We start from the raw sequence: 72,089 nt of genomic DNA, 5'->3' as shown, positions 1-72,089 counted from the left end.
CCGTGCCCATTATGAGGGGTTCCCACCATCCCTGTGCCCATTATGAGGGGTTCCCACCATGCCTGTGCCCATTATGAGGGGTTCCCACCATCCCTGTGCCCATTATGAGGGGTTCCCACCATCCCTGTGCCCATTATGAGGGGTTCCCACCATCCCTGTGCTGAGTTCCTGGGTCTGTACACCCGCTGTGCCCATTATGAGGGGTTTCCACCATCCCTGTGCTGAGTTCCTGGGTCTGTACACCCGCTGTGCCCATTATGAGGGTTCCCACCATCCCTGTGCTGAGTTCCCGGGTCTGTACACCCCGTTGTGCCCATTATGAGGGGTTCCCACCATCCCTGTGCTGAGTTCCCGGGTCTGTACACCCCGTTGTGCCCATTATGAGGGGTTCCCACCATCCCTGTGCTGAGTTCCCGGGTCTGTACACCCCGTTGTGCCCATTATGAGTGGTTCCCACCATCCCTGTGCTTTGTACGATTATTATACTGGTCATTCCAGAGACAATTTCAGGTTTGACATGGGTGATTCTTGTGAAGAAGGTTCATCCACGGGGCCACCACTGGAAGCCTGAAATATTAAACAAATGATGCAGCAATATATAATACAGGGACCCCACAGGGACCCCACAGGGACCCCACAGTGTATAGGATCCCTTATGGGCCATGTATAGTGAATGATCAAACACAGGCAAGGGGGGAAACCCCTAAAAGCACACAGGGGTAGTAGTCACGTGACCCCTTCAGTCCCCAATATGGGACATAGATATATATTTAGTGACAGGAACTATAATGTGAAGAATCAACACATCAGAAACGTCCGGCGATCAACGTGACATTCCTTCTGGTCATACAAGTACGAGGAATGGTGATCCTCACACCCTGGAATGGGGTCCAATTGTGGCTGTAATGGCCTCTCACCTCCTCCCTGGGACCCTACAGGGCCACACAGCATTTGTTATACCACCGCTGGGTCTGGACAGCACTCCTCACGGTTGGATGACTTGAGAGTATTTCCCCAGCAGGCTACTTCCACCTCTCCAAGGATGTCCTTACGGGTCAGTAACCAAGATGGAGCCCAACTCAGATCCCCAGAAGAGAAGAGACCTCCATAGTGTAGACGTTCAATAATGACATTAAAGTAAGCAAAGTTCAAACTCACATGAGCCGTGAATCGTACAGCATGACTCCCATACGTTGGGTGTAGGCATAGAGACAAAGGGTGTTCCAAGATGGCGCTACGCCGGAAGTGTGTCACCACGCTGTGCCATCGACGCGTTGCGTCACGTGACCTCGTGACTTCATCAGGACTTCTGAAGAACACACACCATGGGATGGAGATCATAGAACAGATCGGAACTGACCTTTGTAGGACACTCACCATGGGATGGAGATCGTAGAATAGATTGGGACTGACCTTTGTAGGACACTCACCATGAGATGGAGATTGTAGAACAGATCTTTGTAGGACACTCACCATGAGATGGAGATTGTAGAACAGATCGGGACTGACCTTTGTGGGACACACACCATGAGATGGAGATCGTCGAAAAGATCGGGACTGACCTTTGTAGGACACACACCATGGGATGGAGATTGTAGAATAGATCGGGACTGACCTTTGTAGGACACTCACCATGAGATGGAGATTGTAGAACAGATCGGGACTGACCTTTGTAGGGCACTCACCATGAGATGGAGATTGTAGAACAGATCAGGACTGACCTTTGTAGGACACTCACCATGAGATGGAGATTGAAGAACAGATCGGGACTGACCTTTGTGGGACACTCACCATGGGATGGAGATCGTCGAAAAGATCAGGACTGACCTTTGTAGGACACTCACCATGGGATGGAGATCATAGAACAAATCGGGACTGACCTTTGTAGGACACACACCATGGGATGGAGATCGTCGAAAAGATCGGGACTGACCTTTGTAGGACACTCACCATGGGATGGAGATTGTAGAATAGATCGGGACTGACCTTTGTAGGACACTCACCATGAGATGGAGATTGTAGAACAGATCGGGTCTGACCTTTGTAGGACACACACCATGGGATGGAGATCATAGAACAGATCGGGACTGACCTTTGTAGGACACACAGCATGGGATGGAGATCATAGAACAGATCGGGACTGACCTTTGTAGGACACACACCATGGGATGGAGATCGTCAAAAATATCGGAACTGACCTTTGTAGGACACACACCATGGGATGGAGATCGTCGAAAAGATCGGGACTGACCTTTGTAGGACACTCATGGGATGGAGATTGTCGAAAAGATCGGGACTGACCTTTGTAGGACACTTACCATGAGATGGAGATCGTAGAACAGATCGGGACTGACCTTTTGTGGGACACACACCATGGGATGGAGATCATAGAACAGATCGGGACTGACCTTTGTAGGACACACACCATGGGATGGAGATCGTAGAACAGATCGGGACTGACCTTTGTAGGACACTCACCATGAGATGGAGATTGTAGAATAGATCGGGACTGACCTTTGTAGGACACTTACCATGAGATGGAGATTGTATTATAGATCGGGACTGACCTTTGTAGGACACTCACCATGAGATGGAGATCGTAGAATAGATCGGGACTGACCTTTGTAGGACACTCACCATGGGATGGAGATCGTCGAAAAGATCGGGACTGACCTTTGTAGGACACTCACCATGAGATGGAGATTAAAGAATAGATCGGGACTGACCTTTGTAGGACACTCACCATGGAATGGAGATCATAGAACAGATCGGAACTGACCTTTGTAGGACACACACCATGGGATGGAGATTGTAGAATAGATCGGGACTGACCTTTGTAGGACACTCACCATGGGATGGAGATTGTACAATAGATCGGGACTGACCTTTGTAGGACACTCACCATGAGATGGAGATTGTAGAATAGATCGGGGCTGACCTTTGTAGGACACACACCATGGGATGGAGATTGTAGAACAGATCTTTGTAGGACACATACCATGAGATGGAGATTGTAGAACAGATCAGGACTGACCTTTGTAGGACACACACCATGAGATGGAGATCACAGAATAGATTGGGACTGACCTTTGTAGGACACTCACCATGAGATGGAGATTGTAGAACAGATCGGGACTGACCTTTGTAGGACACTCACCATGGGATGGAGATTGTCGAAAAGATCAGGACTGACCTTTGTAGGACACACACCATGAGATGGAGATCGTCGAAAAGATCAGGACTGACCTTTGTGGGACACTCACCATGGGATGGAGATCGTCGAAAAGATCAGGACTGACCTTTGTAGGACACACACCATGGGATGGAGATTGTAGAATAGATCGGGACTGACCTTTGTAGGACACTCACCATGGGATGGAGATCATAGAACAGATCGGGACTGACCTTTGTAGGACACTCACCATGAGATGGAGATTGTACAATAGATCGGGACTGACCTTTGTAGGACACTCACCATGAGATGGAGATTGTACAATAGATCGGGACTGACCTTTGTAGGACACTCACCATGGGATGGAGATTGTAGAATAGATCGGGACTGACCTTTGTAGGACACTCACCATGAGATGGAGATTGTAGAATAGATCGGGACTGACCTTTGTAGGACACACACCATGAGATGGAGATTGTAGAACAGATCGGGACTGACCTTTGTAGGACACACACCATGAGATGGAGATCACAGAATAGATCGGGACTGACCTTTGTAGGACACTCACCATGGGATGGAGATCGTCGAAAAGATCAGGACTGACCTTTGTAGGACACACACCATGGGATGGAGATTGTAGAATAGATCGGGACTGACCTTTGTAGGACACTCACCATGGGATGGAGATCATAGAACAGATCGGGACTGACCTTTGTAGGACACTCACCATGAGATGGAGATTGTACAATAGATCGGGACTGACCTTTGTAGGACACTCACCATGAGATGGAGATTGTACAATAGATCGGGACTGACCTTTGTAGGACACTCACCATGAGATGGAGATTGTACAATAGATCGGGACTGACCTTTGTAGGACACTCACCATGAGATGGAGATTGTACAATAGATCGGGACTGACCTTTGTAGGACACTCACCATGAGATGGAGATTGTACAATAGATTGGGACTGACCTTTGTAGGACACTCACCATGGAATGGAGATCATAGAACAGATCGGGACTGACCTTTGTAGGACACTCACCATGAGATGGAGATTGTACAATAGATCGGGACTGACCTTTGTAGGACACTCACCATGGGATGGAGATTGTAGAATAGATCGGGACTGACCTTTGTAGGACACTCACCATGAGATGGAGATTGTAGAATAGATCGGGACTGACCTTTGTAGGACACTCACCATGGGATGGAGATTGTAGAATAGATCGGGGCTGACCTTTGTAGGACACTCACCATGAGATGGAGATCGTAGAACAGATCGGGACTGACCTTTGTAGGACACTCACCATGGGATGGAGATCGTCGAAAAGATCAGGACTGACCTTTGTAGGACACACACCATGGGATGGAGATCGTCGAAAAGATCAGGACTGACCTTTGTAGGACACACACCATGGGATGGAGATTGTAGAATAGATCGGGACTGACCTTTGTAGGACACTCACCATGGGATGGAGATCATAGAACAGATCGGGACTGACCTTTGTAGGACACTCACCATGAGATGGAGATTGTACAATAGATCGGGACTGACCTTTGTAGGACACTCACCATGAGATGGAGATTGTACAATAGATCGGGACTGACCTTTGTAGGACACTCATTATGAGATGGAGATTGTACAATAGATCGGGACTGACCTTTGTAGGACACTCACCATGGAATGGAGATCATAGAACAGTACGGGACTGACCTTTGTAGGACACTCACCATGGGATGGAGATCATAGAACAGATCGGGACTGACCTTTGTAGGACACTCACCATGAGATGGAGATTGTACAATAGATCGGGACTGACCTTTGTAGGACACTCACCATGGGATGGAGATTGTAGAATAGATCGGGACTGACCTTTGTAGGACACTCACCATGAGATGGAGATTGTAGAATAGATCGGGACTGACCTTTGTAGGACACTCACCATGGGATGGAGATTGTAGAATAGATCGGGACTGACCTTTGTAGGACACACACCATGAGATGGAGATTGTAGAACAGATCGGGACTGACCTTTGTAGGACACACACCATGAGATGGAGATCACAGAATAGATCGGGACTGACCTTTGTAGGACACTCACCATGGGATGGAGATCGTCGAAAAGATCGGGACTGACCTTTGTAGGACACTCACCATGGGATGGAGATCGTCGAAAAGATCAGGACTGACCTTTGTAGGACACTCACCATGGGATGGAGATCGTCGAAAAGATCAGGACTGACCTTTGTAGGACACACACCATGGGATGGAGATTGTAGAATAGATCGGGACTGACCTTTGTAGGACACTCACCGTGAGATGGAGATTGTAGAACAGATCGGGACTGACCTTTGTGGGACACTCACCATGGGATGGAGATCGTCGAAAAGATCAGGACTGACCTTTGTAGGACACTCACCATGGGATGGAGATCATAGAACAGATCGGGACTGACCTTTGTAGGGCACACACCATGGGATGGAGATCGTCGAAAAGATCGGGACTGACCTTTGTAGGACACTCACCATGGGATGGAGATTGTAGAATAGATCGGGACTGACCTTTGTAGGACACTCACCATGGGATGGAGATCATAGAACAGATCGGGACTGACCTTTGTAGGACACACACCATGGGATGGAGATCATAGAACAGATCAGGACTGACCTTGGTAGGACACACACCATGGGATGGAGATCGTCAAAAATATCGGGACTGACCTTTGTAGGACACACACCATGGGATGGAGATCGTCGAAAAGATCGGGACTGACCTTTGTAGGACATTCATGGGATGGAGATTGTCGAAAAGATCGGGACTGACCTTTGTAGGACACTCACCATGGGATGGAGATTGTAGAATAGATCGGGACTGACCTTTGTAGGACACTCACCATGAGATGGAGATCGTAGAACAGATCGGGACTGACCTTTGTGGGACACACACCATGGGATGGAGATCATAGAACAGATCGGGACTGACCTTTGTAGGACACACACCATGGGATGGAGATCGTAGAACAGATCGGGACTGACCTTTGTGGGACACAGACTATGGGATGGAGATCATAGAACAGATCGGGACTGACCTTTGTGGGACACAGACTATGGGATGGAGATCATAGAACAGATCGGGACTGACCTTTGTAGGACACACACCATGGGATGGAGATCGTCGAAAAGATCGGGACTGACCTTTGTAGGACACTCACCATGGGATGGAGATCATAGAACAGATCGGGACTGACCTTTGTAGGACACTCACCATGGGATGAAGATCATAGAATAGATCGGGACTGACCTTTGTAGGACACTCACCATAGGATGGAGATTGTACAATAGATCGGGACTGACCTTTATAGGACACACACCATGAGATGGAGATTGTAGAACAGATCTTTGTAGGACACATACCATGAGATGGAGATTGTAGAACAGATCGGGACTGACCTTTGTAGGACACTCACCATGAGATGGAGATGGTAGAATAGATTGGGACTGACCTTTGTAGGACACTCACCATGAGATGGAGATCATAGAACAGATCGGGACTGACCTTTGTGGGACACACACCATGGGATGGAGATTGTAGAACAGATCGGGACTGACCTTTGTAGGACACTCACCATGAGATGGAGATTGTACAATAGATCGGGACTGACCTTTGTAGGACACACACCATGGGATGGAGATTGTAGAATAGACCGGGACTGACCTTTGTAGGACACACACCATGGGATGGAGATCGTAGAACAGATCGGGACTGACCTTTGTAGGACACACACCATGGGATGGAGATCGTAGAACAGATCGGGACTGACCTTTGTGGGACACACACCATGGGATGGAGATCGTAGAACAGATCGGGACTGACCTTTGTAGGACACTCACCATGGGATGGAGATCGTAGAACAGATCGGGACTGACCTTTGTAGGACACACACCATGGGATGGAGATCGTAGAACAGATCGGGACTGACCTTTGTAGGACACTCACCATGAGATGGAGATTGTACAATAGATCGGGACTGACCTTTGTAGGACACACACCATGGGATGGAGATTGTAGAATAGACCGGGACTGACCTTTGTAGGACACACACCATGGGATGGAGATCGTAGAACAGATCGGGACTGACCTTTGTAGGACACACACCATGGGATGGAGATCGTAGAACAGATCGGGACTGACCTTTGTGGGACACGCACCATGGGATGGAGATCGTAGAACAGATCGGGACTGACCTTTGTAGGACACTCACCATGGGATGGAGATCGTAGAACAGATCGGGACTGACCTTTGTAGGACACACACCATGGGATGGAGATCGTAGAACAGATCGGGACTGACCTTTGTAGGACACTCACCATGAGATGGAGATCGTAGAACAGATCGGGATTGACCTTTGTAGGACACTCAACATGGGATGGAGATCGTAGAACAGATCAGGACTGACCTTTGTAGGACACTCACCATGGGATGGAGATCGTAGAACAGATCGGGACTGACCTTTGTAGGACACTCACCATGGGATGGAGATCGTAGAACAGATCGGGACTGACCTTTGTAGGACACAGACTATGGGATGGAGATCATAGAACAGATCGGGACTGACCTTTGTAGGACACTCACCATGGGATGGAGATCGTAGAACAGATCGGGACTGACCTTTGTAGGACACTCACCATGAGATGGAGATCGTAGAACAGATCGGGACTGACCTTTGTAGGACACTCACCATGGGATGGAGATCATAGAACAGATTAGGACTGACCTTTGTAGGACACTCACCATGGGATGGAGATCGTAGAACAGATCGGGACTGACCTTTGTAGGACACTCACCATGGGATGGAGATCGTAGAACAGATCGGGACTGACCTTTGTAGGACACAGACTATGGGATGGAGATCATAGAACAGATCGGGACTGACCTTTGTAGGACACTCACCATGGGATGGAGATCATAGAACAGATCGGGACTGACCTTTGTAGGACACTCACCATGGGATGGAGATCATAGAACAGATCGGGACTGACCTTTGTGGGGCACACACCATGGGATGGAGATCATAGAACAGATCGGGACTGACCTTTGTAGGACACAGACTATGGGATGGAGATCATAGAACAGATCGGGACTGACCTTTGTAGGACACAGACTATGGGATGGAGATCATAGAACAGATCGGGACTGACCTTTGTAGGACACAGACTATGGGATGGAGATCATAGAACAGATCGGGACTGACCTTTGTGGGACACACACCATGAGATGGAGATCATAGAACAGATCGGGACTGACCTTTGTAGGACACAGACTATGGGATGGAGATCATAGAACAGATCGGGACTGACCTTTGTAGGACACAGACTATGGGATGGAGATCATAGAACAGATCGGGACTGACCTTTGTGGGACACACACCATGAGATGGAGATCATAGAACAGATCGGGACTGACCTTTGTAGGACACACACCATGGGATGGAGATCGTAGAACAGATCGGGACTGACCTTTGTAGGACACTCACCATGGGATGGAGATCATAGAACAGATCGGGACTGACCTTTGTGGGACACAGACTATAGGATGGAGATCATAGAATAGATTGGATGGTCATACCAATCAGTGTGTTTGAAGGAAACAAACCAAAGCCAAAAGGTTGAATAAAAACGCACTTTTATTGAGAACTTCCCCTGAGGATTCGGCTTCCAGCTTAAGACGTCACAGAGAAAATAGTTGAGGGCTACGGGGGGCGGGTTGTCGAGCAGAAGGAGAATGGGGCAGCAGATAACAGCCCCCTTTCGTCCCACCGGACAGAATAAATTACAGTTTTGTATTTGATGGGTCAATTTACAAAATACGCAATATACAGCAGTGGGGCGCTGCACCGGGTGTCGGGGCGCACAGCCCGCAGGGTGAACCTTCAGACCATTTACTCCTGGTCCTTGTCCTCACCGTGGGTGATGACATAGCAGATGTTCTTGTAGTCTACGTTGCCGGCCACATCAGGGGGAAATGCTGTCCACATGTTTTTGATCTGGTGGAAGGAGAAAAGATGGATGAGAAGACTGATATCCCAGAAGCATGAATCCCATCCCCCAAAATGTCATGACTGTCCCATTCCGACCCCTGAAATGTCATGGCTGTCCCATTCCAACCCCTGAAATGTCATGGCTGTCCCATTCCAACCCCCAAAATGTCATGGCTGTCCCATTCCAACCCCTGAAATGTCATGGCTGTCCCATTCCAACCCCCAAAATGTCATGACTGTCCCATTCCAACCCCTGAAATGTCATGGCTGTCCCATTCCAACCCCCAAAATGTCAAGACTGTCCCATTCCAACCCCTGAAATGTCATGACTGTCTCACTGCAACCCCAGAATGTTCCAGTCCCATCTTTAACTTCCAAAACCGAGAAAACTCTAATTTCCTTAGTTATCCCAAACACTCTGAGCCCAAACCCCCACCACTAAGACGTGTCATCCAGGTGACCCCAGTGTGGTCTCAGCTCTCACCTCTTCTGGAGTGAACCTGTCACACTGTGTGGTCAGAAGTTCCTCAAGGCTGCAAGAGAATGGGAGACAATGTTGCTGAAAGCATAGCTGGACACACAAATACAACATATGATGGGACGGATGGGGGTACAGGGCAGGTAGGTACACACAACAGGTTGGTATTGGGATGGTGGAACATATAGGGATGAGGTGGGGGACATTGGTGGGTATTGGAGCCATAATGATACAGTATGGAGGGGGATGTTCATCAGGGAGATACAGGTAGACATGAAGTATTGGTATGGATGAGGAGACAAATGAGGGATGGATGGACAGATGGATGAGGTGGTTGGATGGATGAGTGGTACAGGAAGATAGGGGTAGGTATGAGGTATTGGGGAGATGAGTGAGGGATGGTTGGGTGAATAGATGGTTCAATGGATAGTTGGATGGATAGATGAGGGGGTTGGATGGATGGTTGCTACAGGGAGATACAGGCTGGTATGAAATATTGGTATACATGAGGAGAATGGATGGATGGATTCATGGATGAGGGGGTAGGATGGATGGGTGGTACAGGGAGACACAGGTAGGTATTGGACTATGGGTGAAGACATGGATGAGAGGATTGGACAGATGGATAGTACCTGGAGATACCTGTAGGTATTGGACAATGGATGAATGAATATGGATGGGTGGTACTGGGAGATACCCGCAGGTATGAAATATTGGTATAGATAAGGAAACGAATAAGTGAAGGGTGGATGCAGGGGACGGACTGACAACTCATGGGGCCCCTGGGCAATTGAGGATCATGGGGCTCCTGTGTCCTCGCCCACACTCAAAAAAGCCTATAAAAAGGTACCAAGGGCATCTCATGGGGCCCCCTACTGACCCCGAGCCCTCGGGCAGTTCCCGAGTGCTCGAATGGTCAGTCCGCCCCTGGGTGGATGGATGGTTGAGGGGGTTGGACAGATGGGTGGTAGTATAGGGAGATACAGGTAGGTATTGGACAATGGGTGAAGGGGCAGATGAGACAGTAGAATGGAAGGGTGTTAGAGGGTGATCCAGTCATTTATTGGATAAGAAGGGTTGGGTGGGATGGATGGATCCGGTGGTGGGAAATGTGGAATGAGCGGGATAATTGATCATTAAGCAGGAGGAAGAAAATGAAATTTTGTTGAAAATAAGGGGACGTCAGATGAGGAGGCTCTGAACATATGAGGGATAATACTCACAACTGCTTCTTGATGGACCCCTTGGCCTCAGGATCAAGCACCTTAAATGCCCCGGTGATAACATCCTCAGGATCAGCACCTGGAGGAAGACATATTGTCAGGGAAGGCAGAAGGAAAACACGACAGACATAGAGCCCACCTCTCTACACCTGTGATGGCCACCTAACCTACGGGCCAACTGCAGGCAACACTTTGGTCATCATGTTAGAGATGTAAAGTTATAAACTGTTACCCCCCCCCCCTTTCTTCATATCCACCCCTTAAAATGAACAGTATTCAGCTCCAGCTCACCCTTCAGCTTCTCTCCGAACATGGTGAGGAAAACGGTAAAGTTGATGGGTCCAGAAGCTTCCTTGATCATCTCATCCAGCTCCTCATTCTTTACATTCAGGCGGCCTGTGAGGAAGAGGAGAAGTGTCACACCAGCACACACACGATGCTCATTCCTCCCAAGACCAACACGATGCTTGTACTATGGGCCATACACTGTCATACCGGGGGCTACAGAGAACCTGGAGGGGCCATGCTGGAGGACAGTACATGATGGAGGTGGATTGTAGTACAATGGTGGAAGTGGAGGTTGATTGTAGTATATTGAAGGAGGTGGAGGGTAGGACAATGATGGAGGTAGAATGATAGCCATGGGGTTTAAATACAATATGGCGGAGCTCAGAGAGCTGAGGAAGGCCGGTGCTGAGGAGGAGATGGGAATTGAGCTTCCATCATACATTTGGGGTACATAATGGGTCCCGGGGGAAGGGCACTCACCCATAGCTGCGAATGTGTCTCTCAGATCCTCCTTGTCGATGATGCCATCTCTGTTCTGGTCAATCACTGTGAAAGCCTGAGGAGCAGAGAGGTGATATCAGTCTTGGATGGACAGACTTGTATCCTCACATAGGCGGCACAGACTGATCTCCATGTATAGGGACCAGAGGTGCTCCTCCACCCCTAGAGTTCTCTATGATCCCCGGGGTGACCAGGACCACAGCCAGGTGCATAGAGCCATGAAGACCACTTCCAGAGGGCTGTTCCTGGCTGATCTGGACACATCGGTGGAAAGTATTGAAGAACAACTGCTATGGGGCAGAGTCTGTAGTCACAAGTCCGAGGTAATGGAGAACATTGGAGCAGATTGTGCGCCTCCTCTGGTGTCCACCCAGAACTGCTGCTGATTCTAAATTTATCTTCCCCCCCCCTCCCCGCCCAGCACACCTGTCCCCCTCAGTCATCTCCTTCTATGTGACACCATCCTAGAATATCCCCCGACACCCCCTGCCCACCCCGGAGATATGTGACACCAGCAGCTGGTCTGGGAGGCCCCCCTTCCTCTCCAATAAGGCCAGGAGGATTGCGCTCCATCCACAGCAACCAATCAGCAAACTGCTCACAGAAAAGTGCTGAGTGGTTGGTTGCTGTGGCTGACTGCACTTCATACACCATATATAATGGGGGGGGGGTACATGTACACCATATATAATGGGGGGGTACATGTACATCATATATAATGGGGGGGGTACATGTACACCATATATAATGGGGGGGGTACATGTACACCATATATAGTGGGGGGGCGTACATGTACAACATATATACTGGGGGGGCGTACATGTACAACATGTATACTGGGGGGTGCGTACATATACAACATATATAGTGGGGGGGCGTACATGTACAACATATATACTGGGGGGGCGTACATGTACACCATGTATACTGGGGGGGCATACATGTACAACATATATAATGGGGGGGGCGTACATGTACACCATATATAATAGGAGGGGCATACATGAACACCATATATAATGGGGGGGGGCATACAACATATATACTGGGGGGCGTACATGTACAACATATATACTGGGGGGGCGTACATGTACACCATGTATACTGGGGGGGCGTACATGTACAACATGTATACTGGGGGGGCGTACATGTACAGCTGGACTTTATTTGGCGATCATGTAGTATGCAGAGTTGGCCAAACTCCCTCCATTTATAATGATGACCCAACTACATGGCAATGTCCACCCCCCCCCCATACTACACATCACTGAGCCCTTATTGGCTGGAAGAGTCACATGGCGTCTCTCCAGGTTGGAGACCTCCAGCCACCCTTAAAGCTGAACCCCCCCAGCCGGTAAAAGTTGACACCTCGCTCTACATCTTCCATCAATGATCGACACGATGGAAAGCATGCTTAGACGTTATAGAAGGTCATTCAGGATCCCATTGGACACAACAATGAGTGGATCCCAGAGAGGTGACCTACCCACCCCCCCTCATATCTGAGGGGCCACCCTGCTCCCCAGGGGCCCTGGCTCACTCACCTCCTTGAATTCCTGGATCTGGGTTTGGTCGAACATGGACAATACATTGGAGGATCCTCCTTCTGCTGCCTTTCTCTTGGCCTTCTTTGCTGGTGCCTGTGGAGGGAGGAGATGATGAGTGAGGGGTCAGCCTATGGGATAGGGGGGGGGGTGTAATACTTATAAGTGACCAGAGGTAAGTGTCCATAATGGGGAATAAAGTTCACAGGTAAGTACCTGCTAGAGGGGGAAGGAGGAAGCAGATATCTGGAAATAAGTGCATGCAATGAGGAATGTCAGGAATCTGTGGGTGAGGATGACAGTTTGGAGGTGTCAGAGGTAAGTACTCATGGCTACACAGAATAGGGGGTAAGTATCGTTAAGAGGTAACGTAGCTTTAGATGGGAAATTGGGGCATTGTGGTAGAACCATTAGAAGGAGTTGGAGGTAAGTACTATATTGTGGGGGCAATAAAGAGCATGTGGGAGATGGGTTGGGGGTCACACAGAGGGCTTGGGGGGCACATTATAAGAAGGGGCATTGGCAGAGAATGGGGGGGCTTAAAACAAATAGTGGGGTGTTAACAGACAAAAAACGGGGTGCTCGGGGGTGAAATAATGAGAAGGTCTGTACTTCGTGGTCAGTCTCACCCCAGAGAGGGGTGCAGGAAATGGGATTAGAGGGGTGATTGGGAAATGGGGCTTTTTCAGGGAGGGGGGGCAGTTTTTGACAATTACAGCAATAATCACACCCACCAAACATGAGCCACCAAGAATGTGCAGACTCTAGAGGTGTCCGAACACCCCACCCAGGACACAGACATGGGAACATTCCCAGCTCCTGGGGCTGCAAACCCTCCCTTCCCCCCCCAAGTGCCCCTCTTCCCCCCCAAGTGCCCCTCTTCCCTTCTACACTCCTCTTAGCTTATCCAATATGGAGGGGTTATAACCCGTAGCAACCAGAAAGACATAGGGCCAATGAGAGCAATGTGCAACGTGATTGGCTGCAGTGGGTGACATCCCAGTTCACATTGTCTTCTCTGTGTGGGTCCCCCAAATCTTCTCCTCAGGACCCCGACATCTCCCCCATCCTCCTCCAGCGGGACCCCGCTCCTCAACCACGTGACATAATCCAGGGTGGCTTCATGTTGGGTCTAGGCCGGACAGCCTGGCTTGGTTGGTCCTCCACTTGGGTAGACTTACCATCTCCTTGGTTGTGGTGGGTGCTTGTCCTGGTCAGAAGGAACGAGTGACATGGGAGAGAAGACCCCGGGGTGGGATTATATACCCCCGCCAGCCAAGACTCCGAGGCTAACTTTAGCCACATCCTCAACTTTGGCTGTAAGGAGGAGGAGGAGGATCTGAAGACAAAATTGTCCCGACCAAAATAGCCGGAGAGTCTCAAGACGCCTTCTGCTCCTTTCATGGAGAGACAAGGAGAAGGACAACAGCTGCAGGGGAGACAAGGCAGGGGAGGGGGCCCTCCGGGGTGCAGGTAGAGGGACGAGAATATCCGGGATTATACACCAATATACGGGACAAAGGGGCCCGGTATACAGGAACTATATACCCCAATGTACGGGACCCCATCTATAGTATATACCACACCCCAATATACAGGACCGGGGGACCCCATCTATAGTATATACCACACCCCAATGTATGGGACCAGAGGACCCCATCTACAGCATATACCACACCCCAATATACGGGACAAAGCAGCCCGGTATACAAGAACTATATACCCCAATATACAGGACCAGAGGACCCCATCTATATCATATACCACACCCCAATGTATGGGACCAGGGGAGACAAGGCAGGGGAGGGGGCCCTCCGGGGTGCAGGTAGAGGGACGAGAATATCCGGGATTATACACCAATATACGGGACAAAGGAGCCCGGTATACAGGAACTATATACCCCAATGTACGGGACCCCATCTATAGTATATACCACACCCCAATGTATGGGACCAGGGGACCCCATCTATAGTATATACCACACCCCAATATACAGGACCGGGGGACCCCATCTATAGTATATACCACACCCCAATATACGGGACCTGGAGACCCCATCTATAGTATATACCACACCCCAATATACGGGACCGGGGGACCCCATCTATAGTATATACAACACCCCAATATACGGGATCTGGAGACCCCATCTATAGTATATACCACACCCCAATGTATGGGACCGGGGGACCCCATCTATAGTATACACCACACCCCAATATACGGGACCAGGGGACCCCATCTATAGTATATACCACACCCCAATATACGGGACCAGGGGACCCCATCTATTGTATATACCACACCCCAATATACAGAACGGGGGACCCCATCTATAGCATATACCACACCCCAATATACAGAACGGGGGACCCCATCTATAGCATATACCACACCCCAATATACAGAATGGGGGACCCCATCTATAGCATATACCACACCCCAATATACGGGACCAGGGGACCCCATCTATAGCATATACCACACCCCAATATATGGGACCAGGAGACCCCATCTATAGTATACACCACACCCCAATATACGAGACCGGGGGACCCCATCTACAGCATATACCACACCCCAATATACGGGACCTGGAGACCCCATCTATAATATATACCACACCCCAAAATATGGGACCAGGGGACCCTATCTATAGTATATACCACACCCCAAAATACGGGACCAGGGGACCCCATCTATAGTATATACCACACCCCAATGTATGGGACCAGGGGACCCCATCTATAGTATATACCACACCCCAATATACGGGACCAGGGGACCCCATCTATAGTATATACCACACCCCAATGTATGGGACCAGGGGACCCCATCTATAGCATATACCACACCCCAATATACGGGACCAGGGGACCCCATCTATAGTATATACCACACCCCAATGTATGGGACCAGGGGACCCCATCTATAGCATATACCACACCCCAATATATGGGACCAGGAGACCCCATCTATAGTATATACCACACCCCAAAATACGGGACCAGGGGACCCCATCTATAGTATATACCACACCCCAATATACGGGACCAGGGGACCCCATCTATAGTATATACCACACCCCAATGTATGGGACCAGGGGACCCCATCTATAGCATATACCACACCCCAATATACGGGACCAGGGGACCCCATCTATAGTATATACCACACCCCAATGTATGGGACCAGGGGACCCCATCTATAGCATATACCACACCCCAATATATGGGACCAGGAGACCCCATCTATAGTATATACCACACCCCAAAATACGGGACCAGGGGACCCCATCTATAGCATATACCACACCCCAATATACGGGACCAGGGGACCCCATCTATAGTATATACCACACCCCAATGTATGGGACCAGGGGACCCCATCTATAGCATATACCACACCCCAATATATGGGACCAGGAGACCCCATCTATAGTATATACCACACCCCAAAATACGGGACCAGGAGACCCCATCTATAGTATATACCACACCCCAAAATACGGGACCAGGGGACCCCATCTATAGTATATACCACACCCCAATATACGGGACCGGGGGACCCCATCTATAGTATATACCACATCCCAATATACGGGACCGGGGGACCCCAACTATAGCATATACCACACCCCAATATACAGGACTGGGGGACCCCATCTATAGTATACACCACTCCCCAATGTATGGGACCGGGGGACCCTCTAACATATAGTATACACCACACCCCAATATACGGGACAGGGGACCCTCTAACATATAGTATATACCGCACCCCAATATACAGGACAGGGAACCCTCTAATATATAGTATATACCACACCCCAATATACAGGACAGGGGACCCTCTAACATATAGTATATACCGCACCCCAATATACAGGACAGGGGACCCTCTAATATATAGTATATACCACACCCCAATATACAGGACAGGGGACCCTCTAACATATAGTATATACCGCACCCCAATATACAGGACAGGGGACCCTCTAACATATAGTATATACCGCACCCCAATATACAGGACAGGGGACCCTCTAACATATAGTATATACCGCACCCCAATATACAGGACAGGGGACCCTCTAACATATAGTATACACCACACCCCAATATACAGGACAGGGGACCCTCTAACATATAGTATATACCGCACCCCAATATACAGGACAGGGGACCCTCTAATATATAGTATATAGTATATACAACACCCCAATATACAGGACAGGGGACCCTCTAATATATAGTATATACCGCACCCCAATATACAGGACAGGGGACCCTCTAACATATAGTATATACAACACCCCAATATACAGGACAGGGGACCCTCTATGCCCCCCCCATGTGTACAGTATGGGGATATAATGGCCCCCCTGGACTGTACGCCATGCTCGGGGACATCACACCGGATGACAGGAGGTGGGAATATTTCTGTCCTGATGGACTCAGTTGCCTCCCCTCCCCCAACCTCTGCCGTACATATGTCACACATGTCTCTCTTCAGTGTGGTAACCCATAGCAACAGTCCAACTATGTGACAGCAACACACTGGATTATGTTGCTATGGGTAACGGCACCCAGCTATGGGACTATAAGTCAGCCCCATCCTATTCTGTGCTCAGTGACTAGAGATGAGGGACCAATCAGCAGCCAGCTTCATGGAATGTCTATGTAGGGGGGGAGGGTAGAGTAAGATTTTCACATACAGTCTCAGTGAAGAGTACACCTTCCTCCCTTCCGGCCCCTCACCATCCTTCTCCCCTTTGTCCTGCAACACTTCTCCTCCAGTCCCCCTTTCCTCCATTCCATGCCTTAACCCTCCTTCTCATCCCCTCTGACCCTCCAACTCTTCTCCTCCTGCCTACTTGTCCCCAACCCTCCTCCTCATCCCATCATGTCCCAACCCTTCTTCTCCTCCCCTCTGGTCCCTCAGCCTGTCCTCATCTTCCCCTCTACTTCCCAACTCTCTTCCTCCACCTCTCTGGCTCCCGACCCATCCCCTACTCCCTGTCAGCCAGCAACTCTTCTCCTCGCCTTCAGTTCCAACCCTTCCCCCCCATCTACACACCTTTCTTACCCTCCTTCTCATCCCCTCTGACCCACCAACTCTTCTCCTCCTGCTCGCTTGTCCCCAACCCTCCTCCTCATCCCATCATGTCCCAACCCTTCTTCTCCTCCCCTCTGGTCCCTCAACCTGTCCTCCTCTTCCCCTCTACTTCCCAACTCTCCTCCTCCACCTCTCTGGCTCCTGAATCATCCCCTACTCCCTGTCAGCCACCAACTTTCCTCCTCACCTTCAGTTCTAACCCTTCTCCTCATCTACATACCTTCCTAACCCTCCTTTTGCTCTCTTCCATGCCTTAACCCTCCTTCTCATCCCCTCTGACCCTCCATCCCTCCTCCTGCCCTCTTGTTCCCCAAGTCTCCTCCTCCTGCCCTCCAGTCCCTGACCCTTTTCTTCCTCCCCTCCACCCCCCAACCCTCCTCCTCATCTCTCAGGTTCCAACCCTTCTCCTCCCCTATGGTCCCCCAACCTGTCCTCCACTTCCCCTCTGGTCCCCAACTCTCCTCCTTCATCCCTCTGGTTCCCAACCATCCTCCTTCACCCCTCTGGTCCCCATCCCATCCCCTACTCCCTGCCAGCCACCAGCTCTCCTCCTCCCCTCTGGTTCTAACCTTTCTCCTCACCTCCACCCCCTCCCACCCCTCCTTTTCCTCCCTTCCATGCCTTAACCCTCCTTCTCATCCCCTCTGGCCCTCCAACCCTCCTCTCCCCACCAGTCCCTAACACTTTTACTCCCCTCTGACCATCAATTCTCCTCCTCCTCCCTTCCAGCACCCCAACCCTTCCCCTCTGGTCCTTATTTCTCCTCCTCGCTTCCAGCTTCCAATCCTCCTTCTCCCCTCTAAAAACCATCCCTTCTCCTTCTCCCCTCTAGCCCCCCAACCCTTCTCCTCTCCACTCAGGCCCCAACTTTTCTCTTCCCCTCCTTTCCCCAATAATCTCCCTGCTCTCCAGCCCCCAAACCCTCCTCTTCCTCCCCTCAAGTCTCAAACCTACTTCTCCTTCCCTCTGGTCCCCCCAACCCACCTCCTTGTCTTCTTGCCACCCCCTCCCAAACCTCTGGTTCCCAGCCCTCCTTTTACTCCTGCAGGCCACCAACTCTCCTCCTCCACTCCGGTCCTAACCTCCACCCCAAACCTTTTCTTCCTCCCCTCCAGGTGTTATCTCTCCTTCTCTTCCCCTTTGACCCTCCACCCCCCCCCCCCCCCCCACAAGTCCCCAACCCTTTTCCTCCGCTCTGGCCATCAACCGTCCTTTTACACTCTAGCCCCTCAACCATTCTCCTCTGACCCTTAAACCTCCTCTCTTCCAACCCACAGGCCTCCTCCCCTCTGCCCCCCAAACTTTCTTCTCCCCTCTGATCCCCAACCCTTCTCCTCTTCCCCTCCAGCCTCACAACCCTTCTGACTCTCTGGCCCTTAACCCTGCTCCTCCCTTTAAACCCCCCAAGCCCGCTCCTCCCATCTGATTGCTCAGATTCAAACACATGTCACAAGAGTTTTCTTGCAAACAAAATGAGAAGAAGAAGGAAAGGTCCCAGGAGGTGGTCATGCTAACAGAAACTGATTGGAAATGTATCAGCATAGAACATGGTTTTGTGGTCTTGGCAGAGGGTTCTTCAAAGCCTCCAGTAGTCCAGGTCTGATTTATGGGGACAGGTGAAGGAAATGCTTTGTGACAAGTCCTTCCTCTTGGAAGTCACACTTGCAGGCTTGCAGGCTTCTATCTCCTGTATATTGGGCATGCTCCAGCCATTGGTCCATTCTGGAAACCCAGTAGTGCCCGGGGTCCTCCTCACTTGTTCTTTATCAGCCCTGGAACCAATGTAGCTAGTGTTGATAAGGTATGGCATTGCTGATGAATGGAGCTGCTGCTCAACAAAGGGATTCCCCCCCCCCCCATTGGGAAATGCAGCAAAGAAGCACTGTAGAACCCCAATAGAGTAGATAATACCCAACAGTGGTCCTTCTTCTTAATCACATGAATGTGTGGGCCCTTAAGGATTCCATATGCTACAAATACCCTGTGTCTTAGAACTTGGGATCCTCATCATCACTGAAGAAAATGTTGCCCCCAACTGCTCATCCCACCCATGTATAATATCTGGGGTCTGTTAAGGGTAAAAAAAAAAATCTGTCCACCTTCCTCCTCCTTCCCATCCTCCCCTCAGCATCCTGCTGCCTGTGAATCTCATGGATGGAAGCCATGGATGGAGGTTCCTGGTGGCTCCGGGATGGTATCCAATCCTTCCCCTTCCTCTGGCTGCTGGGACTCCAGTGCACGGTCTATTAGGCTGCACAGTGTGTGTTTGAGGAGAAACACAAAGAAGATGGTGACACGGATCACAACCTAATCATTGCTCGCCATTTATGTCACCTTCATAAAGGGGGCCAAAACAGTACATGCCACTGCTGGGGGGGGGGGTAAAACAAATCTCTAAACTCCCCAGAGCCTGTCCTGTACTCGAAGGTGTACTGGATGATCACATGTTGCTGCTGCTGTAGTGGAATTCCTGTGCATGGGGGGTTCATATATCAATGTCTTGGATGTCTTGGCGGGCAGCTGGTGCTGGCACTGCATTTCCAGCAGGCAAGCAATGACTAGGTAGGAGCACTGAAGGAGCGTGCAAACCCTCCAGGCATGGCCAAGCAGGTCTTGGAGTCCAGGCTATCCTGACAGGAGGTGCTGCACTGTTCCATTCAGGACATAGACCATGCAAGTATCATGGTCTATGAGTGATGGAGCCATAGTCTGAGGTCTCCCCCAGCAAAGGGTGGACATCAGGTCTCTACCATTATGACATGGTGTGGGGTAAGAAACTTTTCAGCCTGGGCCCTAACAAATGACAGTCCCAACTGTTGTGAATGGGACTTGCATTTTGTATAGGCTCTGGGACGTTTTGGGGGGCCCACTGGACCTGATGTCGAGGATGACTTGGAGGAGGAGGCCCATGAGGAGGCAGAGCTGCTACTAGCTCCCATCAAAGAGGCGGCACCACAAATAGGGGTGGTATGGCCCACGCTGCATCTCCATCATTCCCAGGCACCATAAGGTTAACCTGGTGCACAGTGAATGACATATAATTGCTGCCCAACCCTGGACCATTCGTTTGTAGTCATGTGTGGTCCAGCCACAGAGACAGGTTTTCTCCCATATGGAGCTGGAGAGCTGGAATGGCCTTCTGTGTAAAATAATGGCAGTTGGGTGTCATGCTGGGGAAGCAAAGGCCATGAATTGGTGCAAAGGGCTGTTTCCACCAGTTGGTATTGGAGAGGTTGTACCATGACCAGTCCACTATCTTCCTCCATAACAGAAGAGACTGTGGCTCCGTCACTCATATCCTCCTCCATGGCCAGCCCACTATCTTCCTCCACAACAGAAGAGACTGTGGCTCCGTCACTCATATCCTCCTCCATGGGCAGCCCACTATCTTCCTCCACAACAGAAGAGACTGTGGCTCCGTCACTCATATCCTCCTCCATGGGCAGCCCACTATCTTCCTCCACAACAGAAGAGACTGTGGCTCCGTCACTCATATCCTCCTCCATGGGCAGCCCACTATCTTCCTCCACAACAGAAGAGACTGTGGCTCCGTCACTCATATCCTCCTCCATGGCCAGTCCACTATCTTCCTCCACAACAGAAGAGACTGTGGCTCCGTCACTCATATCCTCCTCCATGGCCAGCCCACTATTTTCCTCCACAACAGAAGAGACTGTGGCTCCGTCACTCATATCCTCCTCCATGGCCAGCCCACTATCTTCCTCCATAACAGAGGGGACTATGGCTCCATCACTCATATCCTCCTCCATGGCCAGCCCACTATCTTCCTCCATAACAGAAGAGACTGTGGCTCCGTCACTCATATCCTCCTCCATGGTCAGCCCACTATCTTCCTCCATAACAGAGGGGACTATGGCTCCATCACTCATATCTTCCTCCATGGTCAGCCCACTATCTTCCTCCACAACAGAAGAGACTGTGGCTCCGTCACTCATATCCTCCTCCATGGCCAGCCCACTATCTTCCTCCACAACAGAAGAGACTGTGGCTCCGTCACTCATATCCTCCTCCATGGCCAGCCCACTATCTTCCTCCATAACAGAGGGGACTATGGCTCCGTCACTCATATCCTCCTCCATGGTCAGCCCACTATCTTCCTCCATAACAGAGGGGACTATGGCTCCATCACTCATATCTTCCTCCATGGTCAGCCCACTATCTTCCTCCACAACAGAAGAGACTATGGCTCCGTCACTCATATCCTCCTCCATGGTCAGCCCACTATCTTCCTCCATAACAGAGGGGACTATGGCTCCATCACTCATAGCTCTCCCCCGCTGCCAGTCTGGTCCAGTTTGTGGATCTATGATGGGATTAGGGGAGGGGAAGAGGTGACGCTGGCAGACATCTAGGGGCTCTGTGCCCAGGAAGGTGTGGAAGGTTCAGTCTGCCAATCACCTATCCGCTGGGTGTGCCGGGACTGTGCCGGGACTGTGCCAGGACTGTGCCGCTCGGCCACATGCCCTACCTCTGGGGTGTGCTGCCCAACATCTGCTATGTCCTGCAGGATCTGGTCGCCCCCTAATCCCGCCATAGGCAGCACCTGCACCCCTCATTTCACGCCTGCCTCTCACAGCATATTTTGGGTAGTGGGGTGAATGTGGGGTGAATGTGGGGTGAATGTGGGGTGCTTTGGATGCACAGCAATGTGGTGTGAGCTGCATAGGAAGGGCGTCTCCAACAACTCACACACCCAAAACATAAAACAGGCCCCAGCAAGACAAAAACGAGTGGAATACCCCAACAAGAAATATATACAGGTGTGGTGAGGTGCCCCCCCCCCCCCCCCGGAGAATCGGGAATATACAGGACAGACGAGGAGGGAGCCCAAAGACCCATTTCTTGTGTCTCTTCTGGGATTCCTATTCTGTAACTGAAGGTGATACCAGAATGGGCCAATCATAAACCAGAACATGGCGACAAGTCAACCGTTGACACGCTCCCTGGTCAATAGTCTGCACCCCCTTAGTCCTCAATCCTGTGTAGCGCCCCCTTCAGCATCAATGGCAGCGTGCCGTCCTCTGTAATAGTCTATGAGGCCCCCGAATTCTTGCCGGTGGTGGAGCCGCCCATTCGTCTCGGCACAACGCCTCCAGGCCATGCAAAGCCTTTGGTGGTCTTCCATGAACCGAATGTTGGAGACCCCCCCAGAGCGGCTCGATATTAACCCCTCGCCTACCGAGCACTTTTACCCCCTTCCTGCCCAGGAACATTTGTCAGCTTTCAGTGCTGTTGCACTTTGAATAACAATTGCGCGGTCATGCAACACTGGACCCACACTAAAATGTATTATTTTTTGGAGACACATAGAGCTTTCTTTTGGTGGTATTTAATGACCGCTGGGGGGGTTTTTTGCTAAACAAATGAAAAAAATCCCAAAATATTGAAAAACAAACGTTTTTCTTAGTTTCTGTCATAAAGTTTTGTAAATAAGTGATTTTTCTCCTTCACTGATGGGCACTGATGAGGCTGCACTGGTATGCGGCACTGATAGGCATTGATAGGTGGCACTGATGGGCACTGATAGGTGACATTGATAGGAGGCACTGATGGGCACTGATGAGTCTGCACTGATGAGGCTGCACCAGTATGCGGCACTGATAGGCATTGATAGGAGGCACTGATGGGCACTGATAGGTGGCACTGATAGGTGGGAATGATAGGCATTGATAGGCGGCACTGATGGGCACTGATGAGTCTGCACTGATGAGGCTTCGCCAGTATGCAGCACTGATAGGCATTGATAGGAGGCACTGATGGGCACTGATGAGGATGCACTGATGAGGCTGCACTGATGAGGCTGCACCAGTATGCGGCACTGATAGGCATTGGTAGGAGGCACTGATGGGCACTGTTAGGTGGCACTGATAGGTGGCACCGATGGGTATTGTTGGGTACTGATGGGCACTATTGGCTGCACTGATGGGCACTGATAGGTAGCACTGATGGTCACTGATAGGTGGCATTGATAGGAGGCACTGATGGGCACTGATGAGTCTGCAATGATGAGGCTGCACCAGAATGCGGCACTGATAGGCATTGTTAGGAGGCACTGATGGGCACTGATATGTGGGACTGATAGGCGGCACTGATGGGTATTGTTGGGTACTGATGGGCACTATTGGCTGCACTGATGGGCACTGATAGGTAGCACTGATGAGTCTGCAATGATGAGGCTGCACCAGAATGCGGCACTGATAGGCATTGATAGGAGGCACTGATAGGCATTGATAGGAGGCACTGATGGGCACTGATAGGTGGGACTGATAGGCGGCACTGATGGGCACTGATGAGTCTGCACTGATGCGGCTGCACCAGAATGCGGCACTGATAGGCATTGATAGGAGGCACTGATGGGCAGATAGGTGGGACTGATAGGCGGCACTGATGGGTATTGTTGGGTACTGATGGGCACTATTGGCTGCACTGATGGGGCTACGCTGATCAAAAGCGTACTGATAATCAGTATAGATGTCCCCTGAGAAATGGTGCTTAGCGGCTCTCCTCCCTCTCCTCCTGCGCTCTCAGCATCAGGAGAGGACTGCCAATAACCGGCATTTCCTATTTACACTGTGATCAGCTGGGATTGGACACAGCTGGCCACATGGTAAAAGGCGGCTCTGATTGGCCTTTTACCTGGACACGTGATCAGTTGTCCGCATCACAGATCATGCGTGGTGTGCGCCCCAGGGGGTGTGGTTCTGGGAGGACACCCTCCATGGACACCCTCCCAGAACTAGCTAACTGCGCTGATGTGGGGGGTGGAGACTTCTGACCTGGGGGCGGAGACTTCTGATCTGGGGGGTGGAGACTTCTGACCTGGGGGCAGAGACTTCTGATCCAGGGGTGGAGACTTCTGACCTGGAGGGCGGAGACTTCTGATCCAGGGGTGGAGACTTCTGACCTGGAGGGCGGAGACTTCTGATCAGGGCCATTTGGGGGATTTCTGTTATTATTAGGATTTAAAAAGGAGCCAAACAATCGTGATTATACATGGCGTCACATGATCACCGTCCTTCCATGACATCATCAGACAGATTTTCATCATCAATGCCAAAATGTCCCCATTTCTGCCAGAGGAGGGAGACTTTTCAGCACAACTGTATATACACACCGCCCCCACCCCCCCAACATATACTTACATACACTATATTCCCCCAAGTATTGGGCCGCCGGCCTTTCCACACACATGACCTTTAATGGCCCCCCCAGTCTCAGTCCGTAGGGTTCAATATTGAGTTGGCCCCGCCCTTTCCACGCACACGACCTTTAATGCCCCCCCAGTCGTAGTCTGTAGGGTTCAATATTGAGTTGGCCCCGCCCTTTCCCCACACACGACCTTTAATGGCCCCCCAGTCGTAGTCTGTAGGGTTCAATATTGAGTTGGCCCCGCCCTTTCCACACACATGACCTTTAATGGCCCCCCAGTCTTAGTCCGTAAGGTTCAATATTGAGTTGGCCCCGCCCTTTCCATACACATGAACTTTAATAGCCCCCCAGTCTTAGTCCCTAGGGTTCAATATTGAGTTGGCCCCGCCCTTTCCACACACATGACCTTTAATGGCCCCCCAGTCTTAGTCCGTAGGGTTCAATATTGAGTTGGCCCCGCCCTTTCCACACACATGACCTTTAATGGCCCCCCAGTCTTAGCCCGTAGGGTTCAATATTGAGTTGGCCCCGCCCTTTCCACACACATGACCTTTAATGGCCCCCCAGTCTTAGTCCCTAGGGTTCAATATTGAGTTGGCCCCGCCCTTTCCACACACATGACCTTTAATGGCCCCCCCAGTCTTAGTCCGTAGGGTTCAATATTGAGTTGGCCCCGCCCTTTCCACACACATGACCTTTAATGGCCCCCCAGTCTTAGCCCGTAGGGTTCAATATTGAGTTGGCCCCGCCCTTTCCACACACATGACCTTTAATGGCCCCCCCAGTCTTAGTCCGTAGGGTTCAATATTGAGTTGGCCCCGCCCTTTCCACACACATGACCTTTAATGGCCTCCCAGTCTTAGTCCGTGGGGTTCAATATTGAGTTGGCCCCGCCCTTTCCAAGCACATGACCTTTAATAGCCCCCCAGTCTTAGTCCGTAGGGTTCAATATTGAGTTGGCCCCGCCCTTTCCACACACATGACCTTTAATGGCCCCCCCAGTCTTAGTCCGTAGGGTTCAATATTGAGTTGGCCCCGCCCTTTCCAAGCACATGACCTTTAATAGCCCCCCAGTCTTAGTCCGTAGGGTTCAATATTGAGTTGGCCCCGCCCTTTCCCCACACATGACCTTTAATGGCCCCCCAGTCTTAGTCCGTAGGGTTCAATATTGAGTTGGCCCCGCCCTTTCCCCACACATGACCTTTAATGGCCCCCCAGTCTTAGTCCGTAGGGTTCAATATTGAGTTGGCCCCGCCCTTTCCACACACATGACCTTTAATGGCCCCCAGTCTTAGTCCGTAGGGTTCAATATTGAGTTGGCCCCGCCCTTTGCAGCTATAACAGCTTCAACTCTTCTGGGAAGGCCGTCCACAAGGTTTAGGAGGGTGTCTATGGGAAGGTTGGACCATTCTTCCAGAAGCACATTTGTCAGGTCAGGCACTGATGTCGGGGGAGGGGCACTGATGTCGGGGGAGGGGGCCTGGCTCGCAGTCTCCGCTCTAATTCATCCCAAAGGTGTTCTATGGGGTTGAGGTCAGGACTCTGTGCAGGACAGTCAAGTTCCTCCACCCCAAACTGGCTCCTCCATGTCTTTTATGGACCTTGCTTTGTGCACTGGGGGGCAGTCATGTTGGAACAGGAAGGAGCCATCCCTAAACTCCTCCCACAAAGTTGGGAGCATGAAATTGTCCGAAATGTCGCCTTAAGAGTTCCCTTCACTGGAACTAGGGGGCCAAGCCCAACCCCTGAAAAACACCCCAACACCATAATCCCCCCTCCACCAAACTGTACACTTGGCACAATGCAGTCAGGCAAGTACCGTTCTCCTGGTCACCGCCAAACACAGACACGTCCATCGGATTGCCAGACAGAGAAGCGTGATTGGTCCCTCCAGAGAACACGCCTCCTCTGCTCTAGAGTCCAGTGGCGGCGTGCTTTACACCACGGCATCCGACGCTTTGCATTGCACTTGGTGATGGAAGGCTTGGATGCAGCTGCTCGGCCATGGAAACCCATTCCATGAAGCTCTCTACGCACTGTTGTTGGGCTCATCTGAAGGCCACACCAAGTTTGGAGGTCTTTAGCTATTGACTCTGCAGACAGTTGGTGACTTCTGCGCACTGTGCGCTTCAGCATGTGCTGACCCCGCCCTGTCATGTGACGTGGCCTACCACTTGGTGGCTGAGTGGCTGTTGTTCCCAGTTGCTTCCACTTTGTTATAATCCCACTAACAGTTGAGCGTGGAATATTTAGTAGCCAGGAAATGTCACGGATGGACTTATTGCCCAGGTGGCCACCTATCACGGGACCACGCTTGGAGCCACTGAGCTCCTGAGAGCGACCCATTCTTTCACCAATGTTTGTAGAAGCCGTCTGCATGCCTAGGGGCTTGATTGTATACACCTGTGTCCATGGAGGGGATTGGAGCACCTGAATCACATGATATGGAGGGGATTGGAACACCTGAATCACATGATGTGGAGGGGATTGGAACACCTGAATCACATGATGTGGAGGGGATTGGAACACCTGAATCACATGATATGGAGGGGATTGGAACACCTGAATCACATGATTGGGAGGGGATTGGAACACCTGAATCACATGATAAGGAGGTGATTGGAACACCTGAATCACATGATATGGAGGGGATTGGAACACCTGAATCACATGATATGGAGGGGATTGGAACACCTGAATCACATGATTGGAGGGGATTGGAACACCTGAATCACATGATTGGGAGGGGATTGGAACACCTGAATCACATGATATGGGGGGGATTGGAAAACCTAAATCACATGATATGGAGGGGATTGGAGCACCTGAATCACATGATATGGGGGGATTGGAAAATCTGAATCACATGATATGGGGGGAGGGGACAATATTTGGGGCAATATAGTGTATATATACTAACCCTAAAACTCCAACCAGCCAAAACAGAAGTCCATTATTTTCCTTTCACTGTAACATGCTGGGACATGTAGTCCTCCAGTAATGATTTTGGAGTAACACATGGGCCTCCGAGGTAAAATACGGCTCCCCTCCCCCTCACATTCCTCCGGCTCTACAGGGAAGGTTTGCTCAGCTGTTCCTGGTTCTGGTGTCCCCTCCCCCTCCCTCATGGAGGACCCTGAAATAAGGACTGTCCGTGTTCCTGGTTCTGGTGTCCCCTCCCCCTCCCCCTCATGGAGGATCCTGAAATAAGGCCTGTCCGTGTTCCTGGTTCTGGTGTCCCCTCCCCCTCCCTCATGGAGGACCCTGAAATAAGGACTGTCCGTGTTCCTGGTTCTGGTGTCCCCCTCCCCCTCCCATGTATGGAGGACCCTGAAATAAGGACTGTCCGTGTTCCTGGTTCTGGTGTCCCCTCCTCCTCCCTCATGGAGGATCCTGAAATAAGGCCTGTCCGTGTTCCTGGTTCTGGTGTCCCCTCCCCCTCCCTCATGGAGGACCCTGAAATAAGGACTGTCCGTGTTCCTGGTTCTGGTGTCCCCCTCCCATGTATGGAGGACCCTGAAATAAGGACTGTCCGTGTTCCTGGTTCTGGTGTCCCCTCCCCCTCCCTCATGGAGGACCCTGAAATAAGGACTGTCCGTGTTCCTGGTTCTGGTGTCCCCTCCCCCTCCCTCATGGAGGATCCTGAAATAAGGACTGTCCGTGTTCCTGGTTCTGGTGTCCCCTCCCCCTCCCATGTATGGAGGACCCTGAAATAAGGACTGTCCGTGTTCCTGGTGTCCCCTCCCCCTCCCTCATGGAGGACCCTGAAATAAGGACTGTCCGTGTTCCTGGTTCTGGTGTCCCCCTCCCCCTCCCATGTATGGAGGACCCTGAAATAAGGACTGTCCGTGTTCCTGGTTCTGGTGTCCCCTCCCCCTCCCTCATGGAGGACCCTGAAATAAGGACTGTCCGTGTTCCTGGTTCTGGTGTCCCCTCCCCCTCCCTCATGGAGGATCCTGAAATAAGGACTGTCCGTGTTCCTGGTTCTGGTGTCCCCCTCCCCCTCCCTCATGGAGGACCCTGAAATAAGGACTGTCCGTGTTCCTGGTTCTGGTGTCCCCTCCCCCTCCCTCATGGAGGATCCTGAAATAAGGACTGTCCGTGTTCCTGGTTCTGGTGTCCCCTCCCCCTCCCCCTCATGGAGGATCCTGAAATAAGGCCTGTCCGTGTTCCTGGTTCTGGTGTCCCCTCCCCCTCCCTCATGGAGGACCCTGAACTAAGGACTGTCCGTGTTCCTGGTGTCCCCTCCCCCTCCCATGTATGGAGGACTCTGAAATAAGGACTGTCCGTGTTCCTGGTTCTGGTGTCCCCTCCTCCTCCCCCTCCCCCTCATGGAGGATCCTGAAATAAGGACTGTCCGTGTTCCTGGTTCTGGTGTCCCCTCCCCCTCCCCCTCATGGAGGATCCTGAACTAAGGACTGTCCGTGTTCCTGGTGTCCCCTCCCCCTCCCATGTATGGAGGACCCTGAAATAAGGACTGTCCGTGTACCTGCTTCTGGTGTCCCCTCCCCCTCCCATGTACTTTGGGGCCAACACATCCAGGGTGTCTCCAGGACAGGAAGTGAAGAAGAATCTTCCCAATGGGGACACAGAGGTTGTCACCCTCCGCCCACAACGGTTTCTATGGAGATCCACATTTATTATTCAGATTCCTGATGGGAGCCGGGACATCCCCGTGTACTATCACCGGAGCCGGGACATCCCCGTATACTATCACCGGAGCCGGGACATCCCCGTGTACTATCACCGGAGCCGGGACATCCCCGTGTACTATCACCAGAGCCGGGACATCCCCGTGTACTATCACCAGAGCCGGGACATCCCCGTGTACTATCACCGGAGCCGGGACATCCCCGTGTACTATCACCAGAGCCGGGACATCCCCGTGTACTATCACCGGAGCCGGGACATCCCCGTGTACAATCCCCGGAGCCGGGACATCCCCGTGTACTATCACCAGAGCCGGGACATCCCCGTGTACAATCCCCGGAGCCGGGACATCCCCGTGTACTATCACCAGAGCCGGGACATCCCCGTGTACTATCACCGGAGCCGGGACATCCCCGTGTACTATCACCGGAGCCGGGACATCCCCGTGTACTATCACCAGAGCCGGGACATCCCCGTGTACTATCACCAGAGCCGGGACATCCCCGTGTACTATCACCAGAGCCGGGACATCCCCGTGTACTATCACCAGAGCCGGGACATCCCCGTGTACTATCACCAGAGCCGGGACATCCCCGTGTACTATCACCAGAGCCGGGACATCCCCGTGTACTATCACCAGAGCCGGGACATCCCCGTGTACTATCACCAGAGCCGGGACATCCCCGTGTACTATCACCGGAGCCGGGACATCCCCGTGTACTATCACCGGAGCCGGGACATCCCCGTGTACTATCACCAGAGCCGGGACATCCCCGTGTACTATCACCGGAGCCGGGACATCCCCGTGTACTATCACCGGAGCCGGGACATCCCCGTGTACTATCACCGGAGCCGGGACATCCCCGTGTACTATCACCGGAGCCGGGACATCCCCGTGTACTATCACCGGAGCCGGGACATCCCCGTGTACTATCACCAGAGCCGGGACATCCCCGTGTACAATCCCCGGAGCCGGGACATCCCCGTGTACTATCACCAGAGCCGGGACATCCCCGTGTACTATCACCGGAGCCGGGACATCCCCGTGTACTATCACCAGAGCCGGGACATCCCCGTGTACTATCACCGGAGCCGGGACATCCCCGTGTACTATCACCGGAGCCGAGACATCCCCGTGTACTATCACCAGAGCCGGGACATCCCCGTGTACAATCCCCGGAGCCGGGACATCCCCGTGTACTATCACCAGAGCCGGGACATCCCCGTGTACTATCACTGGAGCCGGGACATCCCCGTGTACTATCACCGGAGCCGGGACATCCCCGTGTACAATCCCCGGAGCCGGGACATCCCCGTGTACTATCACCAGAGCCGGGACATCCCCGTGTACTATCACCGGAGCCGGGACATCCCCGTGTACAATCCCCGGAGCCGGGACATCCCCGTGTACTATCACCAGAGCCGGGACATCCCCGTGTACAATCCCCGGAGCCGGGACATCCCCGTGTACTATCACCAGAGCCGGGACATCCCCGTGTACTATCACCGGAGCCGGGACATCCCCGTGTACTATCACCGGAGCCGGGACATCCCCGTGTACTATCACCGGAGCCGGGATAGAGGACATCAGCAGGATTCCTGGGACAGATGTAGATCTATACTCAGACAAAAAAGTTATTGAAAAAAAACAAAAAAAAATAGAAGAAATTGTCAGCCTCGGCGGTCACTCGGCACACCCGGCGGTCACTCAGCACACTCGGCAGTCTCTCGGTACACTCGGCGGTCACTCGGCACACACGGCGGTCACTCGGCGGTCTCTCAGCGGTCACTCGGCACACTTGGCGGTCTCTCGGTACACTCGGCGGTCACTCGGCACACTTGGCGGTCACTCGGCACACACGGCGGTCACTCGGCGGTCACTCGGCACACTCGGCGGTCTCTCGGCACACTCGGCGGTCACTCGGCACACTCGGTGGTCACTCGGCACACTCGGCGGTCTCTCGGCACACGCGGCGGTCACTCGGCGGTCACTCGGCACACTCAGCGGTCACTTGGCGGTCACTCGGCACACTCAGCGGTTACTCGGCACACACGGCGGTCACTCGGTGGTCACTCGGCACACTCAGCAGTCTCTCGGCACACTCGGCGGTCACTCGGTACACTCGGCGGTCACTCGGCACACACGGCGGTCACTCGGCACACTCGGCGGTCACTCGGCGGTCTCTCAGCACACTCGGTGGTCACTCGGCACACTCGGCGGTTACTCGGCACACTCGGAACACTCGGCGGTCACTCGGTGGTCACTCGGCACACTCAGCAGTCTCTCGGCACACTCGGCGGTCACTCGGTACACTCGGCGGTCACTGGGCACACACGGCGGTCACTCGGCGGTCTCTCAGCACACTCGGCGGTCTCTCGGTACATTCGGCGGTGACTCGGTACACTCGGCGGTCTCTCAGCACACTCGGCGGTCACTCGGCACACTCGGCGGTTACTCGGCACACTCGGAACACTCGGCGGTCACTCGGTGGTCACTCGGCACACTCAGCAGTCTCTCGGCACACTCGGCGGTCACTCGGTACACTCGGCGGTCTCTCAGCACACTCGGCGGTCACTCGGTACACTCGGCGGTCACTCGGCACACTCAGCGGTCACTCGGCACACTCGGCACACTCGGCGGTCACTCGGCACACTCGGCGGTCACTCGGCACACTCGGCACACTCGGCGGTCACTCGACACACTCGGCGGTCTCTCAGCACACTCGGCGGTCTCTCGGTACATTCGGCGGTCACTCGGTACACTCGGCGGTCACTCGGCACACTTGGCGGTCACTCGGCACACTCGGCGGTCTCTCAGCACACTCGGCGGTCACTCAGCACATTCGGCGGTCACTCGGCACACTCGGCGGTCACTCGGTACATTCGGCGGTCACTCGGCACACTCGGCAGTCACTCGGCTCACACGGCGGTCTCTCGGCACACTCGGCGGTCTCTCAGCACACTCGGCGGTCACTCGGTACATTCGGCGGTCTCTCGGCACACTCGGCGGTCTCTCGGCACACTCGGCAGTCACTCGGTCACTTTTTTCTGTTTCTATGATGTGTTGGGACTTGTAGAGTCCTATAGCTCTCCCGGGACTCTCAGTGTGAAGTACTGCAGTATTGCCATCTGTAGGTGACACCGAGAATTACATTTCCACAGTGTGAGGTCCAACCCCAGACAACACGTCTAACAATGGTGGCCGAGCGCTTGTACCATAAAGAAGCCCATCATGAAGGAGACATCTATGTCATTACACTGTCCTGGAATGTCCTGATTCAATCCTTCAGGTCCCAGGATGTCCAGGTTCTGCCCTCCTTCAAGTCCCAATGCAGGATATTCTGATTCTGACCTCCTTCCAGTTCTGGGACAGCCCCTACAGCCCCAGAATATCTTGGTCAGGTTCTTCCAGTCCGGAAATGTCCTGATTCTGCCCTCCTTCTAGTCCTGAAATGTCCTGGTTCTGCCCTCCTCCCAATCCCAGGATGTCCTGGTTCTGCCCGCCTCCCAATCGCAGGATGTCCTGGTTCTGCCCGCCTCCCAATCCCAGGATGTCCTGGTTCTGCCCTCCTCCCAATCCCAGGATGTCCTGGTTCTGCCCTCCTCCCAATCCCAGGATGTCCTGGTTCTGCCCTCCTCCCAATCCCAGGATGTCCTGGTTCTGCCCTCCTCCCAATCCCAGGATGTCCTGGTTCTGCCCTCCTCCCAATCCCAGGATGTCCTGGTTCTGCCCTCCTCCCAATCCCAGGATGTCCTGGTTCTGCCCTCCTCCCAATCCCAGGATGTCCTGATTCTTCCCTCCTCCCAATCGCAGGATGTCCTGGTTCTGCCATCCTGCCAATCCCAGGATGTCCTGGTTCTGCCCTCCTCCCAATCGCAGGATGTCCTAGTTCTGCCATCCTGCCAATCCCAGGATGTCCTGGTTCTGCCCTCCTCCCAATCCCAGGATGTCCTAGTTCTGCCATCCTGCCAATCCCAGGATGTCCTAGTTCTGCCCTCCTCCTAATCCCAGGATGTCCTGGTTCTGCCCTCCTCCTAATCCCAGGATGTCCTGGTTCTGCCCTCCTCCTAATCCCAGGATGTCCTGGTTCTGCCCTCCGTCCAGTCCCAGGATGTCCTGGTTCTGCCCTTCGTCCAGTCCCCGGATGTCCTGGTTCTGCCCTCCGTCCAGTCCCAGGATGTACTGGCTCTACCATCCTCCAGGCCATGCAAAGTCTTTGGTGGTCTTGGATGACCTGCACATTTGAGATCTCCCCAGAGCGGCTCGATGATATGAAGGTCAGGAGACTGTGATGGCCACTCCAGAACCTTCACCTGTCTCTGCTGTGACCACTGGAGGGTCAGCTTGGCCTTGTGCTCGAGGTCATTGTCCTGCTGGAAAGTCCAGGAGAGTCCCATGGGCAGCTTTCCTACAGAAGAATGCAGATTGTCTGCCAGTATTTTCCGATATCACGCTGCATTCATCCTGCCATCAATTTTCACAAGATTCCCCGTGCCTTTAGAGCTCATACCCCAAAATATCAGTGAGCTGCCACCATGCTTCACAGTGGGGATGGTATTCTTCCTCTCCAAACACAGAGCTCATGGTTGTGACCACTCCAGATTACAGTGTGCCAGAAGCTGTGAGGTTTGTCTAGGTGTTGTCGGCCATATTGTAACCGGGCTTTTTTGTGGCATTGGCGCAGTAAAGGCCTCTTTCTGGCAACTCCATCATGCAGCTCATTTTTGTTCACGTATCGTCATATTGTGCTCCTTGAAACAACGACGCCGTCGTTTTCCAGAGCAGCCTGGATTACTCCTGAGGTTATCTGTGAGTTTTTCTTTGGCTAGCAGCGCGGGATGAGTCAGCCTGAGGAGTGAGGTAGTGAGGTCACCTCAGGACAGGCTGGGAGGGTCTGTCAGGTCAGGGCTTCTGGAGCCCTCCCACCCTTCCAGAAACTCAGAAAACATTCTGGAACAGGAGTGGAGGAAGGGTGGAGGGCCAGATCTGCATTTTTGAGGGACCTTGGCCAAGCCCCAGGGAGGAGGCTGGGCAAGGTGACCAAGGCAAACCCTTAAAAGTGGCAGAGACTGTGCAGGAGTGGTGTGTCAGGTGGAAGATGGAGTGTGGAGCTGAAAGGAGGATCTCTCTGCCTCATCGTCCCCAGAGAGAGGACAGCCTGTGGAGTGAGTAATCCTGCACCCCTTGGGCCGGAGAAGGGGAGAGGGCAGTCAGGTGGAAAACCCAAATAGTTTCTCATCTGGGACTGCTTTGTCAAGTGGCAGTTTCTGGGCCCTCTTGCCCAGGGCATGCCCTCAGTACAGCTGGGTGAAGAGGAGGATCCATCTGGGGACTGGGGAGGTACACCAGAGAGCTGGAATGCCCTCAGTACGGCTGGGTGAAGAGGAGGATTCATCTGGGGTCTGGGGAGGTACACCAGAGAGCTGGAATGCCCTCAGTACGGCCGGGTGAGGAGGAGGATTCATCTGGGGTCTGAGGAGGATTCATATGGCGTCTGAGGAGGATTCATCTGCGGTCTGAGGAGGATTCATCTGGGGTCTGGGGAGGTACACCAGAGAGCTGGAATGCCCATAGTACGGCCGGGTGAGGAGGAGGATTCATCTGGGGTCTGAGGAGGATTCATATGGCGTCTGAGGAGGATTCATCTGGGGTCTGAGGAGGATTCATCTGCGGTCTGAGGAGGATTCATCTGGGGTCTGGGGAGGTACACCAGAGAGCTGGAATGTCCTCAGTACAGCTGGGTGAAGAGAAGGATTCATCTGGGGTCTGAGGAGGATTCATCTGATATCTGAGGAGGATTCATCTGGGGTCTGGGGAGGATTCATCTGATGTCTGAGGAGGATTCATCTGGGGTCTGGGGAGGATTCATCTGGGGTCTGGGGAGGATTCATCTGGGGTCTGAAGAGGATTTATCTGGGGTCTGAGGAGGATTCATCCGGGGTCTGAGGAGGATTCATCTGGGGTCTGGGGAGGTACACCAGAGAGCTGGAATGCCCACAGTACGGCTGGGTGAAGAGGAGGATTCATCTGGGGTCTGAGGAGGATTCATCTGATGTCTGAGGAGGATTCATCTGGGGTCTGGGGAGGATTCATCTGGGGTCTGAGGAGGATTCATCTGGGGTCTGAGGAGGATTCATCTGATGTCTGAGGAGGATTCATCTGGGGTCTGAGGAGGATTCATCTGATGTCTGAGGAGGATTCATCTGGGGTATGAGGAGGATTCATCTGGGGTCTGAGGAGGATTCATCTGGGGTCTGAGGAGGATTAATCTGGGGTCTGGGGAGGATTCATCTGATGTCTGAGGAGGATTCATCTGGGGTGGATTCATCTGGGGTCTGAGGAGGATTCATCTGATGTCTGAGGAGGATTCATCTGGGGTCTGAGGAGGATTCATCTGGGGTCTGAGGAGGATTCATCTAGGGTCTGGGGAGGTACACCAGAGAGCTGGAATGCCCTCAGTACGGCTGGGTGAAGAGGAGGATTCATCTGGGGTCTGAGAAGGATTCATCTGATGTCTGAGGAGAATTCATCTGGGGTCTGAGGAGGATTCATCTGTTGTCTGAGGAGGATTCATCTGGGGTCTGAGGAGGATTCATTTGGGGTCTGAGGAGGATTCATCTGGGGTCTGGGGAGGTACACCAGAGAGCTGGAATTCCCTCAGTACGGCTGGGTGAAGAGGAGGATTCATCTGTGGTCTGAGGAGGATTCATCTGATTTCTGGTGAGGATTCATCTGGAGTCTGGGGAGGATTCATCTGGGGTCTGAGGAGGATTCATCTGGGGTCTGAGGAGGATTCATCTGATGTCTGAGGAGGATTCATCTGGGGTCTGAAGAGGATTCATCTGGGGTCTGAAGAGGATTCATCTGGGGTCTGAGGAGGATTCATCTGGGGTCTGAGGAGGATTCATCTGGGGTCTGGGGATGATTCATCTGGGGTCTGGGGGGGATTCATCTGGGGTCTGAGGAGGATTCAGCTGGGGTCTGAGGAGGATTCATCTGATGTCTGAGGAGGATTCACCTGGGGTCTGGGGAGGATTCATCTGGGGTCTGGGGAGGATTCATCTGGGGTCTGAGGAGGATTCATCTGATGTCTGAGGAGGATTCATCTGGGGTCTGAGGAGGATTCATCTGGGGTCTGAGGAGGATTCATCTGGTGTCTGAGGAGGATTCATCTGGGGTTTGAGGAGGATTAATCTGGGGTCTGAGGAGGATTCATCTGATGTCTGAGGAGGATTCATCTGGGGTCTGGGGAGGATTCATCTGGGGTCTGGGGAGGATTCATCTGGGGTCTGAGGAGGATTCATCTGGGATCTGAGGAGGATTCATCTGATGTCTGAGGAGGATTCATCTGGGATCTGAAGAGGATTCATCTGGCGTCTGAGGAGGATTCATCTGGGGTCTGGGGAGGATTCATCTGGGGTCTGAGGATGATTCATCTGGGGTCTAGGGAGGATTCATCTGGGGTCTGGGGAGGATTCATCTGGGGTCTGAGGAGGATTCATCTGGGGTCTGAAGAGGATTCATCTGGGGTCTGGGGAGGATTCATCTGGGGTCTGAGGAGGATTCATCTGGGGTCTGAAGAGGATTCATCTGGGGTCTGGGGAGGATTCATCTGGGGTCTGGGGAGGTACACCAGAGAGCTGGAATGCCCTCAGTACGGCTGGGTGAAGAGGAGGATTCATCTGGAGTCTGGGGAGGATTCATCTGATGTCTGGGGAGGATTCATCTAGAGTCTGGGGAGGATTCATCTGGGGTCTGGGGAGGATTCATCTGGGGTCTGAGGATTCATCTGGGGTCTGAGGAAGATTCATCTGATGTCTGAGGATTCATCTGGAGTCTGAAGAGGATTCATCTGGGGTCTGAAGAGGATTCATCTGGGGTCTGAGGAGGATTCATCTGGGGTCTGGGGAGGATTCATCTGGGGTCTGAGGAGGATTCATCTGGGGTCTGGGGAGGATTCATCTGGGGTCTGAGGAGGATTCATCTGGGGTCTGGGGAGGATTCATCTGGGGTCTGAGGAGGATTCATCTGGGGTGTGGGGAGGATTCATCTGGGGTGTGGGGAGGATTCATCTGGGGTCTGAGGAGGTACACCAGAGAGCTGGAATGCCCTCATAGGAGAGGCTATTTGTCCCCTGACATCCCATACGCCCCTCAGCCCCATCCAAGTTCTAAACCCCTAAATAAAACCAGCTCAAGGACTGACTCTGAGTACAGCGAGTGGCAGAAGTGGGTGTGGCCTGGCTGTGCAGAGCTTTAGGGGAGCCAAACCTCAGCAAATCCTAAGGGGTATGGTACATATAGAAGTGTATATAGGGGTGTGGGGGGTATATGGGGTATATAGGGGTGTGGGGGTATATGGGGTATATAGGGGTGTGGGGGGTATATAGGGGTGTGGGGGTATATGGGGTATATAGGGTTGTGGGGGGTATATAGGGGTGTGGGGGGTATATGGGGTATATAGGGGTGTGGGGGGTATATAGGGGTGTGGGGGGTATATGGGGTATATAGGGGTGTGGGGGGTATATGGGGTATATAGGGGTGTGGGGGTATATGGGGTATATAGGGGTGTGGGGGGTATATGGGGTATATAGGGGTGTGGGGGTATATGGGGTATATAGGGGTGTGGGGGGTATATGGGGTATATAAGGGTGTGGGGGGGTATATGGGGTATATAGGGGTGTGGGGGTATATGGGGTATACAGGGATGTGGGGGGTATATGGGGTATATAGGGATGTGGGGGGTATATATTGGGTGATGAGTATATGGGAAAGGGGTATATATTGGGGTGCAGGGAGGGGGTATTTTTGGGGGTGTAGGGGGTATATATTGGGGGAGGAGTATATGGGAAAGGGGTATATATTGGGGTGCAGGGATGGGGTATGTTTGGGGGTGTAGGGGGTATATATTGGGGGAGGAGTATATGGGAAAGGGGTATATATTGGGGTGCAGGGAGGGGGTATGTTTGGGGGTGTAGGGGGTATATATTGGGGGATGAGTATATGGGAAAGGGGTATATATTGGGGTGCAGGGAGGGGTATATTTTGGGGTTTATATTGGGGGAGTATATGGGAAGGGGGTATATATTGGGGTGCAGGGAGGGGGTATGTTTGGGGTGTAGGGGGTATATATTGGGGGAGTATATGGGGAAGGGGTATATATTGGGGTGCAGGGAGGGGGTATATTTGGGGGTGTAGGGGTTATATATTGGGGGATGAGTATATGGGGAAGGGGTATATATTGGGGTGCAGGGAGGGGTATATTTGGGGGTGTAGGGGGTATATATTGGGGGAGTATATGGGGAAGGGGTACATATTGGGGTGCAGGGAGGGGGAATGTTTGGGGGTGTAGGGGGTATATATTGGGGGAGTATATGGGGAAGGGGGATATATTGGGGTGCAGGGAGGGGGTATGTTTGGGGGTGTAGGGGGTATATATTGGGGGATGAGTATATGGGGAAGGGGTACATATTGGGGTGCAGAGAGGGGTATATTTGGGGGTGTAGGGGGTATATATTGGGGGAGTATATGGGGAAGGGGTATATATTGGGGTGGGGTTTACACAGATTGGGAATTCATAGTTTGGGGTGATTTTAGGGGAGGGGCTAGTTTTAGTGTGGGGACGAGCCTTCAGTCACATCCGCTCTGTTCATATTCGGTTTTGTAAATAAAGTTTTTGAAAGAGAACCTCACCCCACTTCCTTGTTTGTCCCTCCTCTTGGAGCTAATTGGGCAGGCGGCCTAGAGCTGAACGCTGATTGGCTGAGACTCCGCCCTTATTCCGGAGACCACTACTTCCTTTTCCTGGTTCCGGGCTCCGCCCTTCTGCGCCCTACACTCATCCTACCTCTGATTGGTCGGTTGGCTTTACCTTTTATCCAATCAACATTCCTATTACATTCGTACTCAGACAGTCATACATGATACATACTCAGATTGGCTTGATCTCGGTCCCCGCCCTCTTCCTGCCGCTTGTTGATTGGTTGAGGCTTTGGCAGGGCTCGTCAGGGATTGGTGGTTTCTCTCCGCTGTCATTTGGGCCGGTGAGCGCCGCAGAGCCCCGACATGGAGCCTCCTCCGCCCGGGCCCTGCTCCTCCCCACCGGGGCCCCGGCCTGTACCGCCTCCCCGGAAGGGCTCCATGGAGCGCCGGCCCCAGAGAGAGCCCAGCGAGGGCAGGGGCCCCGGAGCACAGCCAGGGACCCCAGAGAGGGCCACAGTCACCCAGAGAGTGCTTATCGTCATGGAGGGCCGGTCCATGGCCTCCCCCGGCCCGGGAGCCACAGAGGAGACCAGCTTGGGGCCTCAGAAGGCCTCTCCACCCCCACAGTCTATGGAAACAGAGTGCCAGGGGCCCCTACAACCTGGGAGGGCCACCGAATGGCTGGATGCGGGGCCCCTACCACCGCAATACACCATCACAGGGCCCCCAATGGCTGGGATGGCCACCGCTGTACCTGATCAGGGGCCCCTACCCCCACAATTCACTATTACTGAGAGCCAGGGGCCCCCAACGCCTGGGAGGACCACCAAAGGGCCGGATCCGGGGCCCCTACCACCACATTATACCATCACAGGGCCCCCACCGCCTGGAAGGGCCACCAGTGTACCCGATCCGGGGCCCCTACCACCGCAATACATCATTACTGAGAGCCAGGGGCCCCCAACGCCTGGGAGGATCACTGAATGGCCAGATCCGGGGCCCCTACCACCACATTACACTGTCATAGGGAGCCAGGGGCCCCCAATGCCTTGGAGGGCCACCACTGTACCAGATCCGGTGCCCTTACCACCGCAATACATAATTACTAAGAGCCAGGGGCCCCCACCGCCTGGGAGGACCACTGAAGGGCCAGATCCGGGGCCCCTACCACTGCAATACACCATCACAAGAAGCCAGGGGCCCCCACCACCTGGGAGGGCCATCAGAGGGCCGGATCCGGGACCTCTACCTTCGCAATACAACATTACTGAAAGCAAGAGGCCTCCACCGCCTGAAAGGACCATCAGGGGGTCGAATTCGGGGCCCCTACCTCTACAGTACACTATTACCGAAATCCAGGGGCCCCCACCACCTGGGAGTACCACCGGAAAGCCAGAGCCAGGGCCCCTACCACCGCAATACACAGTGACAGAGAGCCAGGAGCCCCCACTGATTAGCAGTACCACCACTGTGCTGGATCCGGGGCCCCTACCACCACAAGAGACAATGTTAGAGAGCCAAGGGCCCCCAGCAGCTGTGAGTAACACCAGTGTGCCGGATCTGGGGCCCAGACCACCACCGTACACCACTCCAGAGAGCCGGGCAAAAGTCACTGATGTCAGCAATCCACCTTATGATGAGCTGACCCCACCCCCGAGGGACTCTCCAAGAAAAACTCCCCTGATCAGACCTGTGTGGGTAATGCCAAGAAAAGCCCCAGAAACCCTGGGGGGCCCCGCCTCTCCTCCCACCCACAATAACATTGGACGGAGAGCACCATTTCCAGCGGTCACCCCAATACCACCTTCAGGGGAGGGAAGTGCAATACAGATCACGGGGGAGGTAACCTCAGAGCAGATGGCTGCACAGAGGGTACCGCCCCCGCAGGGCGTCCCAGCATACCATGGGCACACGGCTGAGCAGGGGGTACCGCCTCCGCAGGATGCCCCGGCACACCATGGGCACACGGCTGAACAGAGGGTACCGCCCCCGCAGGACACCTCAGCACACCATGGGCACACGGCTGAACAGAGGGTACCGCCCCCGCAGGACACCTCAGCACACCATGAGCACACAGCTGAGCAGAGGGTACCGCCCCCGCAGGACGCCTCAGCATACCATGAGCAGAGGGTACCGCCCCCGCAGGACACCTCAGCACACCATGAGCAGAGGGTACCGCCCCCGCAGGACACCTCAGCACACCACGAGCAGAGGGTACCGCCCCCACAGGACGCCCCAGTATACCTCGTTCCATCTCGGGGCCAAAGAACATCTGAACTGTCCGATAATACGGCAATAAAGGAGACACAGGAGGTGCCACAAGATGGTGGGCAGCGGGCTCAGGGCGCTGTGGCGTCACTCCTGCATTCTGAAGAAGTGTCAGTAGCGACCTATGTGATGTCTGCCCTTGATACCTCAGCTGGGAAAATGGGGCCCCCTCCTTCAATGACACAGGGCCCGCTCTCCACTGAGCCTCCAACACATGGCGAGCAGAATGTCCCCTCCGTACCCCTCGGTGCGACGTCCACAGAGCAGCCAGCAGCACAGAACTCTCCTATCCCGGACATTAGAGCCCCACCAGCGAGCACCCTTCCTGATGGCTCCTCACAGAGCTCCGCGGCTTCCCCACCGGGCGCTGTGATTGGATCACCCGGTTCCTCCACTCTCCCTCAGCAGCAGGGCACTACAGAGAAGAAGGCTTTGCCTGGCATTGTCAGTGACCAGAATTCCACCCCTTCCTCCATGGGTCCACCTCCCGCCCAGCTGGGGACGTCCCTGTCTCCAAGTCGTATCAATGACCCTTCAAGTCCTCATAGGAATATGTCTGCCAAACCCCCAATTCCCATTCCACCCAGGTCCTCCCTCTATCCTGGCCACACCCCTTCTATTCGGGAGCATGAGCCTTCTCTCAGTCATGAGACCGCCTCTCTGTCCAGCTTCAGGTCCAAGGCCCCCGCTCCGGACACACTCAGCTACCTGGACTCTGTCAGCCTGATGTCCGGCACACTGGAGTCCCTCACTCACCTGGATGATGCCAGCTCACTGGGCTCCGACTCTGAGATCAACGGCATGCCCTACCGGAAGACCGACAAGTACGGGTTCCTCGGAGGAAGCCAGTACAGCGGCAACGGGTCAGTATGGGGAGAACTAACACCCGCCATGGAGGAGGGGCTACAGCAGTGTATATAGATGTCAGCATAGGTCTGCGTGTTCACCGCTCATGTAACATGGATGTTCCTTGACTATATATGGAGGTGTAGCCCTCACCTGTTGTGTGTTGGTTACCCAGGGAGCGGGGGGTCTGTCCTCGGTGACCCAGGGAGCGGGGGGTCTGTCCCCGGTGACCCAGGGAGCGGGGGGTCTGTCCTCGGTGACCCAGGGAGCGGGGGGTCTGTCCCCGGTGACCCACCCAGGGAGCGGAGGGTCTGTCCCCGGTGACCCAGGGAGCGGGGGGTCTGTCCTCGGTGACCCAGGGAGCGGGGGGGTCTGTCCCCGGTGACCCAGGGAGCGGGGGGCCTGTCCTCGGTGACCCAGGGAGCGGGGGGTCTGTCCCCGGTGACCCAGGGAGCGGAGGGTCTGTCCCCGGTGACCCAGGGAGCGGGGGGCCTGTCCCCGGTGACCCAGGGAGCGGAGGGCCTGTCCTCGGTGACCCAGGGAGCGGGGGGTCTGTCCTCGGTGACCCAGGGAGCGGGGGGTCTGTCCTCGGTGACCCAGGGAGCGGGGGGTCTGTCCTCGGTGACCCAGGGAGCAGGGGGGTCTGTCCCCGGTGACCCAGGGAGCGGGGGGTCTGTCCTCGGTGACCCAGGGAGCAGGGGGGTCTGTCCCCGGTGACCCAGGGAGCGGGGGGTCTGTCCTCGGTGACCCAGGGAGCAGGGGGGTCTGTCCCCGGTGACCCAGGGAGCGGGGGGTCTGTCCTCGGTGACCCAGGGAGCGGAGGGTCTGTCCCCGGTGACCCAGGGAGCGGGGGGTCTGTCCCCGGTGACCCAGGGAGCGGGGGGCCTGTCCCCGGTGACCCAGGGAGCGGAGGGCCTGTCCCCGGTGACCCAGGGAGCGGAGGGCCTGTCCCCGGTGACCCAGGGAGCGGAGGGTCTGTCCCCGGTGTTTTTCTTTCACGCTGTCCCTTTTAAAAAAAAAAAAAAAATGTTTAATCACTTTTATTCCTATCACAAGGGATGCAATCCTCCCCTGTGATAGACATTAGTGACGGGTCCTCTTTATAGAGATATAGGGGGTGGGGGGGGCAATGAGACATAATTAGTGACGGGTCCTCTTTATGGAGAGATCTGGGGGGGGGGACAATGAGACATAATTAGTGACAGGTCCTCTTTATGGAGAGATATGGGGACGATGACGACAATGAGACATAATTAGTGACAGGTCCTCTTTATGGAGAGATATGGGGACGATGACGACAATGAGACATAATTAGTGACAGGTCCTCTTTATGGAGAGATATGGGGGGGGGGGGGCAATGAGACATAATTAGTGACAGGTCCTCTTTATGGAGAGATATGGGGGGGGGACAATGAGACATTATTAGTGACGGGTCCTCTTTATGGAGAGATATTGGGGGGGGGGGACAATGAGACATAATTAGTGACAGGCCCTCTTTATGGAGAGATATGGGGGGGGGGACAATGAGACATAATTAGTGACAGGTCCACTTTATGGGGAGATATGGGGGGATGACGACAATGAGACATAATTAGTGACGGGTCTTCTTTAGGGAGAGATATGGGGGGGGGGACAATGAGATATAGTGACAGGTCCTCTTTATGGAGAGATATAGTGATGGTCGGGAGTGGGGCAGCAATGGTTGTGTTGGATGGTGATGGTTGGGAGTGGGGCGGCTCTGAGTAGTGTTGGATGGTGATGGTCGGGAGTGGGGCAGCAATGGTTGAGTGTTGGATGGTGATGGTCGGGAGTGGGGCGGCTCTGAGTAGTGTTGGATGGTGATGGTCGGGAGTGGGGCGGCAATGGTTGTGTTGGATGGTGATGGTCGGGAGTGGGGCGGCTCTGAGTAGTGTTGGATGGTGATGGTCGGGAGTGGGGCAGCAATGGTTGAGTGTTGGATGGTGATGGTCGGGAGTGGGACGGCAATGGTTGTGTTGGATGGTGATGGTCGGGAGTGGGGCGGCTCTGAGTAGTGTTGGATGGTGATGGTCGGGAGTGGGGCGGCAATGGTTGTGTTGGATGGTGATGGTCGGGAGTGGGGCGGCTCTGAGTAGTGTTGGATCGTGATGGTCGGGAGTGGGGCAGCAATGGTTGAGTGTTGGATGGTGATGGTCGGGAGTGGGACGGCAATGGTTGTGTTGGATGGTGATGGTCGGGAGTGGGGCGGCAATGGTTGTGTTGGATGGTGATGGTCGGGAGTGGGGCGGCAATGGTTGTGTTGGATGGTGATGGTCGGGAGTGGGGCGGCAATGGTTGAGTGTTGGATGGTGATGGTCGGGAGTGGGACGGCAATGGTTGTGTTGGATGGTGATGGTCGGGAGTGGGGCGGCAATGGTTGAGTGTTGGATGGTGATGGTCAGGAGTGGGGCGGCAATGGTTGTGTTGGATGGTGATGGTCGGGAGTGGGGCGGCAATGGTTGTGTTGGATGGTGATGGTCGGGAGTGGGGCGGCTCTGAGTAGTGTTGGATGGTGATGGTCGGGAGTGGGGCAGCAATGGTTGAGTGTTGGATGGTGATGGTCGGGAGTGGGGCAGCAATGGTTGAGTGTTGGATGGTGATGGTCGGGAGTGGGGCGGCTCTGAGTAGTGTTGGATGGTGATGGTCGGGAGTGGGGCGGCAATGGTTGTGTTGGATGGTGATGGTCGGGAGTGGGGCGGCTCTGAGTAGTGTTGGATGGTGATGGTCGGGAGTGGGACGGCAATGGTTGTGTTGGATGGTGATGGTCGGGAGTGGGGCAGCAATGGTTGAGTGTTGGATGGTGATGGTCGGGAGTGGGACGGCAATGGTTGTGTTGGATGGTGATGGTCGGGAGTGGGGCGGCAATGGTTGTGTTGGATGGTGATGGTCGGGAGTGGGGCGGCAATGGTTGTGTTGGATGGTGATGGTCGGGAGTGGGGCGGCAATGGTTGAGTGTTGGATGGTGATGGTCGGGAGTGGGACGGCAATGGTTGTGTTGGATGGTGATGGTCGGGAGTGGGGCGGCAATGGTTGAGTGTTGGATGGTGATGGTCAGGAGTGGGGCGGCAATGGTTGTGTTGGATGGTGATGGTCGGGAGTGGGGCGGCAATGGTTGAGACTTGGATGGTGATGGTCGGGAGTGGGGCGGCAATGGTTGAGACTTGGATGGTGATGGTTGGGAGTGGGGCGGCAATGGTTGAGACTTGGATGGTGATGGTTGGGAGTGGGGCGGCAATGGTTGAGACTTGGATGGTGATGGTTGGGAGTGGGATAACGATGATCGGGATGATGATGGTCGGGATCGAGATGATGATATCGGGATGAGGATGATGGGATTGGGATGACGATGGTCGGGATCAGGATGACGATGATCGGGAATAGACGGTGATGATGGTTTTCCTCTTGCAGGGAGGGTTGCACCTCTGTGGAGATTGCCCGGCAGAGGGAGCTGAAGTGGCTGGACATGTTCAATCATTGGGAGAAGTGGCTGAGCCGGCGCTTCCAGAAGGTGAGGACTATGTCGGCCACCTATAGGGGAGCGCACCCTGCAGGTCAGTAGTTCTGCCCAGTCATCTCTATCCTCCCTTCTCTCTCATGTACAGGTGAAGCTGCGATGTAGAAAAGGGATCCCATCTTCTCTGCGGGCGCGTGCGTGGCAATACCTCTCCAGCAGTTACCAACTCCTCAACAAGAACCCGGGGAAGTTCGAGGTAATTCCCTCCAGTGTGCTCCGCCCTCAGTATGATGTCGGTGTGCTCCGCCCTCAGTATGATGTCGGTGTGCTCCGCCCTCAGTATGATGTCGGTGTGCTCCGCCCTCAGTATGATGTCGGTGTGCTCCGCCCTCAGTATGATGTCGGTGTGCTCCGCCCTCAGTATGATGTCGGTGTGCTCCGCCCTCAGTATGATGTCGGTGTGCTCCGCCCTCAGTATGATGTCGGTGTGCTCCGCCCTCAGTATGATGTCGGTGTGCTCCGCCCTCAGTATGATGTCGGTGTGCTCCGCCCTCAGTATGATGTCGGCGTGCTCCGCCCTCAGTATGATGTCGGTGTGCTCTATCCTCCCTAAGCTGTGTATAATTGGTGTGTTGCAGGAGTTGGAGAGGCACCCTGGAGACCCCAAGTGGCTGGATGTGATAGAGAAGGATCTGCACCGACAGTTCCCATTCCATGAAATGTTTGCTGCACGTGGGGGCCATGGGTGAGTTGGGGTTGTTAGTCGGAGGTGGGGTTGGATCAGGAACATGGTCTGTGGTGGGAAGGAGATGAGATGGGATGTCCTGAGGCAGGAATTGACTTGGGAGTACGAGGCATGGTGGGGGATGGTGATCTGAGGCGAACAGAATGTGAGGTGGGAAGACTGTTGGAGGTGGGAGGCTTGTAGAATGGGGGTCTGAGGGGGACCAGGTGGTAGTCTGGGGTGGTGCAGGAGGTAGGTAGGGGTGGCATTCTGGAGTGAAGGAAAGGGCAGGTTGGGTGTGGGGGCGAGTGTTGTTTTGAAGTGTTGGTAGGAAGGGGGATGTGTTGGGATCCAAAGAATTGGGCAAAAGGTCACTAGTTGTGTTGAAGGGGGTGGAATTGGGTTCTACAATTTTAGGTGGAAGGGGGGTGGGTTGGGTTCTGCATTGCTGGGTGGAAGTGGGTGAGATGGGTTCCGCATTGTTGGGTGGAAGGGGTGGGTTGGGTCCGCATTGTCGGGTGGAAAGTGTGGGTTCCGCATTGTTGGGTGGGTTGGGTTCCGCATTATTGGGTGAAAGGGGTGGGTTGGGTTGGGTTCCGCATTATTGGGTGGAAGGGGTGGGTTGGGTTCCGCATTGTTTGTTATAAGGGGTGGGGTGGGGTGGGTTCTGCATTGTTTGGTAAAAGTTGTGGGTTGGGTTTCACATTGTTGGTTGGAAGGGGGTGGGTTGGGTTACGCGTTGTTGGGTGGAAGGGGGGTGGGTTGGGTTCCGTATTTTTGGGTAGAAGGGGGGTGGGTTGGATTCCGCATTGTTGGGTGGAAGGGGTGGGTTGGGTTCCGCAATTTTGTTTAGAAGGGGTAGGTTGGGTTCCGCATTGTTGTTTGAAAGGGGTGGGTTGGGTTCCGCATTGTTGGGTGGAAGGGGTGGGTTGGGTTCCGCATTGTTGAGTGGAAACGGTGGGTTGGGTTTCGTTGGGTGGAAGTGTGTGGGATGGGTTCCGCATTGTTGGGTGGAAGGGGGTGGGCCGAGTTGGGTTCCGCATTGTTGGATGGAAGGGGGTGGGTCTGGTTGGGTTCCGCATTGTTGGGTGATAGGGGTGGGTCGGGTTGGGTTGCGCATTGTTGGATGGAAGGGGTGGGTCGGGTTGTGTGGAAGGGGTGGGTCGGGTTGGGTTCCGCATTGTTGGGTGGAAGGGGGTGGGTCGGGTTGCGTTTCGCATTGTTGGGTGATAGGAGTGGGTTGGGTTGCGCATTTTTGGATGGAAGGGGTGGGTCGGGTTGTGTGGAAGTGGTGGGTCGGGTTGGGTTCTGCATTGTTGGGTGGAAGGGTTGGGTTGGGTTTTGCATTGTTGGGTGGAAGGGTTGGGTTTTGAATTGTTGGGTGGAAGGGTTGGGTTTCGCATTGTTGGGTGGAAGGGTTGGGTTTCGCATTGTTGGGTGGAAGGGTTGGGTTTCGCATTGTTGGGTGGAAGGGTTGGGTTTCGCATTGTTGGGTGGAAGGGTTGGGTTTCGCATTGTTGGGTGGAAGGGTTGGGTTTCGCATTGTTGGGTGGAAGGGTTGGGTTGGGTTTCGCATTGTTGGGTGGAAGGGTTGGGTTCCGCATTGTTTGGTGGAAGGGGGTGGGTTGGGTTCCGCATTGTTGGGTGGAAGGGTTGGGTTCCGCATTGTTGGGTGGAAGGGTAGGGTTGGGTTCCGCATTGTTGAGTGGAAACGGTGGGTTGGGTTTCGTTGGGTGGAAGTGTGTGGGATGGGTTCCGCATTGTTGGGTGGAAGGGTTGGGTTCCGCATTGTTGGGTGGAAGGGTTGGGTTCCGCATTGTTGGGTGGAAGGGTAGGGTTGGGTTCCGCATTGTTGGGTGGAAGGGTAGGGTTGGGTTCCGCATTGTTGGGTGGAAGGGTAGGGTTTGGTTCCGCATTGTTGGGTGGAAGGGTTGGGTTGGGTTCCGCATTGTTTGGTGGAAGGGTTGGGTTCCGCATTGTCGGGTGGAAGGGGGTGGGTTGGGTTCCGCATTGTCGTGTAGAAGGGTTTGGTTGGGTTCCGCATTGTCGGGTGGAAGGGTTGGGTTCTGCATTGTTGGGTGGAAGGGTTGGATTGGCTTCCGTATTGTTGGGTTCCACATTGTTGGGTGGAAGGTTTGGATTGGGTTTCGCATTGTTGGGTGGAAGGGGGTGGGTTGGGTTCCGCATTGTTTGGTGGAAGAGTTGGGTTCCGCATTGTTTGGTGGAAGGGTTGGGTTCCGCATTGTTTGGTGGAAGGGTTGGGTTCCGCATTGTTTGGTGGAAGGGTTGGGTTCCGCATTGTTGGGTGGAAGGGGGTGGGTTGGGTTCCGCATTGTTGGGTGGAAGGGGGTGGGTTGGGTTCCGCATTGTTGGGTGGAAGGGTGGGGTTGGGTTTCGCATTGTTGGGTGGAAGGGTGGGGTTGGGTTTCGCATTGTTGGGTTGGGTTCCACATTGTTGGATGGAAGGGTTGGATTGGGTTTGCATTGTTGGGTGGAAGGGGGTGGGTCGGGTTGGGTTGCGCATTGTTGGATGGAAGGGGTGGGTCGGGTTGTGTGGAAGGGGTGGGTTCCGCATTGTTGGGTGGAAGGGTTGGGTTCCGCATTGTTGGGTGGAAGGGGGTGGGTTGGGTTTCGCATTGTTGGGTGGAAGGGTTGGGTTTCGCATTGTTGGGTGGGGTTTCGCATTGTTGGATGGAAGGGTTGGGTTGGGTTCCGCATTGTTGGGTGGTTGGGTTGGGTTCCGCATTGTTGGGTGGAAGGGTTGGGTTGGGTTTCGCATTGTTGGATGGAAGGGTTGGGTTGGGTTCTGCATTGTTGGGTGGAAGGGTTGGGTTTCGCATTGTTGGGTGGAAGGGGGTGGGTTGGGTTTCGCATTGTTGGGTGGAAGGGGGTGGGTTGGGTTTCGCATTGTTGGGTTGAAGGTTTGGGTTGGGTTTCGCATTGTTGGGTGGAAGGGTTGGGTTTCGCATTTTTGGGTGGAAGGTTTGGGTTGGGTTTCGCATTGTTGGGTGGAAGGGTTGGGTTGGGTTCCACATTGTTAGGTGGAAGGGTTGGATTGGATTTCGCATTGTTGGGTGGAAGGGTTGGGTTCCACATTGTTGGGTGGAAGGGTTGGGTTGGGTTCTGCGTTGTTGGGTGGAAGGGTTGGGTTGGATTTCGCATTGTTGGGTGGAAGGGTTGGGTTGGGTTCCGCATTGTTGGGTTGGGTTTCGCATTGTTGGGTTCCACATTGTTGGGTGGAAGGGTTGGGTTGGGTTTCGCATTGTTGGGTGGAAGGGTTGGGTTGGGTTTCGCATTGTTGGGTTCCACATTGTTGGGTGGAAGGGTTGGGTTGGATTTCGCATTGTTGGGTGGAAGGGTTGGGTTGGGTTCCGCATTGTTGGGTTGGGTTTCGCATTGTTGGGTTCCACATTGTTGGGTGGAAGGGTTGGGTTGGGTTTCGCATTGTTGGGTTGGGTTCCACATTGTTGGGTGGAAGGGGGTGGGTTGGGTAATACAGTCACGGTGGGGAGGGGGCAGTTTAAGACGATAATATTAGGTGAGTTGAGTAGATTGTAGGGTGGTATTCCGGGTTGCGTTCTAGAGAGGTATCGGGGCTCCCTATGGGCAGTATATATATTATTACCACCTTGTTTCCTGGCCCCATAATGCTGTGATTGCCCCTCATACAGGCAGCAGGACTTGTACCGTATACTGAAGGCATACACGGTGTACCGCCCGGAGGAGGGGTACTGTCAGGCGCAGGCTCCGGTGGCCGCAGTATTGCTGATGCACATGCCAGCGGAGGTAATAATTCTGTTCATTATTTCCAGTGATGTCAGCAGGGATTGTGTTCTCCCTGTATTCTGCCTCATCAACCTGTTTTTGTCTCCAGCAAGCATTCTGGTGTTTGGTCCAAATCTGTGACAAGTATCTGCCAGGATATTACAGCGCCGGCCTGGTGAGCAGACTGACTGCCCTCCACTTTGTGTGACTGACCACTTGTCATCCTCTGACTGTCCACCTTCTGTCCTCCTATCCCCTCCACCATTACTGACTGTCCACCTTCTGTCCTCCGATCCTCGCTATCTCCTCCACCATTACTGACTGTCCACCTTCTGTCCTCCGATCCTCGCTATCTCCTCCTCCATTGCTGACTGTCCACCTTCTGTCCTCCGATCCTCGCTATCTCCTCCACCATTGCTGACTGTCCACCTTCTGTCCTCCGATCCTCGCTATCTCCTCCACCGTTGCTGACTGTCCACCTTCTGTCCTCCGATCCTCGCTATCTCCTCCACCGTTGCTGACTGTCCACCTTCTGTCCTCCGATCCTCGCTATCTCCTCCACCGTTGCTGACTGTCCACCTTCTGTCCTCCGATCCTCGCTATCTCCTCCACCGTTGCTGACTGTACACCTTCTGTCCTCCGATCCTCGCTATCTCCTCCACCGTTGCTGACTGTCCACCTTCTGTCCTCCGATCCTCGCTATCTCCTCCACCGTTGCTGACTGTCCACCTTCTGTCCTCCGATCCTCGCTATCTCCTCCACCGTTGCTGACTGTCCACCTTCTGTCCTCCGATCCTCGCTATCTCCTCCACCGTTGCTGACTGTCCACCTTCTGTCCTCCGATCCTCGCTATCTCCTCCACCGTTGCTGACTGTCCACCTTCTGTCCTCCGATCCTCGCTATCTCCTCCACCGTTGCTGACTGTCCACCTTCTGTCCTCCGATCCTCGCTATCTCCTCCACCGTTGCTGACTGTCCACCTTCTGTCCTCCGATCCTCGCTATCTCCTCCACCGTTGCTGACTGTCCACCTTCTGTCCTCCGATCCTCGCTATCTCCTCCACCGTTGCTGACTGTCCACCTTCTGTCCTCCGATCCTCGCTATCTCCTCCACCGTTGCTGACTGTCCACCTTCTGTCCTCCGATCCTCGCTATCTCCTCCACCGTTGCTGACTGTCCACCTTCTGTCCTCCGATCCTCGCTATCTCCTCCACCGTTGCTGACTGTCCACCTTCTGTCCTCCGATCCTCGCTATCTCCTCCACCGTTGCTGACTGTCCACCTTCTGTCCTCCGATCCTCCATCTCCTCCACCATTACTGACTGTCCACCTTCTGTCCTCCCATCCTCGCCATCTCCTCCACCATTACTGACTGTCCACCTTCTGTCCTCCCATCCTCGCCATCTCCTCCACCATTACTGACTGTCCACCTTCTGTCTTCCCATCCTCACTATCTCCTCCACCATTACTGACTGTCCACCTTCTGTCTTCCCATCCTCACTATCTCCTCCACCATTACTGACTGTCCACCTTCTGTCCTCCCATCCTCGCTATCTCCTCCACCATTACTGACTGTCCACCTTCTGTCCTCCCATCCTCACTATCTCCTCCACCATTACTGATTGACTGTCCACCTTCTGTCCTCCCATCCTCGCTATCTCCTCCACCATTACTGACTGTCCACCTTCTGTCCTCCCATCCTCGCTATCTCCTCCACCATTACTGACTGTCCACCTTCTGTCTTCCCATCCTCACTATCTCCTCCACCATTACTGACTGTCCACCTTCTGTCCTCCCATCCTCGCTATCTCCTCCACCATTGCTGACTGTCCACCTTCTGTCCTCCCATCCTCACTATCTCCTCCACCATTACTGACTGCCCACCTTCTGTCCTCCGATCCTCCATCACCTCCACCATTACTGACTGTCCACCTTCTGTCCTCCCATCCTCGCTATCTCCTCCACCATTACTGACTGTCCACCTTCTGTCCTCCCATCCTCACTATCTCCTCCACCATTACTGATTGACTGTCCAGCTTCTGTCCTCCCATCCTCGCTATCTCCTCCACCATTACTGACTGCCCACCTTCTGTCCTCCGATCCTCCATCACCTCCACCATTACTGACTGCCCACCTTCTGTCCTCCCATCCTCGCTATCTCCTCCACCATTACTGACTGTCCACCTTCTGTCCTCCCATCCTCGCTATCTCCTCCACCATTACTGACTGTCCACCTTCTGTCCTCCAATCCCTTGTGTTGGCTCTGCTAGTACCATATTTGTCCAGGCTTTCTCCTCCCTCCCTTCTTTCTCCTCTCTCCCTTCTTTCTTCTCCCCCAGCCTTTGGTGTCCTTTCAGTGTTTCTCACACCCATTTCTCTGCTGACAGGAGGCCATTCAGCTGGACGGAGAGATTTTCTTTGCCTTGCTGCGCAGGGTTTGTCCCATGGCTTACAGACATCTGAAGAAGTTTAAGATTGATCCCATCCTGTATATGACGGAGTGGTTCATGTGTATCTTCTCCCGTACTCTTCCTTGGTCCTCGGTTCTGCGTGTATGGGACATGTTCTTCTGTGAAGGTGAGTGTGGTGATACCGGCACAGCGCTGCACTGCACACACAGGAGGTGCTGATCTCTTCCTCTCTTTTAGGGGTGAAGATAATTTTCCGGGTTGGGCTGGTGTTGCTTCGGCACACGCTGGGGTCAGTGGACAAGCTGCGGAGCTGTCAAGGAATGTATGAAACAATGGAGAAATTACGGAGCCTTCCACCTCACTGTATGCAGGAGGAAATTCTCCTGCCAGAGGTGAGAGTTGTCCTTTCTCTTCCCTTTTTTATATTTGGACTGCCATCTCCCCGGTCCTGATCAGCTCTACCGCCGCACAATCTCTCCTCTACTTCTGCTTTGTGTTACATTACAGAAGTCTTTGTGTTGTGTCTTCTGCTTTAGTTTTTCCATTGACACTTCCTCCGTTTCAGGTGTTTGGGTTAGTTCAGATTTCTTGTTTTCGGGTTTTTTTTTGGGGGGGGGTGTAGAGGGAGGAGTATGTAATGGGGTTATTGGGTAGAGGTACTATGGGGTTGAGAGGGATGGGTGAGGGCCCAGTAACAAGGACTGGGATGGTGGTGGAGATTGAGGAGGTAGAAGGAGGGATACTGTATATAATGGGGTTATTGGGTAGAGGTACTATGGGGTTGAGAGGGATGGGTGAGGGCCTAGTAACAGGGATTGGGATGGTGGTGGAGATGGAGGAGGTGGAGGGAGGGATATATAATAGAGTTATTGGGTAGAGGTACAGTTGGATTTAGAGGGATAGGTGAGGGCCCAGTAACAAGGATTGGGATGGAGGTGGATATGGAGTTATTGGGTAGAGGTACGATGGATGAGGACCCAGTATCATGGATTGGGATGGTGGTGGAGATTAAGGAAGTAGAGGGAGGGGTATATAATAGGGTTATTTGGTAGAGGTGCAGTGGGATTTAGAGGGATGGGTGAGGGCCCAGTAACAAGGATTGGGATGGTGGTGAAGATTGAGGAGGTAGAGGGAGGAATATATAATGGGGTTATTGGGTAGAGGTAATATGGGGTTGAGAGGGATGGGGGAGGACCCAGTAACAAGGATTCGGTTGGTGGTGGAGATGGAGGTTTTGGGTAGAGGTACAATGGGATTTAGAGGGATGGGTGAGGACCGAGTATCATGGATTGGGATTGAGATGGGGCAGGTAGAGGGAGAGGTATACAATGGGGTTATCGGGGAGAGGTACTATGAGGTTAAGAGGGTTGGGTGAGGACCCAGTATCATGGATTGGGATGGTGGTGGAGATGGAGATGGGGCAGGTAGAGGGAGAGGTATATATTGGGGAGAGGTACTATGAGGTTACAGGGTTGTGTGAGGACCCAGTATTAAGGGTTGGGATGGTGGTGTAGAGGGAGGGGGTAAAGGTGTGAGAAAGGCCTGGGATGGAGTGGGTGGGATCCTCTTAGGCTTGCAGTTGGGGGGAGGTGGATGGTTCGGGAGTCTTTGTATTAAAGCCTTTGCTTTATCCTGGAGAATTCTTTGATTTTTTTTACATTTATGTTTGATTTTTCAGGTGAGTTCCCTTGCGGTCACAGATGCTCTTATAGAGAGGGAAAGCAATACACAACTGCGCAAGTGGAGAGAAAACCGAGGAGAGTTACAGTATCGCCCTTCACGCCGCTTACACGGGGCCCGCCAAATTCAGGAAGAAAAACTGCGCATGAACCCTACTCTGAGTGGCAGCCGGCTCAGCCTATCCAGCCTTCGAAAGCCCTCTCCTCCCACCAGTCCCGCTCTCACCCTCCAACCACCAGAGTCTGTGGTGGTATCTGAGGGTCTTCATCCTGTGCTGCCTTCTCCCACCGCCAATAAAACACCCTTGGGACCACCCAAAGAGCCCGCCAAGAAGGGCAAGGAGAAGCAAAAAGAGCCGGACAGAAAGAAGGAAGACAGGGAGCGGGAAAGGAAGAGAGAGAAGGAAGAGAGAGAAGAGAGGGAGCGTGAGCGGAAAAGGGAGAAAGAGCGGGAAAAACAAAAAGAAAAAGAAGAAAAGCGACTTCAGAAAGAGAAGGAGAAATCGGAGGCCAAACAGAAGAAAGAGAGAAAAATTTCTTTCCGGCGCAAGGAGGCGTCTTCCCCGGCCACTGACTCCAAACGCAAGAGTGGCACCGGCTCCACCGATGATACGTATTTCTAACAGGCCTCGTGGATTCTCCGAGTGGAACTGTGTGTCAGTCACTGGATAGTCTTATGGAGAGAGGGAGGTCCTCTGTCTGGGGAAGTCCTGCAAGACAGGACATGTTCATATTCTGGATCAGTGTTACCTCCAGCAGGGCACTCCTGGGATTCCCCCCCCCCCTGCCCCTCCCCCTATGTTCAGGCTGGTCTATCCTGATACTCTGGTCTGTAAGGTGCTCTCGCTGGCTCCTGATACTCTCTGAAGTTACAGTGGATGTTACCTGCTCCACATCTTCGGAAACCCAAAACCTGGAACTCCTCCTCTCAAATGCTCCAATTTATTTTTTCCCCTCTCCCTTTCCCCATTCCTTCCTCTTTCCTCTACCCACTGATTCAGCAGCCCATGCCGTTTCTTCAACATTTCCTGGGATAACCCCAGCAAGCTCTGATTTCAGGATTTCCTTGTGTGCTGAGAAGAGTGAGAGGACAGTTGCTTTGCTAGTCATGTAAATGGACTTGTGCGTGCGTAATTCATTTCTAAAAACACGACTGGGTGGGGTAGAGAAAGCCAGGCCGCATTAATCTTTAAGCTCTGCCTAATCCCCCCCCCAGGCGTTGCTGACTACTTGCTGAAGACTAACACTCCAAGTCTTCCCTTGATTGTATGTCATACTTATTCATTCCCTCCCCAACTGACCTTTGTGCAGTGGGCTGTGGTGCGTGCCCATGGCAGTGCCTTGTGCAGTGGGCTGTGGTGCGTGCCCATGGCAGTGCCTTGTGTACAGGCAGAAAGTTACATGAAGTGTTATGCACTCCACATCGAGTAAAGGAAACCGTTTATGTTTACAACCCTGAGAAGATTTGCACTCCACCCCCGGCCCCTCCCCCTGCTCTGCGCATGACCCTTCCCCTCCCCCCCTCCCGCATTTCAGGTATACACTTTTATTTGTATATATTTTGGTTGCTTTCTGTTTTAAATGATGATCTGTGAGTGTGATGTATACATGAGAGCCTCCGATAACTGGATCCCGATCTGACCCTCTGCGTAGAATTCTGGGAACAAAGCAGAGCGTGGCCTCTGCACCTGGAGCATAGGACCCCCCAGGCCTTGTATCTGTATGTACATATATGTATATTTCTTTGTCTAATCTATGAGAAGAATCCAACTGTCATTGTTCAGTCATGCTGTATTGCTGCTGTAAACACATGCTCTTCCCACTGCACTTTGCCCCCTGACCTCTCTGCTCCATCCCCCTGATCTCACTCCCGCTGACCTCTCTGCTCCATCCCCCTGATCTCACTCCCGCTGACCTCTCTGCTCCATCCCCCTGATCTCACTCCACCTGACCTCTCTGCTCCATCCCCCAGACCTCACTCACCCTGACCTCTCTGCTCCATCCCCCAGACCTCACTCCCGCTGACCTATCTGCTCCATCCCCCTGATCTCACTCCCGCTGACCTCTCTGCTCCATCCCCCTGATCTCACTCCCGCTGACCTCTTTGCTCCATCCCCCTGATCTCACTCCCGCTGACCTCTCTGCTCCATCCCCCTGATCTCACTCCCGCTGACCTCTCTGCTCCATCCCCCTGATCTCACTCCCGCTGACCTCTCTGCTCCATCCCCCAGACCTCACTCACCCTGACCTCTCTGCTCCATCCCCCAGACCTCACTCCCGCTGACCTATCTGCTCCATCCCCCTGATCTCACTCCCGCTGACCTCTCTGCTCCATCCCCCTGATCTCACTCCCGCTGATCTCTCTGCTCCATCCCCCCTCTCTGCTCCATCCCCCTGATCTCCACTCCCGCTGACCTCTCTGCTCCATCCCCCTGATCTCACTCCCGCTGACCTCTCTGCTCCATCCCCCTGATCTCACTCCCGCTGACCTCTCTGCTCCATCCCCCTGATCTCACTCCCGCTGACCTCTCTGCTCCATCCCCCTGATCTCACTCCCGCTGACCTCTCTGCTCCATCCCCCTGATCTCACTCCCGCTGATCTCTCTGCTCCATCCCCCCTCTCTGCTCCTTCCCCCTGATCTCACTCCCGCTGATCTCTCTGCTCTATCCCCCCCGACCTCTCTGCTCCATCCCCCGTCTCTCTGCTCCATCCCCCTGATCTCACTCCCGCTGACCTCTCTGCTCCATCCCCCTGATCTCACTCCCGCTGACCTCTCTGCTCCATCCCCCTGATCTCACTCCCCCTGACCTCTCTGCTCACTCCCCCCGACCTCTCTGCTCCATCCTCCCGACCTCACTCCCCCATCCTCCCGACCTCTCTGCTCCATCCCCCTGATCTCACTCCCCCTGATCTCTCTGCTTCATCCCCCCGACCACTCCCCCGGACCTCTCTGCTCTATCCCTCTGACCACTCCCCCCAACCTCTCTGCGCCATCCCCTCAAACTCTCTGCTCTATCCCCCTGACCTCACTCCCCCGACCTCTCTGCTCCATCCCTCTGACCACTCCCCCTGACCTCTCTGCTCCATCCCCCTGATCTCACTCCCGCTGACCTCTCTGCTCCACCCCCCTGACCTCTCTGCTCCATCCCCCCGACCTCACTCCCCCATCCCCCCGACCTCACTCCCCCATCCCCCCGACCTCACTCCCCCATCCCCCCGACCTCACTCCCCCATCCCCCCGACCTCTCTGCTCCATCCTCCCGACCTCACTCCCCCATCCTCCCGACCTCTCTGCTCCATCCCCCTGATCTCACTCCCCCTGACCTCTCTGCTTCATCCCCCCGACCACTCCCCCGGACCTCTCTGCTCTATCCCTCTGACCACTCCCCCCAACCTCTCTGCGCCATCCCCTCAAACTCTCTGCTCTATCCCCCTGATCTCACTCCCCCTGACCTCTCTGCTTCATCCCCCCGACCACTCCCCCGGACCTCTCTGCTCCATCCCTCTGACCACTCCCCCTGACCTCTCTGCTCCATCCCTCTGACCACTCCCCCCGCCCTCTCTGCTCCATCCCCCTGACCTCTCTGCTCCATCCCTTTTGGCCCCCCTTCACGCTCTGGCCCCCCTTCACTCTCTGGTCTCTGCTTCATTCCTTTGATCCTCCTTCACCCTCTGGTCTCTGCTCCGTTTTTCTGGTCCCCTTTCACCCTCTGACTTCTGCTCCATCCCTCTGGTCCCCCTTCACCCTCTGATTTCTGCGTCATTCCTTTGATCCCTCTTCACTCTCTGGTCTCTGCTTCATTCCCCCTTCACCCTCCGGTTTCTTCTTCATTCTACTGATCCCCCTTCACCCTCTGTCCTCTGCCACCCTCTGGTCTCTTATCATGCCCTACTCCCTCTCCACCCCCTTGCTCTCTCTACCACAGCTCTGCTCCAGTCCCTTTGTACCTTCTTTGTTGTCCTTAGTGGTTTGCATGATACATTTCATATGGGCCACACCAGTGTGCGGCAGCTTCTCCTGCACTGAAGATTGGAACTGGATCATATTTAATATTATGGCTGTGTGAGGATTGAGGGGACAGTGTGTATGAGGGGGTCAACCTGCATTGCTGTTACTCCTCATCCTTGGCTACAACATTACAGAGATCTAACCCTAAACTGAGTGTCGTCTCGTCATTCCCACCGTAGGGGGCATCCAGTCCGAGTGGAGTTTTCTTCCCCTAACAGGTCAGTCATGGACGTTTGTGAGGCACCTGGCCACCATCTCTCTCAACAGATCATAAAAGATGATACAGGGGTGTGGAAATTGTTTTTAAAAACTACTTGTTTGGGCACTAAATTGGTGCGCCAATGTACTTGTCCCTCATGACCCTGTACTTGTCCCTCAAGACAGTCTACTTGTCCCTCATGGCCCTCTACCTGTCCCACATGACCATCTACTTGTCCCTCATGACCCTCTACGTGTCCCTCTACCTGTCCCTCAAGACCGTCTATGTATCCCTCAAGACCGTCTATGTATCCCTCATGACCCTCTACTTGTCCCTCATGACCCTCTACTTGTCCCTCATGACCCTCTATGTATCCCTCATGACCCTCTATGTATCCCTCATGACCATCTACTTGACCCTCTACTTGTCCCTCATGACCCTCTATGTATCCCTCATGACCCTCTATGTATCCCTCATGACCATCTACTTGACCCTCTACTTGTCCCTCATGACCCTCTATGTATCCCTCATGACCATCTACTTGACCCTCTACTTGTCCCTCATGACCCTCTATGTATCCCTCATGACCATCTACTTGTCCCTCATGACCCTCTATGTATCCCTCATGACCATCTACTTGACCCTCATGACCCTCTACGTGTCCCACTTGACCCTCTACTTGTCCCTCATGACCCTCTACGTGTCCCACTTGACCCTCTACTTGTCCCTCATGACCCTCTACTTGTCCCTCATGACCCTCTACGTGTCCCACTTGACCCTCTACGTGTCCCTCATGACCCTCTACTTGTCCTTCATGACCCTCTACGTGTTCCACTTGACCCTCTACTTGTCCAGATGAAAAAAAATGTTTTCAACCAAAACCATATTTAAATCAGAGGTGATATTGGGAATGTTTTAAAAACAAAAGAGGGTTATGGCGACTTAAATGTGTAACATTTTTAACATTGTGCTGTTTATCTCCCCCCCCCCCCCCCAGCCTGGCTATAGGACCGCGCCTGGGGACGAGTAGGGAGGGGAGAGACCTTGCAGTGTAATGAGCACCGATTTGGCTGCTCCTCAAGAAAGGGGCGTGTCCAGCTCATCCTTTATCCCTTTTGCTCCCAGAGCCGTTTTTGTGTTTTTTGCACAAGATTAAAAAAATCATTTTTGGCCTGAATATGACCTAAAACCCCCAAACATGAGATATTTCCTGAAATCAGAGACCCGAGAGAATAAAAGTGCTAGTTCCAAGTTTTTATGTCGTATGATATTGCTGCAAAATTTCAGTAAAAATACAAGTACGTTAATTCTAGGGCACAAAAAAGCAATAAATGGCCCTATTTTTATGTAAAATATAACACACAGGTTGTAGCGAGTAAATAGATACCCAACATGTCAAACCTGAACTCTGTGTGATGGCGAGGAACTTCAGTACCCTATATTTTCTATAGGTGATGCTTCCATAGCCCCCTATAGGTCACCAGTATGGTGTACGGAGGAGGCCTGGAATCATCGCTGTCATCCTGGCGTGTGCGGAGATATGTAACGCGTGTCGCAGTCGATGTTTACATGTGTAGGTGTCCCAGGGTGTGCTTTTACGTTTAGGTGTAACTTTTAATTTTTTAACAAAAGTATATATTTTTCACACTTTATTATGTTTTCATCACATAGGACAACGTCCCCAATGTGATGATATTTGGTGACAGGTTCTCTTTGAGACATTCAAGGTCTAAAAGACCCCCTGTGCCCCCCCCCCTACACTGAATGTAAAGCAGAGCACATCCCACTGCATTACATTTAGTGAATCTCTCAAAGGGGACCCGGAAGTGACATCATAACGTCACTTCTGGGTCAGGACAAGGAGAGGGGAATGGACGTGTCCACTCTCCTCCCTCCCCTCTAGCTGACGGCCCGCAGATGGGCAAGCGGAGCCCGAGAGATAGTGGGCGGAGGGAGGTTCACATGAGGGGGAGGAGAGGCTGGCGCTGTGTGGAAGCAATCGGCGGCAGCACTGCTTCCTCCTGACAGGTGAGTCCTCTGCAGTAGGGCTAAAGGTAGAAAAAAAAACGACCTTCCCGGCGCCCGGAACTACATGTCCCCAAATCGGGCGATAGGGATCCAACATCCCTGCGATAAGATGTCACCAGCACTCCAGATAAATGTAGATCACATTTACTATGACGACGTCATCACGCAAGGCAAAAGAATACCAATATGTTGAGGCCCCAAAGAATGCCTCCGCAAGGCAACATAGTGACGCATGAAAGGAAGGAACCTGCCAAGGTCCCTACATGTCTGGATTCTGACTTACTTGACACCATAATCAATGTGATCCACATTCCGGTCAGTGCAGGTGACTTCCTCTCGTCCTCCCTGGTTTTGGCACCACCATTTTGTTTCATACAATTGTCTTTTTATTAAGAATGTAGACAGTACAGAAGTGAGCACACAAAGAACAAGGACCTCTTCCAATATATCGAGATACACAAGCAATAGTCCCATATTTGGAGTGACCGCAGCGGGGCAAGGTGATTGGTCACTCCAGCAGTGTACTGTGAGAAGGTGCGTTTGCCCCATTCTCACTACCCGGGGCAGGAAGGTAAGTGAAGGGAACGTTATACCCAGAGATGTCAACATACCTAGATGGTGGGGCTCTGGTGATCTTCAGAGATTGGCCATTCCTAGGGCCACAAAGCCTTCTCATCAAAATCAAAAAATTGGAGGGGGAACCAAGGAGGAGGACATTCCTGGACGTTTAGACCTCTTGTGTCCCCTGTAGCCCTGAGTGGTACCTCCCAATAACCTCCATGGTGCTATGCCATCCTGCAATGGGTAGAGGTCAAGGGGAGGATAGTGGGAGGGGGAACCTAGGACATGGACATTCCTGGAAATGTTGGTCTTCTGTGTCCCCAGCAGCTCTGAGTGGTTCCTCCTACCACCCCCTATGTCACTTCTGTATTCTGTGATAGGTGGAGGTCAGAAGGAGGAGCCACTAAGAAGAGTGAATCGAGCAGATGGACATTCCTGGAAGTGTCGATCTGTGTCCTCTGCAGCTCTGAGAGGTTCCTCCCACCAACACCCCCATAACTGCTATCCTGCAATGGGTGGAGGTCAGAGAAAGGAACCGCTGAGATCTGCAGGGGAGCCGAAGAGATGCATATCCATGGAAGTGTTGGTCTTCTGTCTTCCCTGCAGTTCTGAGTGGTTCCTCCCACCAAACCCTATGTCTCTTTACTGTATCAGGTGGAGGTCAGAGGGAGGAGCCACTGAACTGGAGAGAGGACCAAGGAGATGGACATGGGCGCTCCCATCAACCCTCATATAACTATACTATCCTGCAACGGGTGGAGGTCAGAGAAAGGAACCACTGAGATCGGGGGGGGGGGGGGGGCAAGGAGATGGACATTGCTGGAAGTGTTGGTCTTCTGTGTCTCCTGCAGCTCTGAGTGGTACCTCCCAATAACCTCCATGGTGCTATGCGATCCTGCAATGGGTAGAGGTCAAGGGGAGGATAGTGGGAGGGGGGAACCTAGGACATGGACATTCCTGGAAATGTTGGTCTTCTGTGTCCCCAGCAGCTCTAAGTGGTTCCTCCCACCAACCCCCGCATAACTGCTATCCTGCAATGGGTGGAGGTCAGAGAAAGGAAACACTGAGATCTGGGGGGGGGGGGGGGGGACAAGGAGATGGACATTGCTGAAAGTGTTGGTCTTCTGTGTCCCTGCAGCTCTGAGTGGTTCCTCCCACTACCCCCTATGTCACTACTGTATTCTGTGATAGGTGGAGGTCAGAAGGAGGAGCCACTAAGAAGAGTGATTTGAGGAGATGGACATTCCTGGAAGTGTCTATCTGTGTCCTCTGCAGCTCTGAGAGGTTCCTCCCACCAACCCCCCTCATAACTGCTATCCTGCAATGGGTGGAGGTCAGAGGGAGGAACCACTGAGAACTGGAGAGAAAATCGAGGAGATGGACATTGCTGGAAGTGTCAGTCTTCTGTCTCTCCTGAAGCTCTGATTGGTTCCACTCACTGACCCCATGTCCCCCTACAGTATCCTGGGATAGGTGGAGGGCAGAGGGAGGAACCCATGAGAGGTGGGCAGTGAGGACCATGGACATTCTGGGAAGTGTTAGGAGCTCCTCCTGCCAAGCCCAATGTCCCTACTGTATTCTGTAATCGGGGGAACCACTAGGGAAGAAGTGGGGGGATGGATACTCCATGAAGTTTTGGCTCCCTGGTGGACTTTGGGGGATGGTTCCTCACCAATGGAGTGTTCAGGGTCATGAAATAGATGGCTGTGTTGATTGGTCCTTGCACCCCTCTGTGCTGGTGGTACTATATGGGTCCCACTCTGCAGAGCCATCTTGTTTCCAGGAAGACATCTTCCATAAAAGTCGTATTGGGCCATACAGGGGAGGGGAATGGAAGCTGGGAGAAGACAGGGACAGATATAACTCATGGCACCACACCAGCGTCTCGTCGTAGGAAAGGTCACGGGGGTGAAGGTTTGTCTTGGTACCATGTTGTAGGAACAGTGTGATTTCTTCCATAATCCAATGGGGGACAGGTTCTCTTCAATGTTGTCAGACGTCCTCCCGCCTCCAGGTGAAATGATTGGATCCCATCAGTGATGGTGTCACACAATGTTTTTTTTTTTTTGGCACCTAATATTCAGTTCATGAAAAGTCGATGAGGTTGTTGCCCTTCAGTGATTGGATTTCCTTTCCCAACCAAATGATGCAGAACCCCAAACTCCGCCTTCCATTGTGGCTCCTCAGAGGTGGAGCCTCCAGTCTGTATGGATTTCTGTTCAATTTGGCCTTGTGTGAGACTCAGATATTGGCTGCGCAGCTCATCGAGGAGAGCCTTGGTGTACCCGAGGTTGGCACTGAGCAACGCCCGCACCCATAGCTCCAGGTCCCTCTGGCTCTCAGCCGCCATTTTGTACACGCGAGACACTGAGCAGATGGAGAAGGCGTATCCCAGTTTAGAGTTCCTTAAAGTGACGGAACTTCCCTCTAAGAGTATCAGGCCAAGAGGCTGGGGGTCTCCCTGGCGTTCCCAGTAGAAGAGCAGATTTCCACAGAGCAGGAACCAGCGGCGGTGGTAGGAGGCATGGCGACTGCCCTTCTTCAGCAAGTAGCCTTCCTTCTCTGCAGGTGAACAGGCAAGCCGAGAACTGCTGTCCAGCTTCATGGGCCCCTAAAAGAGACAACATGTAAGAGAAAGACAAGGCTGGCCCCACCCTGACCTCTGACCTTGGGGTACAGTCCTACAACATCCATGGTGTCACAGAGATACTGGCCCCACCTGACCTCTGACCTTGGGGTACAGTCCTACAACGTCCATGGTGTCACAGAGATACTGGCCCCACCTGACCTCTGACCTTGGGGTACAGTCCTACAACGTCCATGGTGTCACAGAGATACTGGCCCCACCTGACCTCTGACCTTGGGGTACAGTCCTACAACGTCCATGGTGTCACAGAGATACTGGCCCCACCTGACCTCTGACCTTGGGGTACAGTCCTACAACGTCCATGGTGTCACAGAGATACTGGCCCCACCTGACCTCTGACCTTGGGGTACAGTCCTACAACGTCCATGGTGTCACATAGAGATACTGCCCAACCTGACCTCTGACCTGTCTGATCTCTGACAGTCTCTCCTCTCCTCTGATCTCTGACAGTCTCTCCTCTCCCTGATCTCTGACAGTCTCTCCTCCTGTCTGATCTCTGACAGTCTCTCCTCTCCTCTGATCTCTGACAGTCCTCTCCTCTCCTCTGATCTCTGACAGTCTCTCCTCTCCCTGATCTCTGACAGTCTCTCCTCCCGTCTGATCTCTGACAGTCTCTCCTCTCCTCCGATCTCTGACAGTCTCTCCTCCCATCTGATCTCTGACAGTCTCTCCTCTCCTCTGATCTCTGAAAGTCTCTCCTCTTCCTGATCTCTGACAGTCTCTCCTCCCCTCTGATCTCGGACAGTCTCTCCTCTGATCTCTGAAAGGTCTCTCCTCTGATCTCTGAAAGTCTCTCCTCTGATCTCTGACAGTCTCTCCTCTGATCTCTGACAGTCTCTCCTCTTTTCTGACAGTCTCTCCTCTGATCTCTGTCATTCTCTCCTCTCCCTGATCTCTGACAGTATCTCCTCTCCTCCGAACTCCGACAGTCTCTCCTCTCCACTGATCTCTGACAGTCTCTCCTCTCCTTTGATCTCTGACAGTCACTCTTCTCCTCTGATCTCTGACACTCTCTCTTCCCCTCTATTCTCTGACAGTCTCTCCTCCTTTCTGATCTCTGACAGTCTCTCCTCTCCTCTGATCTCTGACACTCTCTCCTCTCCTCTGATCTCTGACACTCTCTCCTCTCCTCTGATCTCCGACACTCTCTCCTCTCCTCTGATCTCCGACACTCTCTCCTCTCCTCCGATCTCCGACACTCTCTCCTCTCCTCCGATCTCCGACACTCTCTCCTCTCCTCCGATCTCCGACACTCTCTCCTCTCCTCCGATCTCCGACACTCTCTCCTCTCCCTGATCTCCGACAATCTCTCCTCTCCCTGATCTCCGACAGTCTCTCCTCTCCCTGAACTCCGACAGTCTCTCCTCCTGTCTGAACTCTGACAGTCTCTCCTGCCCTTGGATCTCTGACAGTCTCTCCTCTCCACTGATCTCTGACAGTCTCTCTTCCCTCTATTCTCTGACAGTCTCTCCTCCTTTCTGATCTCTGACAGTCTCTCCTCTCCTGGATCTCTGACAGTCTTTCCTCTCCCTCATCTCTGACAGTCTCTCCTCCCCTCAGATCTCTGACAGTCTCTCCTCTCCTCTGATCTCTGACAGTCTCTCCTCCATTCTGATCTCTAACAGTCTCTCCTCCATTCTGATCTCTAACAGTCTCTCCTCTACTCTGATCTCTGACAGTCTCTCCTCTCCTCTGATCTCTGACAGTCTCTCCTCCCCTCTATTCTCTGACAGTCTCTCCTCCTTTCTGGTCTCTGACAGTCTCTCTTTTAGTCTCTCCTCTGATCTCTGACAGTCTCTCCTCTCCTCTGATCTCTGACAGTCTCTCCTCTCCTCTGATCTCTGACAGTCTCTCCTCTCCTCTGATCTCTGACAGTCTCTCCTCTCCTCTGATCTCTGACAGTCTCTCCTCTCCTCTGATCTCTGACAGTCTCTCCTCTCCTCTGATCTCTGACAGTCTCTCCTCCCCTCTGATCTCTGACACTCTCTCCTCTCCTCTAATCTCTGACAGTCTCTCCTCTCTAATCTCTGACAATCTCTCCTCTCCTCTGACAGTCTCTCCTCCGTTCTGATCTCAAACAGTCTATCCTCTCCTGATCTCTGACATTCTCTCCTCTGATCTCTGAAAGTCTCTCCTCCCATCTGATCTCTGACAGTCTCTCCTCTGATCTCTGACAGTCTCTCCTCTGATCTCTGACAGTCTCTCCTCTGATCTCTGACAGTCTCTCCTCTCCTCTGATCTCTGACAGTCTCTCCTCTCCTCTGATCTCTGACACTCTCTCCTCTCCTCTAATCTCTGACAGTCTCTCCTCTCTAATCTCTGACAATCTCTCCTCTCCTCTGACAGTCTCTCCTCCGTTCTGATCTCAAACAGTCTATCCTCTCCCTGATCTCTGACATTCTCTCCTCTGATCTCTGACAGTCTCTCCTCTGATCTCTGACAGTCTCTCCTCCCATCTGATCTCTGACAGTCTCTCCTCTGATCTCTGACAGTCTCTCCTCTCCTCTGATCTCTGACAGTCTCTCTCTCCTCTGACAGTCTCTCCTCTCCTCTGATCTCTGACAGTCTCTCCTCCCCTCTGATCTATGACACTCTCTCCTCCCCTCTGATCTATGACAGTCTCTCCTCCCCTCTATTCTCTGACAGTCTCTCCTCCTTTCTGGTCTCTGAGAGTCTCTCCTTTCCCTGATCTCTGACAGTCTTTCTTCTCCTCTCCTCTGACCGTCTCTCCTCTGTTCTGATCTCTAACAGTCTCTCCTCTCCCTGATCTCTGAATGTCTCTCCTCTCCTCTGATCTCTGACAGTCTCTCCTCTCCTCTGATCTCTGACAGTCTCTCCTCTCCTCTGATCTCTGACAGTCTCTCCTCTCCTCTGATCTCTGACAGTCTCTCCTCTCCTCTGATCTCTGACAGTCTCTCCTCTCCTCTGATCTCTGACAGTCTCTCCTCTCCTCTGATCTCTGACAGTCTCTCCTCTCCTCTGATCTCTGACAGTCTCTCCTCCGATCTCTGACAGTCTCTCCTCCGATCTCTGACAGTCTCTCCTCCGATCTCTGACAGTCTCTCCTCCGATCTCTGACAGTCTCTCCTCCGATCTCTGACAGTCTCTCCTCCGATCTCTGACAGTCTCTCCTCTCCTCTGATCTCTGACAGTCTCTCCTCTCCTCTGATCTCTGACAGTCTCTCCTCTCCTCTGATCTCTGACAGTCTCTCCTCTCCTCTGATCTCTGACAGTCTCTCCTCTTCTCCGATCTCTGACAGTCTCTCCTCTTCTCCGATCTCTGACAGTCTCTCCTCTTCTCCGATCTCTGACAGTCTCTCCTCCGATCTCTGACAGTCTCTCCTCCGATCTCTGACAGTCTCTCCTCCGATCTCTGACAGTCTCTCCTCCGATCTCTGACAGTCTCTCCTCCGATCTCTGACAGTCTCTCCTCCGATCTCTGACAGTCTCTCCTCCGATCTCTGACAGTCTCTCCTCTCCTCCGATCTCTGACAGTCTCTCCTCTCCTCCGATCTCGACAGTCTCTCCTCTCCTCTGATCTCTGACAGTCTCTCCTCTCCTCCGATCTCTGACAGTCTCTCCTCTTCTCCGATCTCTGACAGTCTCTCCTCTTCTCCGATCTCTGACAGTCTCTCCTCCGATCTCTGACATTCTCTCCTCCGATCTCTGACATTCTCTCCTCCGATCTCTGACATTCTCTCCTCCGATCTCTGACATTCTCTCCTCCGATCTCTGACATTCTCTCCTCCGATCTCTGACAGTTTCTCCTCTGATCTCTGACAGTTTCTCCTCTCCTCTGATCTCTGACAGTCTCTCCTCTCCTCTGATCTCTGACACTCTCTCCTCTCCTCTGATCTCTGACAGTCTCTCCTCTGATCTCTGACAGTCTCTCCTCTGATCTCTGACAGTCTCTCCTCTGATCTCTGACAGTTTCTCCTCTCCTCTGATCTCTGACAGTCTCTCCTCCCCTCTGATCTCTGACAGTCTCTCCTCTCCTCTGATCTCTGACAGTCTCTCCTCCCATCTGATCTCTGACAGTCTCTCCTCTCCTCAGATCTCTGACAGTCCTCGCCTCTGATCTCTGACAGTCTCGCCTCTGATCTCTGACAGTCTCGCCTCTGATCTCTGACAGTCTCGCCTCTGATCTCTGACAGTCTCTCCTCTCCTCTGATCTCTGACAGTCTCTCCTCTGATCTCTGACAGTCTCTCCTCTGATCTCTGACAGTCTCTCCTCTGATCTCTGACAGTCTCTCCTCTGATCTCTGACAGTCTCTCCTCTGATCTCTGACAGTCTCTCCTCTGATCTCTGACAGTCTCTCCTCTCCTCTGATCTCTGACAGTCTCTCCTCTCCTCTGATCTCTGACAGTCTCTCCTCTCCTCTGATCTCTGACAGTCTCTCCTCTCCTCTGATCTCTGACAGTCTCGCCTCTCCTCTGATCTCTGACAGTCTCTCCTCTCCTCTGATCTCTGACAGTCTCGCCTCTCCTCTGATCTCTGACAGTCTCTCCTCTCCTCTGATCTCTGACAGTCTCGCCTCTCCTCTGATCTCTGACAGTCTCTCCTACCATCTGATCTCTGACAGTCTCTCCTCTCCCTGATCTCTGACAGTCTCTCCTCCCATCTGATCTCTGACAGTCTCTCCTCCCATCTGATCTCTGACAGTCTCTCCTCCCATCTGATCTCTGACAGTCTCTCCTCCCATCTGATCTCTGACAGTCTCTCCTCCCATCTGATCTCTGACAGTCTCTCCTCTCCTCTGATCTCTGACAGTCTCTCCTCTCCTCTGATCTCTGACAGTCTCGCCTCTCCTCTGATCTCTGACAGTCTCTCCTCTCCTCTGATCTCTGACAGTCTCGCCTCTCCTCTGATCTCTGACAGTCTCTCCTACCATCTGATCTCTGACAGTCTCTCCTCTCCCTGATCTCTGACAGTCTCTCCTCCCATCTGATCTCTGACAGTCTCTCCTCCCATCTGATCTCTGACAGTCTCTCCTCCCATCTGATCTCTGACAGTCTCTCCTCCCATCTGATCTCTGACAGTCCTCTCCTCCCATCTGATCTCTGACAGTCTCTCCTCCCATCTGATCTCTGACAGTCTCTCCTCTCCCTGATCTCTGACAGTCTCTCCTCCCCTCTGATCTCTGACAGTCTCTCCTCTCCCTGATCTCTGACAGTCTCTCCTCTCCTCTGATCTCTGACAGTCTCTCCTCTCCTCTGATCTCTGACAGTCTCTCCTCTCCTCTGATCTCTGACAGTCTCTCCTCTGATCTCTGACAGTCTCTCCTCTCCTCTCTGACAGTCTCTCGTCCCATCTGATCTCTGACAGTCTCTCCACTGATCTCTGACAGTCTCTCCTCCCCTCTATTCTCTGACAGTCTCTCCTCCTTTCTGGTCTCTGACAGTCTCTCCTCTCCTCTGATCTCTGACAGTCTCTCCTCTCCTCTGATCTCTGACAGTCTCTCCTCTCCTCTGATCTCTGACAGTCTCTCCTCTCCTCTGATCTCTGACAGTCTCGCCTCTCCTCTGATCTCTGACAGTCTCTCCTCTGATCTCTGACAGTCTCTCCTCTGATCTCTGACAGTCTCTCCTCTGATCTCTGACAGTTTCTCCTCTGATCTCTGACAGTTTCTCCTCCCCTCTGATCTCTGACAGTCTCTCCTACCATCTGATCTCTGACAGTCTCTCCTCTCCCTCATCTCTGACAGTCTCTCCTCTCCCTGATCTCTGACAGTCTCTCCTCTCATCTCTAATCTCTGACAGTCTCTCCTCTCATCTCTAATCTCTGACAGTCTCTCCTCTGATCTCTGACAGTCTCTCCTCTCCTCTGATCTCTGACAGTCTCTCCTCTCCTCTGATCTCTGACAGTCTCTCCTCTCATCTCTAATCTCTGACAGTCTCTCCTCTGATCTCTGACAGTTTCTCCTCCCCTCTGATCTCTGACAGTCTCTCCTCTGATCTCTGACAGTCTCTCTTACCATCTGATCTCTGACAGTCTCTCCTCTCCCTGATCTCTGACAGTCTCTCCTCTCATCTCTAATCTCTGACAGTCTCTCCTCTGATCTCTGACAGTTTCTCCTCCCCTCTGATCTCTGACAGTCTCTCCTCTGATCTCTGACAGTCTCTCTTACCATCTGATCTCTGACAGTCTCTCCTCTCCCTGATCTCTGACAGTCTCTCCTCTCCTCTCATCTCTGACAGTCTCTCCTCTCCTCTCATCTCTGACAGTCTCTCCTCTCCTTGTACTCACCTTGTTATAGGCCGTCTCTCTTGGCTGTCTCTTGTTATGTACGAGAGTCTCCTCTGCTTGCTCTCTGATCTGCGGTCTCTTCTTTATCTTGTATCTCTCTTCCTGTAGTGGTGATCTGTATCCTGCAGGTGTGGGTGTGTCTGAGCTCTCACCTGCTGGACGCACCTGGGGAGCAGTGCACTCTGGGATTGGAGTCCAGCCTGCAGTCTCTTGGTTGTCTCTATAAAAGCAGAAGCTGTCTCCGAGTCACTCAGTTCCCACTTCTCTGCCCATCCCCCACCCAACCGTTTCCACTTATATATATATATACACTATATTACCCCAAGTATTGTCCCCCCCCCCGTATATACACTATATTGCCCCAAGTATTGTCCCCGCCCCCGTAATATACACTATATTGCCCCAAGTATTGTCCCCCCCCATATATACACTATATTGCCCCAAGTATTGTCCCCCCCCCGTATATACACTACATTGCCCCAAGTATTGTCCCCGCCCCCCCGTATATACACTATATTGCCCCAAGTATTGTCCCCCCCCCCCGTATATACACTATATTGCCCCAAGTATTGTCCCCCCCCCCGTATATACACTATATTGCCCCAAGTATTGTCCCCGCCCCCCGTATATACACTATATTGCCCCAAGTATTGTCCCCCCCCCGTATATACACTATATTGCCCCAAGTATTGTCCCCGCCCCCCGTATATACACTATATTGCCCCAAGTATTGTCCCCGCCCCCCCGTATATACACTATATTGCCCCAAGTATTGTCCCCCCCCCCCCGTATATACACTATATTGCCCCAAGTATTGTCACCCCCCCCCCGTATATACACTATATTGCCCCAAGTATTGTCCCCGCCCCGCCCCCCGTATATACACTATATTGCCCCAAGTATTGTCCCCCCCCCGTATATACACTATATTGCCCCAAGTATTGTCCCCCCCCCGTATATACACTATATTGCCCCAAGTATTGTCCCCGCCCCCCCGTATATACACTATATTGCCCCAAGTATTGTCCCCGCCCCCCCCGTATATACACTATATTGCCCCAAGTATTGTCCCCCCCCCCGTATATACACTATATTGCCCCAAGTATTGTCCCCCGCCCCCCGTATATACACTATATTACCCCAAAGTATTGTCCCCCCCCCGTATATACACTATATTGCCCCAAGTATTGTCCCCGCCCCCCCGTATATACACTATATTACCCCAAGTATTGTCCCCCCCCCGTATATACACTATATTGCCCCAAGTGTTGTCCCGCCCCCCGTATATACACTATATTGCCCCAAGTGTTGTCCCCGCCCCCCGTATATACACTATATTGCACCAAGT

General features: G+C 53.2%; 2 protein-coding genes and 1 pseudogene across 3 annotated transcripts; 1 reads left to right on the top strand and 2 right to left on the bottom strand.

The window, feature by feature from the left end:
• Window positions 1-8,841: 8,841 nt before the first annotated feature.
• On the bottom strand, window positions 8,842-14,493 carry LOC149428190 (myosin regulatory light chain 11). Its single transcript, XM_089667618.1, has 7 exons — window positions 14,429-14,493; window positions 13,248-13,343; window positions 11,683-11,758; window positions 11,206-11,310; window positions 10,915-10,993; window positions 9,698-9,746; window positions 8,842-9,219 (listed from the first exon to the last, which is right to left on the bottom strand). The coding sequence occupies exons 1-7, from the start codon at window positions 14,429-14,431 to the stop codon at window positions 9,115-9,117; spliced, it is 513 nt and encodes a 170-aa protein (XP_089523744.1). The 5' UTR covers window positions 14,432-14,493; the 3' UTR covers window positions 8,842-9,114.
• A 25,701-nt stretch (window positions 14,494-40,194) lies between these two features.
• On the top strand, window positions 40,195-56,710 carry LOC149428189 (uncharacterized). The gene is made up of 9 exons (XM_089667617.1): window positions 40,195-43,018; window positions 46,428-46,527; window positions 46,622-46,729; window positions 47,112-47,218; window positions 50,869-50,983; window positions 51,072-51,137; window positions 53,347-53,536; window positions 53,608-53,762; window positions 55,049-56,710. The coding sequence occupies exons 1-9, from the start codon at window positions 40,251-40,253 to the stop codon at window positions 55,670-55,672; spliced, it is 4,233 nt and encodes a 1,410-aa protein (XP_089523743.1). The 5' UTR covers window positions 40,195-40,250; the 3' UTR covers window positions 55,673-56,710.
• A 6,661-nt stretch (window positions 56,711-63,371) lies between these two features.
• On the bottom strand, window positions 63,372-70,956 carry LOC149428188 (sesquipedalian-1-like; annotated as a pseudogene). Its single transcript, XR_016310845.1, has 2 exons — window positions 70,742-70,956; window positions 63,372-64,458 (listed from the first exon to the last, which is right to left on the bottom strand). The product of XR_016310845.1 is annotated as a sesquipedalian-1-like (transcript).
• Window positions 70,957-72,089: the final 1,133 nt, after the last annotated feature.

This window comes from Staurois parvus, unplaced genomic scaffold (genome assembly GCF_062004578.1).
Source record: "Staurois parvus isolate SC_StPar_1 unplaced genomic scaffold, SC_StPar_1.0 ptg003424l, whole genome shotgun sequence".
NCBI lineage: Eukaryota > Metazoa > Chordata > Amphibia > Anura > Ranidae > Staurois > Staurois parvus.
The sequence above is the reverse complement of the archived record's forward strand: the minus strand, read 5'-3'. Positions and strand labels throughout refer to the sequence as shown.

Coding starts and splice junctions, on each gene's coding strand:
- LOC149428189 (XM_089667617.1), top strand. CDS start 40,251: ATGGAGCCTCCTCCGCCCGGGCCCTGCTCCTCCCCACCGGGGCCCCGG. Junction 43,019..46,427: donor AGCCAGTACAGCGGCAACGG/GTCAGTATGGGG, acceptor TTCCTCTTGCAG/GGAGGGTTGCACCTCTGTGG. Junction 46,730..47,111: donor AGAACCCGGGGAAGTTCGAG/GTAATTCCCTCC, acceptor GGTGTGTTGCAG/GAGTTGGAGAGGCACCCTGG.
- LOC149428190 (XM_089667618.1), bottom strand. Junction 11,311..11,682: donor AGACACATTCGCAGCTATGG/GTGAGTGCCCTT, acceptor TCTTCCTCACAG/GCCGCCTGAATGTAAAGAAT. Junction 10,994..11,205: donor GTTCGGAGAGAAGCTGAAGG/GTGAGCTGGAGC, acceptor GTCTTCCTCCAG/GTGCTGATCCTGAGGATGTT.